General features: G+C 32.0%; 1 long non-coding RNA gene across 2 annotated transcripts; it reads left to right on the top strand.

Annotated features, from left to right (window-relative positions):
- Positions 1–43,416: 43,416 nt before the first annotated feature.
- Positions 43,417–47,675, top strand: LOC121117965 (uncharacterized). Of its 2 annotated transcripts, XR_011780159.1 has the most exons (4): positions 43,417–45,113; positions 45,761–46,864; positions 47,000–47,397; positions 47,477–47,675. It is a non-coding gene; the product is annotated as an uncharacterized lncRNA (long non-coding RNA). The 2 variants fall into 2 exon arrangements; XR_005864287.2 differs by having other exon boundaries at positions 45,761–47,397.
- Positions 47,676–72,089: the final 24,414 nt, after the last annotated feature.

The following is a 72,089-nucleotide window of genomic DNA, read 5'->3' as shown; positions in this document are numbered from 1 at the left end:
CCCGACCTTAATCCTTTGGACTATTTTGTCTGGGGCTATGTCGAGAGACATACCAACAGACATCCCCATAGCACCAAGGCCAGCCTGATGGACTCCATCAAGGAGGTATTCGGCAACATGGATAATAAGATGGGCAGAAGAGCCTGCAGCCGGTTCAGAGGACATATTGAGGCCGTTATTGATGCCAACGGTGATTATATCGAATGAATGGCTACTCTATACCTATATGCTCGTCATAGTTTTGATTTTCAATAAAAAAGTTAAAAAATGTATATTTTGTGTTGTTTTTTGTAGAAAAATATTTTGGCGACAATTTGATCCCCGCTCCCTGTAAGTTCTTTTTGGGTAATACTAAAAAAAATTACCTGACCCCTGATGTAGGTAAATTTGTATTTATTAGTGTTGAACCTTGGCCATGGCTGATTTCTTTTCCATTTGGTAATAAATGACTTTTTTTACACAGTTTCGTACCAATATTTCGGTGGACATCTTCGACAAAAAACTTAATTGTTTCCAAATTGTGGACCGATTTATTTGGTCTATATCTACGCTTCCATAGAAATGAAATGCTGTATTTTTGCCAAAACTGTGTACTGACCTGAGATGGCGTCGAAGATCTTCCAAGTTGTCTTTGGCATCGTTTCCTTTGTATCAAGTTGAATTGAATTAAATAAGTGACTATATCACCGGCAATCGTATCTGGGTGAACAACCATCACGTTGAACACCCTGATACAATTATATATACAGACGGATCTAAAGATGAGAAAGGAAACACAAGTGCAGGATGGGCTATCACTAGAGGTGACATATCAATTCATGAATCATCAGTATTGTTAAATAATGAAGCATCGGTCTTCCAAACAGAAATCCTCCCAACACACAATCAGTGGTAGGATCTTCTTAACCAAGACAAGCCATAAAAAAAAGCAATAATTTATATCGGATTCTCAATCGGGAACTGCTGCTATTGTAAATCTATTTACAAAAAGTGATACTGTTAAGAAATTAGATATTACAAAATGTGAAATAAACATATATCTCGATTGGTGCAAAGACCATTCAGATATTTCAGGAAACGAATTTGCAGACTATCTTGTAAAGAGTGGTACTGAAAGTAAAAATCTTTTGTGCGTTGGAGGTCCTCCTAGCTACAAAAAGAGGGGGATGAGTGACTTGTTCCTCGAAGTTTGGTACAACAAATACAGGGAGATCAAAGAATGAAACAAACACATCATATGTTGAAGAAACCAAACCAAAAGAGTGTCAAAAATTCGTGTCAAAACATGAACTTACTTGTTTAAGCCTAGGCAGGTTATGGGCCATTTTAGGCCCATCTGAGCAAATGGAAGAGTACTAAGACAATGTGTTATACAATGTATTTGCATGGATGCACATAAAGTGCAATATAACTTATTAAGAGATGTCCATCGAGGTATACCAAGCCATGTAAGAAGAGGATGAAGATCTTTGTATTTTTAAAATTATGAAATGTACAAAAATAAAACAAATTATAATAATAAGTATAGAGCTATGTAGCACTTAAGATCAGTTTCTGCTTTTGTAGCACACTTGCCCCTTTGTGTGGTCGTGTTCTTTGTCGTATGTATTTATAGTTTTGTGTGATGTATGCATATCTGTATTATTTTATAATGCATGTCTGTAATATGGCAAACAGCAATAAACTAAACAAATCTATGCTCCCCATTCCTGATTTATGAATTATACAAAAATGATTTATGCAACAATTATAGCTTTATATGACGTCGTTTAACAAATTTTACAATTTTAAACCCAAACTGACGTCATCGCCAATTCATTCGAAAAAACTGTCTAGTCGAATTTAATATTAGACTGTTCTAGCCCGAATTTTTCCATGACCCCGATCTTGACTGACTTAAACAAACCTAAATTAGTTCGGTTCACTAAAAATTATCCCGGTATAGGATTTTCAGACCCAAAATCAACAAGTATTCACCTATGATACATGACACTTTTCAACTGTTAAGTGGCAACCATTACATTATCCTCAGGATAGTTATTCTTTTATTCCATTTAAAAGTTTTGAAGCAATATTTTTATTCTTTTTTTTAGTTCATAGAAAAGGCTATAAATTACACATTTACTAAAGATTTATTTGAAAAAGAAAACTGTAGAGAATTATGCATTGTACAGAGATACACTGAACGTAAATTTCAAAACAGAGTATTAATCAAAATTAGACGTGTTGGTCGCTATTTATTCTGTTCAGTCTATTCTAGTCTTAGGAATGGTACTTGGAGTTTTTCCGAAAAATGTCGATGGTTTATTATAGCCAATAATGTAATGGAACAGTGAATCACCATGAACAACGCACTCGGGAGAAATTATTCTCTGGAACTAAATGTGTGTAGGTCCGATAACACAATGCAACAACATTTTTACCCACAGGCTAAAACCTACATTTATTATTATTATTTAAGCCGTAGAACACAATATGACCATTAAAACTTTCAATTCATGAAGGTTTAGCCTTTAAAGCGTTTTTTTTTAAATCAAGTTTTTAGTGTATATCTAAGATTCAGTGCCATATCTTGACATGAAAAAACGATATATATGAAAACCATAGTAAATAATAAATTGATAAAAACATTCCGACGAAAAAAAATAATTACATAAGAGTCTATATAATTACATAATACTAATCAATCAATTTGAATATGAAGCAACTATTAACTTCTTTTAATTCCCTTATATATAAATTATGTAATTATATAGACTCATAAGCAATTATTTTTTTTCATCGGAATATTATTGTAATATACACTCACGCAACCTAACCAGCTTATTATATTAAATTTTTAAATAAATATTATAAACTTAATAGACCATAAATCAATGAAATGTACCTTTTTTTTAAATTAAATATAAGGTCTAGTCTATAAGTTAAGCTCTGATATAAAGCATTTGAAGAAAAAGTAAAAAAGATATTAGCATGTAAGTAAGGTTCTTCATTTTAATCGATGTTTTGGTGGTTATACACATTTTTTTATTAAATGTAATCAAGATAACGTAATAAATAGTTCATTTTTTAAATGTTGAAATGTTTTTATCAATTTATTATTTACTTTGATTTTCATATATATCGTTTTTTCATGTCGAGATATGGCACTGAATCTTAGATATACCCTAAAAACTTGATTTAAAAAAAGGATTTAATGGCCATACCTTCATGGATGGAAAGTTTTAATGGTCATATTCGTGTTCCAAATAACATTAATAAATGTGGGTTTCAGTCTGCGGGCGTTCCAAGACCTTCATTTTCTTGCATAATGTGACCAGTCGTTCCCAGGAGAGGCAATATACTTATCATACATGGACTTTAATAATGTTTACTTAAACTCAATCCGTCCAACTTCACTAATAATTTACAATAATATATATTTATAAAAATTGTTTCACATATCTTGCAAAAAATATTCCTATTTTGATGATAATGCAATATAACAGGAACCAATTATTTTTACTTTATAATACTGAATATTTTTGAAAAAGGAAAAACACCCCTAATGACGACATGACTTTAACTTCTTTTGAGGATCGCCAAGTAGGCCCTACTACTGCGTGTCAATTCTGGCACACAGAGGTATATTCTCTGGCATGCGCAGATTAGAATATATTCCTCTAGTTTGCATGTGTTTTTTACCATTATTGTTGACATTGGCACACTTATTGATTAGAAATGCTGAAGTTGGTCCTCCATGTCTCAAAGATCGCCTATCCCTAACCTACAAAGTACTATTAAAAATGTATAATTAATAATTAAGATCTTTCTTCTTCTCTTTTGCTGAAATTTTATGGTTAAGATTTCACCCATTAGTGAGGAAGGCTCACAACAATCCATCTCTTTTTTGGATTGTAACATGCACACAACCAATACACATTTCTAAAATAATCTTAAATATTGAAAAATATTTAAGATTATCATAATTTATGGTCATCGAACTCATCATGGATTTTTGAAGTAATACATATATATTTTAAATTTAAGGAAGAATTTTCCGGTATTTCCTATACTCAAATTTGTAAACTCCCTACTGCAAAAAAGGACTAATATTTATAACTATTTGATAGATTAGAAACTTTTTGAAATATGTAGTTAATGTGGAGAATCATGATGCTCAATTATATGTCACAGTCTAACTCAGACATGGATATGATTATTAATTAATATTATGTAAACAAATACATTGAAGTTAATGTGACTACTCAGATCATGCCTCAATTAACATCTTCTGACTGGACAAGCTTTGGGGCTTTTGGGGCAATGTAATGACGTCACCCTATACATTAAAGCTCTTTAGATCATCGTAAACGGTGGAGTGGATGATTATGTAAGTAATTATGTATTCGGTCCAGCTAAGTCTTGGGACCGGTGCTCTCGATCCTTAGGACGTTCAGTCCTTGGAACTGTCTCTCCTGAATTTTCCACTAAAATTAGCGGTATTTTATTGCGCTAAATATGAGATACGTATTAACTTTTTTCGAACTTTGATTATGGCTAGTGCGGAAAAGTTGTTATATGGTAAGAAAATAACCAACACAAATTGTATTTTCCTACCAAGTCATCCTTAGTTCACATATATCGATAAAATTATGAGAAAAAGGCTTTTTACTTAGTAATAATAAAACCAATTTTTACTTATTTTGCCTTAAATTATTTGGATAATCAATTTTCTAACCAATAAAAAGTATTTTAAAAGTGTTTCTCTAAAACTGTCTGATGGAAAATTAAAATAGAAAAAAAAGTAAGGAAAATTTGATGATCCATGTATTGTGATCATCATTTTTTTTTTTTTTTTCATTGTCTAAAAGGAAAAACACAAATTTTCTTATGTTATTCTCTCTTTCTGCTCCATAAGATAACTTAAGAAAAAAACTTTATAAATATTTTTCATTGGTTAGAATAATGTCTATCATCCTTATTTATATAAAATAAGGCTTAAACAATAACTATTACCAAAGTAAATAAATTTGGTTTCTTTTAAAATCTGAACGAAACACGCTACACAAAGATGATATCATAAGCCAATGAAATTTTGCATAGATGATTTTCTTACGATATCACCAGATCACTTTTCTGAATCAGCCGTAATCAAAACTTGGAAAAAGTTAAAAAAATAAACCGATTTACTGCACATATCTAGCAAAAAATATTCATGTTTTCATCATAATGCAATATAAAACAAACTTGTAATATTTTCACTAAGTTACATAATTTATTCTATAACATAACAAAATAATTAAAGAAAGAAAGAAAAAACGTAAATGGGCCAAGATCTTTGGTCCTAAATAAGGACCAACACAACACTACCTCTTACTAAGATCATACCTCAATCGATTTCTTATTGGCAAAAAATATCAGAAACCTCTTTATAAGTCCTCTTAGGGTCTTCAAAGTATCTTAAGCGATCGATCTGGTATATCCCGTGGAGTCGATGATAGTCATGGCGACGTTTCCCTCTATAAACAATTCAGCATTAGTCGCTATTGGCGTAGTTTCTATAGTCGATGTTGATATTTTCACGTTGATATCAGACCCAAGGCCCTGCTTACACTCTCAACCTCTTAAATATTGCCGTTTACTCGACCCCAATGCCCTAGTTATTCATCTTGACGAACTCAAACTTTGTCGCGATTAATTTTTTAGACCATGTATTATATGAGTATGTATTTATTTGTTGAAATATTTATTAAAGTTCATTAAATCACATTTTAGGACCATAAATTGTTATAGTACCCGGTAATCCTTTGAGTTGTAAATTCTAATTTCTTTTTGAATGTAAATAAGAACAAACCCAAAAATGACATGATAAAAGAGACACTTGAAAAAAGAGTTTGTAGAAGAGCAGCGTAACTGTTATATCGTTTCATTAGATTATCTATCAACATCTATGAGTGAAAAAAAACACAAATCAAATCCCCTTCTATTTCAAACGAGGGCATACCTGACCTGCCAACACAAAAAAACTAAAAAAAACAAGCTAGAATGATTTTTTCTCAAAATTTGTTGTAGATTAATGCTGTAGTGTTATCTTCAACTTCTGTCAACACATTATTCTTAAGAGCCCATTAAACCAAAGCAATGATCAAAAACCATATACCTTTAAAAATTTCTGATAATAAATTATGTCTTACTTTTTTTTTTTCATAACAAAAATAAAGTTAAAATATAACAAATTTTGTGAAGCTAACTGATAGCTTTTAATAAAGTATTATAATTGATTTCGTTTATAGGAAATTAAATATTCATAAAAATCATAATTTCTTCGTATTTACCGCCACAAAACTCAAACTTGGATTGAGCTACAGTTTCGAAATCTCATTTCTAAGCTGGTTTACTATATGTAGTATCACCTAATTGCAGTCAAATCTATTTCCTCGTGAAAATTTATCATAAAAGGGACCCTATTTATATATTAAATTCTCAGGAATGAAAAAATAATGATAACAGCTTAGGAAAATAAAAAGCAGACTTCCGACTATCAACTACATTAAATTGACATCCGAGAAAGTGCTTACATTTTCAACACTATAATCATTAACACAATATATGAGCATGGATTAATTTAGCAATATCTTTGTTAAAGTTATTTTAATTACATTTTATAGGCATAAACTGTTATGATCTAGTTTAATCCTTACAATATAGCTATATTTATACTAACTAAGAAACAGGAAATTAAATGATCTTCAATAAGAATATTTGGCCAATACGTGGCGTGTTGTGCAATGAAATATTTGCAAGATCATTTTGAGTGACAGGGCCCTGTTGCTACTTCAACGATGATGAATAAGCAAAACCTAAGCTTGTCAAAATAAATCTTATATGCTCGTTATATTAATAAAGATTAAATAGAATCATAAAAAAAGTATTTAATGCTTTAATCCAGAATTTTCTTTGACAAAATTTTTGAGAAAATGTAACAAAATATTTTTTTAGATATCTACTATTTTAATGACCGGTTAACAGTCAGAGACATTACAGAGAGTGGACCCAATGCTTGCAGTGATATTTAATTACAATTTTATCTCCCTTTTTTAATTACATGTGTTTAAACCGCAGTTGAAAAAAAACAAGTTTTTATCCCATGTCTCTATTTGTAAAAATGCCGGAGCAAAAAGAAAAAAGGTAGTGCGTGGGTAATCTCGTCGTTGTAGGCTGCCGAGACTGTTGGCATCTTCATTTGGGCCGTCTACTGTATCAAAAAGTATATTACAGCCCCTTACATCCCAAAAGAACCAAAACTTCTTCATCAACAATATAGGTAACTTCTGGGGAGCGTCATTGTGATCTTTTTTCACACCTCACCTCAATATCCTGATTTTTGCATTTTGTAGCGTCGTGGTTGAGAATGTCTTACGCATCTCTAATCCAAATTTGGACCCGCTCCCAGCTGCCACCATGATAACGGCCTTCATAGTCAAAAGCTGTCAATCTGTTTATGGGGGTGTCGAGGCTGCTATTGCATTTAAAGGAGGATATATTGAGTTTAAAATATAGTAATGGGTCTGTCATAGACAATGACACAAAAATAAGTGCATGGCAACAAAGGAGTGGCTCAATAAGAGGCACCAAGCCAGTCTCCAGATCTAAATCTCATAGAAAATCATTATCCATGGGCAAAATTACAAAATAAGCAATGGGTCAAATACCTATTTCCTTCGCTATATCAATGACTATATATATGTTGTAGATGCAATCATAGAACCACATCCGTTGCAAATATTATGAACTGTTAATAGTTTTATCTATAAATACTACGCCTGGTAGTATATAGGTACATACTGATACACATAACGGATGACAAAGGAATGTGCCATAAAATATCAAAAAAAAAAAAGAAGACATTATTGCACTTCATACAATGAGATAAATTTGCAAACAAAAAGCCCAGTAAAGGTAGATCAGCACTTGTATTTTTGAAAAAGAAGAAAATAACAAAAAACTTAGACTTGGCGCCTGTAGTAAGACTCGAAACAAAGATATTTGCCATCTCGATTAATTATATATGATTCAGTAACAAATAAAAGGTAGTTGTTTACCATTTGGCCCACAAAAGAAATGACACATGAGGAGTTCAAAGAAAGAATTAAACAATGGTATATAAAATATATATTCTTATATTATGGGTAGAGATGGGATTTTTGTATAAGTACAAGAAGAAAGCGGGAGCGAGGCAAATTGTATTACTGAATGACATCTTTGTTAATATCAGTTGATTGTTATATGATTTTTGAGGGAGGAAATGAATTGCTGCTATAAAGATGAGAACCCTCTACTTTATAAATGGCATTAGTACAGTGATAGTTTTATAATTATATTGAAATTCATAATTACTTATTTTATTATACATTTGAATTACAATTACCACCACGGTACGAAACGACTTGCCAATATGAGCCTTAGGCAAAAATTCTTTTTTTTAAATAGAGATGTTAACACCCTCATGAATGATTAAATAAAGAACCAAAAAGAAGAAAGATCACATGCACCAACTGTTTCTCCTTTTTAAATCTCTATACTTAGTTTTTTCTTTAGACGGATCCCTTGTTTAATTATGAAACTGAACATAAATTGTATTTTTTAGTACGAAACGTGAGCTTGTGATTCACTAAGGATCATGTTCAATCTTGATGGCTAGGAGGCAACTGCTGTTATCAGGCTCTTTCAGGGTCCGTTTGTTTCTCTACTTTGTCTTTATCACATTCATTGCCGAGGAGGATGCTTCACATAAATATGTGGAGACAGCACCAGCGCACTTCTGTATACACACCCAAAACTGGAGCAGCAGCTTTGTGTTTTGAGCTCACATATTTTCACAAAAGCCGTAAAAAAGACATGCATTAAGTGTATTCGACTTAATAAAGTTGATCACGTTGATGGTGTTATTTAAGACGTCATCTAGCTCAGGGCTCATTTTCTTACAACAATGCCTCCCTGTGTATCACACAGTGAGTCCACTTCACGTTGGGATTTTCCTCTTTAATACGCGCGATGATCCCTCTTGTGCAGCACATCATTGACACAACTGTGCCCATGCTGATGCTGCAGCAGGATTTCCCTGCTGAGAACTTTTTCCCAGAAAAAGCTATTAGCAACATTAATAATATCCTCTCCTGTTGTTCTTCCATCGAGAGTTTTGCAGAAAAGTATGTGCTAATAAATGTCATCAGTATCAACATATCTGACGAAAGCAACAAGTTGTGCGTTTCCACTGACATCTAAAGACTCATCCAGCTGGAGGGAAAAAGAGTTGCATAGATTAGCTACAACTTGACTAACAATCTATGGTCACATCTTCTCTACTTGGCGGCTTATATGTTTTTTTTAAATCTCAAGTACCCCCTGGAGTGCCTTCAGTTGGGGTATGGGTAACCCCATTTGAGAACCACTACTATCGGCTACATTCTAAAGTTTTCTTGGAAATACATTCAATCGCAATTTAGCTCCTTCAAATGAGTGTTTTGTGAAACTAGACATTTATAAAAGATCCCTCCCCTTAAAAAACGCCCAAACAAAGTATTAAGGCTTTTCTTGAGTTCAACATCAGCGTTTGATTATTTGATTGTGAGATCAAATCAAGTTTTAAGTCTTTGAAATATATAATCAAGTCCAAATTGAGTCAAAATCCTCAAGTCCCAGACACCATCTCTGGAAAAAAGAGGACAATAGCATTGAAAAACTAATTCACAATTGACAAAACAATACATTATAAATTTGTATGTTGTTGAATAACGGTAACATATTTTCTCGGATTCGGTGGATTGGGATCTTGACACGTAAATATTCGTGTAATTTTTGGATGCCTGAATCCGAAACCAAAAATTTGACGAATGCTTGTATCGAATTTTATGAGCATTTTACCAAAAGTTCATACCTTAATAAAATAGGATCCAGATTAAAGTTACATTTTTATTCATTACTGATAGAATGAATAACTCAATGTTATTATTATTAGAACTTAATTATTAGTTATTATTATAATAACATTGGACATGTCGTTACCTTTATTCTATCTCACAATCTATCTTCCAAAAAGAAATTGAAAAAGTCCCAAAAGAAGTTGGTAGTTAGCCAATTCTTCCAACTATGGAATTATAGTATAATAATACTTGATAATTGGGCACAGCTTAATAAGAACTAATCCCTATACGACCAATGAACACTGATTACAGGAAAAGAAGAATAAAACTCAACAGCTGACAACTAAATACAATAAATATTTTTTTGTTAGAGAGGTTATACCGTATTGAATAGCCAAGCCATGCAACTGTTTATATAAATGGCGCTCCACTCACTAATCAAGATAGATAGAGTGTATGTTCGATGTAAATAATATATTTTTTTCTATAATTAAGCATAAAGTAATCCCATAGGATTTTAAGATCCAAAAAAATCCATCAGATCTTTTTTATGATCGGTAAAAGTTCAAGTACCCAATGCCGTTGTTGGATATTTTGGGATAATACAAGTGTACTTATATCGTATTCGGATACTTCGGATCCGGATCTCAGAACCATCCTATCTCTAATAACGGCATTTTAAGTATCATATTATATCTCACTCAACCTCACTATCCAACGTTTTCTCTCACTCGAAATGAAATACTTCATTCATACGTAATATTTATAGAACACATTTTCTGAGCTTTTTTATGAACAAATGCACTTTTAACGGCTCACAATCTGTTTTTATATATAAACACATATATTTCTTTTCATTTTATAAATGCTCTGCTGACGTCTTTAATTCCCCATGTATGAGGTTCCAACCGTTACGTGTTATTGAAATACATACATACAACATATTACTTTTGTCATTCAACTTCAAACATTTTTAATCTTCAAAATGATGGATTAAACAACTCGCCTTCCTCTTTGGTTTTTTCTTTCATCCTTCATTATACTAGGCTATGTGCATGAGAGGGGAAGAATAAAACAAAGAAGTGGGTGGAAGGGGAAAAATTGAGACAATGTGATGAATGACTAACGGAAAGCTGAATCATCCTCTCACGATTCTATGGAGAAAAATAGCACTACACTAACTATATTCTTCGATTGTCTTAATAAAATTTACAAATATATGTGATTTTTTTTTAATAAGGTAATCTTTAAATTATCATAACAAGTTTTGAAGACTGCAGTCCCGTTCAGTTCTGTCTCGGTCCAGTTCAGTCCTAAAATCTTAAAATGTTCGATCTTTGATGACGTCAATCAACTTGATTTGTTCTTGTACTGGCAATCCAAAGGGCCGACAATCTAAAGGATCGGTTCAAAAAATGTACTGGACTAGACAAAATAAATATGGACTGACACAACTCTAATCATAGCTATTTCAACATAAAAAATAATGCAAGAACTATTGTAACATTTGAGGCAATAATTTCGTATTGAGTTGAATTCCTGTCAAATTACAAGCGTATCTAAATATCCAATGTTTAGATATTTTAATTTTATGGTTTTGATTTCATAATGCAACGCGTGTTCACTTAAAATATGAATTATTTGAATTTTTAACTTCAATAAGAATTAATTTATTAAGTATCAATAGAATTTTAACAAAATTAATATTTTAAGCAGATGTGTGTCTGAGCTCTCTCAATCATTAAAGAAACCACCCTTAGCAGTAATGACGATTTTCAGGCGGGGTGGAAGGCCTGGCACCCTGTACTAATGATGCCATCTGCCATTGTGTCCCAGTACTGTCTGACAGTGACTTTGAGGGTTTTAATGTTTGCATGACAGACATTGCATGCACCCAAAAGGTGTAGTCTAGGGCAGGCATTGGCATCAGGGCTGCAGAGGGACCAAAAGTGACAAAAAAGAGTTCAAAAGAATTTTGCAACAGAGGTTGTGGGTTTCTTTCATTGCTTGTGTCAAAAGCAGCCTCCCCACCCTCACAAGGCTCTTTCCACCTACTTTTTTATTGTACTTGACAGTCTGAGATCTCTTGAACTTGAGAAGATTGTCCTGGGCTGTTTTCTTTAACTCCTCCTGATCCAGTTTGCCCTTTTTGGCATATCTCTTCTTCCTTTACAACGTTTTAGAATTGATAATGGCGTAAACGGGGGTGGGAACGGCCAACTGCTTGAACTGCGGGAATGGAAATTCGTCAATCACGTTCAAGTGTCATTTTTTTCACTTGTTTGTAAGCTAGATAGCTCAGGTTTGTTTTGACACTAATTGTTTATGCTTTAATATATCAAAATATGAATTAATTTCAATCATTCAACCTTATTTAATTAGTAAGTGTTTTGATTTGAATGGATCATTTTGTATGTCATTGAAGTTTTATCATAAAATCTTTCAAAGAGAGAAGATACCTGAAGTTAAAAATAGTTTGGCTAGAACGTATAAGTGGTTTACGTTCTAGCTATCATTTTAGATTTTCATCAACCCTAACTATGAGTGAAGAAAATAAACAGATTTCGTATGGTAAAATAGATCGCACTGAAAAAAAAAAAGTATAAAACGGGGAAGGGGGTTAATGATTAGGATATCATTTTGAGTATTACCTTAATCCAATACTAGTAATTACGAATGGGTTGTTATGCTAATATTTAATGTACTAGTATAAATGAAATGAAGTTCATTTTATATTTTATTTATTTGCCTGCTGTTGGAAGGTGCAACGGTGTTTGTTTTTAGCGTTCAACAAACTGCATTTCTCACTTGTACATATGTACATCCAAAGAGAAAATCATGGTTCTTCGTCTTCTGTTAGATTGAGATTCAATGTAACGGGACTTATGAAGTTATCACAGCACTTGTTATTATACTTGAAACTATTGTTTATTTTTTGTTATTGATATTAATATATATGTGCACCAATGACATTTAATGCAGAACACCAATTAAAAATGACGGGTTTAGAATTCTTGATAATCATATTATAAATATTCCAACTTATTTAAGATATTGTTTTCTCCGTCTGATTTGAAACAAATCATGATTATGGAAACATCCATATGCAAGGCAGTAATCACCAAGGAACAAGAAGGACGTGGTCCATAGTGACATATCCATTTATAGTATTTACGGCCAATAAAGCCAGGGATATTGCATTTTTTTTTAAAACTATGTTATGTATATATAAGATATATATTTTTGCGAATAATAAAGACACCTAAAAAAAGTTTTCTCAAATTTTGATCATAATTAATATTACGAAAAAGTAGGGAAGGGGGCAATTACCCCTATGGTTCTAGCGCTACATTTATGTCCCAAATTAATTGTAAGTCATTCCAATTAGGACCCTTTTATTTAAAAACAATGGTTGTGGAACTGATTTATACAGTAAAACCACAGAACTAGACTATAATTCTTTTAGGAAGAAAGGTCGATAGACGATGCAACAATCGAGTTCCAAATAAATTAACTTAATAAGAAATAAATGAGAACAGATTAACCATTTAGTTTTTACAGTAACGTTGCCTTTTGTACACAAAAACTTACAATTAATATAATTGAAATTAGATTCAGACGAAAAAAACTATTTAAGTATTGGGCCCCAAATTTTGACATCTAGTCCGATCTTGTTCTTCATTTTAAAAAGAAGTCCTAATTGAAAGGAAAAGTGGTTCTATAATTCTTACTAAACAACGTCATCACATATCAACAAGTGACGTCATTATTAATAATTCTTCACCAAATTTATAAAAATACACTTTAAAAACAATTTTTTTAATTCTTTTCTTCGAAAAAACTTAAAATGTGGTATTTTTGTTGAAATAAAAAAAAACATATATTTCTGAGTATTTCTACCCATTTTTATGAACATGAGTCCACTTTTGTAAATGCTAAAAATTAATATCACACATCAAAGATGGTGTATTTATTGATACTTAACACAAATTAAAGGGTTTACCCAGAAGAACAAAACTGTGATACATACACTGTTTATATTCCATTAAATCTTGCAGGCTCATATTTCATACAACTCTATACTGTATAAAATAGGATTATTTTAGTTAAACTAAATTAAGAATAATGACAAACTATTCTTGTTCTTCAAATATGCTAAAAATTTAACCAAAATAACTCAATTGGTAAACTAAGATACTTTACTGTAATATTAGTGGATATGAGGTTTTTTAGAGAGGGCTCTAAAATTTTTGGACGGTTTTTTATGGGCCTATAACAGGGATTGATCAGTGGCACCGGACTATAGTGACAAAATTGCTAATTTTTTATAGTTATCATTTAAAGAACAATTCCTCTCTTTTAAAAAGTTGTAAGTATATTAATTTTAGGGGGAAAATATAATCAATTTCCCTTTTTATTAAAATATGTCTGTTCTAAAAAAACTATTTGTCTAATTAGGAATTTATAAAAAAGAAAAAACAAAATTTTCAGCAAGGCCCAATGGTCCAACCCCACTCCCCAAAAAACTTATGCTGATAACACTGATAACGTCACTTTTATATAAGTAGCCCCCTTAAGAATTCATTCTGCTGTCATGCCTGTCACCCTAGTTACTGAAATAGTTTTAAAACCCTCTAAACCAGTACACCAACTAGTACCATGTGATCGAGGAACGAAGTGTACTTTTTTTGTTTACAAAATTCACATTCGTCTTCACATGGAATATAAAAGTTTTATTTGAGCATAAAGGCAAAGTCTATATTATCGATCCACAAGTTGAGTTCCGGTGATCTACTTAATGTTGTGTCGGTCCTTATTTTGTACTTAGGACAACAGTCTAGTTCAGTCGCACTTATCAGTCATTAAAGGAGGTAAAGTTGATCCCTGGTGACGTCATTAAGGGATTTTTCCATTTTAATTATTCCGTTGTATAATAGAATAAATTATATACTTAAGTAACAATAATATAATATGTTCGTATTATGTTACTTTATAATGAAACATGAATATTTTTTGCAAGAAATGTGCAATGCTCATAATACATATCTGAATTTGGCTTAATAAAAAATTCACATTATTAGAAAAAATTCGAAGGACCTAATTTTTTGAACTTTTCTTAAATAGACCTCATAAGCACAATTTATGGATAAATATAATCATTTTATGTAGACATAGATTCAGAATAGGAGCACATTAATTGAAAAAAATTAGATTTAGAACTACGAAGATTTATTAAACGCAATATTTATTTGCATGAAAGTTAGTCAAAACTATTGATCTAACAAAGACAATACATGTATATACATTAGTCTAAAACCACATACTTTCAAAATAAGTAAAGTTTTGGAAAAATAAATGAAGACATGTTTTTGGCGATGAGAAAATACATGATAGGAAGATATTGAGGTTATAATTTGAATTCAAAAGTAACTTACTCTAATATCCTTGATAAGGAATTATTCATGATCAAGAATTCGACAAAAATCTATCCGAAAAAAATTATAGCCAAAAAAAAACAAAAAAACGGAGACCAGTATTCTTTTTGAAAGGAAGAATAAAGTATTACAAAGTTAATCTTTCTGTCAAAAACCGTAAGATAGAATGATCTTTATTGCGACAAAAATAAAAACAAAGTGAAATGCCACTCAGAACTCAAAACAATTACTCCTGCTACCACAAAGTATATCATACCCCAATCGGAAATCCATTCAAAGTTTTCTTAATTCACCACTTCAAAGAATGAAAGTGGCAAATTGAGATGGTTTTCGCAGATATGACCAGAATTTGAAAACCTGCAACAGCTCCATTTATGTAGATTTTAATAATGATAGCCGTCAATAGATCTTGTGATAAAGCAACATCTAACCCTAGGGACGTAGAGAGTTCATACTATTCATCGAATAAATTATAGCATATTTCATAGGAATATAAATTTTTTCAAGTGACTTAGATTTATTTGGGTATTTTTATAATAATTGTACATTTAAAATTAAGACACATTTTAATGGAAAATTATTACTCTGTTAATTAATTATTTATTTCAAATTTTAAATATACACGTTGTTTTATGGGATAATTTTGAAAGCGGGTCATTTTGACCTCTAAGAGAACGGATGTGCATTAAAAGTTAAGAACACACAAGGGTTTAAAAATTACTAAAGGATATATAGGTATTCTATGGTATATTATAAAATTCAATTGCCCACAGTTATATTATTACATAGTTATAATTACATAATATCTATGCAATTTGAATACATCAAAATGAAATTAATCTATAGTAATTAGAATGACCCCTATTGTAATTAAATGATGCATTTTAAGATCAAGGCTGCAGCGTTGGTATATAAAAATTATCGACTCTGACTCCTGTATTTTGAATGTCACCAACTTCGACTCCACGACTGTGACTCCAACATACATAATTATTTTTAATCATATGTTTTATAGCCAATTTAAGTAGTATTGAGTCATCTGAGTCTATATACTTTAAATATAGACTATGTGCTATGTGTAAAGAACATATTTGGAGTATAAGATATTTAACCAGATTAACAAGAAATGAAATGGATCAAAATTTATCATTTGCTAATACACTCATAAGTTTTGGAGAATAATTTATGTACTCGTAACCGAGGAACGGCACTACACACAACTTATGACTGCAATGTTATACTTTTCTCTGATGGCATTGGCTATTTACAAGACGAATTAATGAACTATCACGGATAATGAATATATATAATAATAAGTGTTGGGAATTGTGATTGCATCGGCTATAGAGCAAGTTTGAAATTTGTGAAGTAAACTTATAAATTAGTGAATTTCATAAGTTTCATAAATTAATAGTACTTAATACCTTAGATTATAAATAAGTTTTGTTCAGATAAATTATAATAATTTTTGTAGCCAGAGTCGGAACAAATTTTCGGAATCCACCAAAAAAAGGTACCAACTCCGACTTCGACTCTACGACTCCAACTCTACAGCCCTGTTTAAGACAAAGAAATTGCAAGTTGTAACTTGTACACAACATATATTAGGTTGGGAAAAAAGTAATTTCGTATTTATTTATCGCTTTATTTCAATGCTTTATAAGAGTTGTTACAATCATCCAATTTCATCTAAGTATGTTCTGTTCTGTTTACTATCTTGTTGTTGCCAACAATAATCCAATTTCATAATGCCCTTCGTAGAAGCTCTTGTCCCTATACCGTACCAGGATACTTTGAATCCGACACAACACTAGTTCAACAGTACCTAACGAAATATATATGTTGTTAATTATAATGAGGAAAATATCCTCTTACTATCTGTAATATTGTTAGAAAGTATCCAAGTGTCCTGGATTATACTACATACTTCTAAGGATCTTACTAATTCTTATACATCCTCATCTTTTATGTAGGATATAGAGTTGGCTAACAGTTGTTTAAAATGAGGAATTATTGTTGTAAGATGAGACTCATCCTTTTTACACAATATCTTTACAATGTTTTAGCTATATAATATATACAAGTTCGATAAATACATTCCTCCTAAAAACAGCAACATTGCCCCAGTCTCTTTATAGAATTGAATGTGATACATCTGCTATATTATATATATACCTACATAGGTACTTCCTTAATGTTCTGGATGTATATTTAAGAGTAGATTTGATGTTGGCTATCAAAAATATTCTTTCTTGATAATTATTGACGCTCAAAGTCTACATTTACATAGAGATTCATTCACATCTATTTGTGCGGGAAGAATATGATTAATTAAGAAATGATGACAATGTGAGACAGGGAATCGGGTTTGTATTTAAAAATGCGTATTATATTATGTAAATACTCGCAAAATATCATTGTCTCTTACACTTACTCAACCCCTTATTCTATATAGTTGCAGCAATGTAATTATAGAAACTCATTTTGCATAAGTTTAATTAGGAGTGGGCTTTATGAAGGGTCATTAGATAGATTTGTAGATTTTCATTTATGGTGATTTTTTAGCTTTTAAATCTAGACTTTTTATGACAAAAAAAAATGGCAATGGCCTAATAATCAAGGTGAACAATCCAATTTTATACTACCCCGTCCCTTTCTTTACTCACCATACAGAGTATTATCTACATCTCACCTTTTATAATATGTATTTATAGACGTAGAATGCTTTAAGATACCTTTTCGAATACATAAATTTAATTTTAGTTCAGAAATTTGGCTAAACTACCATTTTAGTCCTATCCATAGTTCCATTCAAGTAAAGCCCTAAATAGCACTGAAGTTGACCACAAATGGCCCACGTATTGCCACAGTGTAATTTTGAGAAAAGGTAGTGAAGTCATGTTTGTTCTTCATTTACTTCTGTTACTTCTACAGCTATAGAACCAAAATGTTAGAGCATAGCCATGATCTCATCCTCGGTGGGATAAATGATGGGGTTGGTTGTTTCACATATGTCATCTAACATGTTGATGAGGTTGTATCTGATCAAGTTTTTGGTCAATTTATAGACCTTATAAAGTTTACGTCAATAAATCGCATCTCTCAGATGCTTCATTTGTTGGTACTGGAGCTCTTTCCTAAAGAATTGTCTACATATATATCAACTAAATTGTTCGACCTTTTCTTTTTCTTGATAATACTTGGTCAATAAAGACTTTAAATGACATAATTATTGTCATAGTACTATATTCAATTACTTCTTAGGTATTCATTGTGCTGCCAAAAACCCAAACTTTGCTAGGTTTCACATTTCACAGTTCAAATAACTGGTTCCAGATGTTTCCACTGCTTATTTGACAATTTATGAATATTAGTAGTTAGCACATTATTATTTCCGTCCTCCCAGGATTCCCTGCTACTCTATTGTCTCACTCCTTTTAATCTATCTCTATCAGAAGGAACTTACCATTTTCTGTGGATAGAGGTTTGTTGGCCATGTATTCATACTTCCTTTTTTGATGGTATTCTTTTAGTTTTCCATCGTACTCTCTTGTAAACAATTTCGGAAGATATTTGAACCGTACTGTCTTATTTGAAATTCTAGCACAGTTTAGGAATATCATTGTAATGTTGCTTGTAAAAATGGTAATAGTCATAAATGCTTGAAAAAGGGAAGAAGAAATCATGTACCTCTCCAGACTGGTAACCAAGTCGAGGAAATCGATTTTCTTTGTAGAGACTGACTGACTTGTGAACTCCTTTCTCCTCTACAAGTGGATCAAAGTCATCAGACAATAATACCGTTTTCCAATTATGTATATTAAATATACTATTCTAATTTTTCAAGAATTTTGCAAAATATCGGACGTGGAAGCTATGAAAGGATAGTTTTTGCCAAATTTGTGTATGATAAATCGCACCAATAAAAACTCAGGAGCTAAATTGTAATTTGTTTAATTTAATAATACATTATGTCAAGCCAACTTTTTGGCAATATAATTTTCGACGGCAAACGCATGTTCCTCATTTCTCTAATGCGGAATTGCTACTGACTGTAAATTCTACAAAACTTTTGAATTTCACCTTTAGGATGAAACCGCACCCACCTCTCTACTAATTCTACAGCCTGATTGTCAATCATTATAAAAAAAAAGAAATTTTGTTGCCATCCCTGTATAATTGTATGCTATAAAAAATAAAAAAAACGATTGGATGTTTAACGGAAACCAATGTTGGATCAAAGTACAAGAATACTCTATCTATTTAGTAAACTTAATTTATTTCTCACTGTCTTGAGGTAATAGTGTTAATAAAGTTACAAAAACAATCTTCAATGTAAACTTAATATTAGTAATTATACAAAGATCATACGATAGTTAATCGAAAGTTCCATCCACCACAAATACAACATGATTTGAATCCCTCATTATTATGCATAAAATTAGGTTCAGTTGTCTCTTATAAGGGTAGTATAATACACAACATATAAAATGGAGTATCTACACTTCCAGTTTCATTCCATCAAATTGCAGAACAAAGAGTTTTCCATCAGAACTTTTCTTTACAAAGAAGAGGAAATTTTTTCATGAAAGCAATAGCACTGACAATGTGGAAGTCCAATGGCAGAAAATACACTTATTTCCTCACTGCCTCAGTCATCCTCATATCAAACATTAAGAATGGTGGGATGATGCAGCGTGGATTTCTTCCACTCCTTGCACTAACAATTTTCAATATTTTTTGGGGTGGATGTTGAAGGGAGAAAGGAGAGGGAGCAAAATGTGGGTTAGTAAACAAAACAAAAATGACGTCATTGATTGTTGATAAAGTGAGGCGTGACACCAGGTGTTCTTTTTATGTCCTATGCAGTATTCACATGTTTTATATCCATCAAATGATGGATTCATTTTATAACGAAAAATGAAGTAGAACAAAGTCTACAGAGTACAGCCAAACGTTAAACTTCTCAAGCCAACTACAAAGTATCTAGTAATATTCAAAAGTTTATGTGGCAGCTGAATGCTAGGTCGCCAATTGAGGAGGACAATGGATCAATATTCGATATCCAACCTTTGTTTTTACCACTTCAAATATTATATTTTCCCTTATTTCTCATTAATGGATGATAAGATGTGTGTCAGCATAAAAACAGTCTTGAATAAAAATCAAGGAAAGGAGAAAATCCCAATATATACTACACAATATTTAATAGACATATTTGATTGAGTCATAGGCTTTCAGGTAAAAATTGTGGGATGAGTATATAAGATATTTTTAGGTATCTTAGTACCTAAAAATTGTTTCTATATTTAAAAACCTTTATTGAATTTAAGATACCTCTAATCAGGGATTGAAGGTCATTAAATTAGCTTATAGCCAAAAGGGTTAGATTGTTTGTTTTTAACTTTAATTTTTTTTTTTGCTTGTATTGGGAAAAATTTACTATTCCAAAATTCCACAATATATAAACTACCTATGTAGTTTTATTTGATTGGCTTATATTCACAGGGAAACCGCTATACTATAAGGTTTAGTCCAATCTGAAAGAAGGACTCAAATCATTGTATCTAATATGTTAAATAGATAGATTGGTTGTGGAAATGAAATTGCACTCTGGGCTTAGAGATGTCCGTTTTGTCAAAATAAATTTCCAAACACCAAAAAGTGAATTATTCCGATTTTTTTTAAAGCAGCCTTAGTATTTGTTTTCAACGTTTATTCGACGTATGAGATGTGGATACAAAGTAATATTGGTATTTTAAAACCAAAATTTCATTTATATATCCAGGATTTAAGTTTTAATTAGTCAAACGGGGGAGATCCAGAGCACTCTGCACTAGTTCGACTGGTTTTTTACTAGTCACGGCATAGTGTGTATGTCAAGACCTGGGTATACTACCTCCAATATGACCCCTTTCAATTAAAATTCACTAATTTGCTATTCTTTTATTATGACGGTCAATTTTGACTACTTTAAGTGCAATTTACGATAGACCCAAAGGGCTAATAAGAACAATTTATCGATATAAATTAATAAATATTCGTATAAGAATACAAATGTAAACCACACTCCATTTTGAGAAAAATAATTCTAACTTAGTTTTGTGTTGTCAGAACACATATTTTTTATTCATTCTGTTATAATTTCCTCCAACTTTTCTTTCTATTAGTGTGGTATAAGATAAGAGGAGCATTATGCTGACGTCATAGGGAGGGAAGTTAAGGCGTGACATTTTTGATTTGGAGGGATTGCGTCTATATGTAAAGTTATTATTGTTCAGGGTAAGTTGGGAAATGCAGAGTCGTTAAAGTAGCTGAATCATTCAATGGGGGATTAATAGGTTCTCCTACGATGGGGTGACTGACCTAGTTTTGAGGACTCATACATTCATTGCAAATAATAGTAAAAGTATATTTATTCATGATGAGGGGAAAATTAATTAAGTGTTTATTTTCTGATCCCTTGTACTTATTTAACATATTTCATAACATCCATTGATTCTCACTCTAGATCCAAGAATCAACCCTAAAATTCGAAGACAATAATTATAGTTTAGAAAATATCAATGCAATTTCTTGAATCTGTTGTGGTTAATATTCTTCTTCAATAATATTTAGTGATGAGTGTATAGAATCCCTTGTTTTATTACTTGTATGTCTATCTTTGTATTGTTGATGAACATTCGCCTGTTCAAGCTTCGTTATTAACTAGCTATAGAAGGCAGTCAGTTCGAACATACCCAACCGTTCTTTCTAATATATTGTTTAGCAGCAGCTAAAATCAGACCCGGAAAGGAGTTGAAAACGACTAAATGCTTTAGATAATCAAACTTTGAAGATATTATCAAACTAAAATAATCAACTATTTTTGCATCTATAAAATCACCAGGTTTGTACATTTTGATACAAACCTAATGTTCTATCAATATCCCAAGGAGTGGCATTTCTAATAACACCTTGTACATACAAAAACACCTTTTCCTAGTTAGGAATAGATATAAATTGAAGAAGAACATTTGCAATACTTTCTACCCTTTTGCACCCTTTGTTCCAAGACTGATTTACAGGCTTGCCCCCCAAACCAATGTTAATGATTATACAAAATCTATTTTTGATGTATTAATAATAGTAATTCAGTTCAAAGAACAAACATGAATTCTTGTCTAGGTATACACCCCACCCTTTTACCTGATCATGGATTCAATCCTGTCTCATGTTCAACAACTATATTTCATTCAAATGGTCATAGTAGATGCATTTTTATTGGCCCAGTTGCAAGAAAATCCCTCACATTAAATCAATACTATAACGCCCAAATATTCATATAACTCCATACATACAATAAAAAGGGGAGGTAAAAACCGTTAATAAAAACATCCTCTAGATGGCGTTGAGTATAACCGGCAAAATAAGGGAGGTGTACATACAGCTTGAAGGGGAAAAAATATAAAGCCACATGGTGAAGGAAGAGGAGTTGGGAATCACAAATACTATCTCAAAAGGGGATGTGTTTTAATTTCGGGCTGACGCAGGGAAGGATTGCGTCATACATACATGTCCACGTGTAACACCGGCGAGGGATCCTACTCCTCTATTTGAGTCGTGAAGATGTTTCACAACTAATTTTTTTTCCTTTTATTATCAGAAAATTACATGTTTGTTTAGAGATATAATATTTAAGCTACGTAACCTCTCTCGAATGATTTACAAACTTAGCTACATCCAAACTATTGGAAAAGGGAACGATGCACACGCTGAGCAGGAAGATAGTCGGGCTTTTCGAGAGTCCGTTCTTTATACAGAGCATACTACAGTAAAGTGGGAAAAGAGAAAGAATTGAGAGGGCAAAAAAAAAAAAAAAAAAAAAGTACACATACAGTAGAATATATATTGTATATTCAACTCGGTTGGTTGGTCTCAATGGAAAATTCCATACTCTTGGAAATTTCCGTTCTATTTTGAATTCATCATTGAGGTTTTTCTATTTAGTGGTCTTTTGTGCTACTTCAGTGATTCGATTCGGATTCATTCGAATTAATTAAGAATGGACATTTTATTAGATGCAAACGTTTGTTTTGGGGTGTTGCTTTTTGTATACTACACAAAGATATAACCCTAGGTTTTTTATAACGCAGTTAGTGAGTCGAATAAAAAAAACATCAATAAAATTTAATTAATTACATAAAAAACAGATGAACGATTATACAGGTCTTCTTCGTGTAATATGCAAAAATTTTTGAAAATTAAAAAAATTGTAATACTCTTCAAAAAATATTAGCAAACATTATTTACATTCTCAATCAGTACCACAGGCTTTTGCCTAAATGACTAGTTTCCGCCTGGCGCAGAGCAATGCGGAGCAGTTCTTTACAATGCTCGGCTCTAGGTTGGCTCAAGCATTGGTGATAGTAGCTTTCAGTTGGTCCTTTGTTGTGTATCGCGCTCCCAAAAACGTCCCCTTAAGGTAACCAAAAATACTGAATTCCAGGAGGAAACAGTCGGACTATGGGGGAGGTTAAGAGTTTTGCTTTTCAAGCTTGTTGAGGAGGATTTTGTCCCGGGTCAGACGCTTTACTCGATACAAAGCCTTCAAATCCTTTCGAGGAGTTCTTTTGTAAGAATTAAGGATTGAAGTCTTCCTTTACCAGCGGTACATGGTGGTCTGGCTATTCTCAAATTCCCTAGAAAGGCCATTGACCTTTATCTGGTCTTTTCTGCCTTCAATGGTGCCTTTAACTGCCACAACCAATTTTTTAAACTTAGATCTGCACCTCCCGGAAGTTTTTGGTCCACCTCTTGGGGGCATCCGGTACACAGTGGAGCAGTTAGAGCCCAGCACGTTCGAATAAATAAAAGAATAAATCTGACAGTGATTTTCCACAGGGGGATATCACCAGAATTACAGCTCTGTATTACTCCATGTCTTTGGTCATGACGCTCTTATTTCTCAGTTAACTTCGCTTATTTTTTTACAGTTTTCTTCGACAATTATTTACAATAAGTTATTAGGATTAAACATCAAAAAATAATTGATAGGACAAAGTTGCACCATTTAAAAAATAATTTAGTTTTAGATGAAATGGCTAGTAATAATTACACGATTTAAATTTCATATCTATTTTGCACTCGTAAATATGAATTAAAATGCTTAAAATACTTGTATGAATACAAAACATACAGTTAAAATAATCTTAACAAGCTGACTTTGAGGTTTTAACAAGATACATGTAACTAGTTATTGTTATTCAATTTCTTTTATATTTGATATAGATTTCTAGAAATAGTTAGTACTTAATACGAATTTTGGGAATCAAATGAGAAATGAAAAACAAAGATTTTGCTTTTAAGCAAAATATTTAATTAAACTTACTAAACTTTGATGAAAAATTGATAAATATACGAATAAATCTTAAACAATACATTATCTGGATAAATATAGAATCAAAGGAATAAAAATCATTTTTATTAATCTCCGGGTGTAAAATATCTCCATTCACTAATGAGACTTCCAAATCTATGAATTTACATTGTAAAATATGTTTACTCAAGCATTTATAATAATAATTCATGATTTGGGTAAGCTGTTAGTATAGATTCATAAAATGTCTGCACGCCACCTTTAATTTTTTCCTGACTAAGAAACTACTATCCAATAATAGTTTGAACAATACCCAAATCAACTAATCAACATTCAGAACGCTGATTATAGGAAAAGAAAAGGAGGCTACCGATTCAACGTTTTAGTGAGGTATTTGGATCGAACCTCTGGAGGGCAACCTCTCAGTGTTGTTCGAGAAGACTCCCAAACTTGAGCGTTTAGAGGAAGTAAAAGTCGTGAACATCGACATATCGACATATTGAACGTATATTGCAGATTGTGACTCTGTTCAATCTATACCTGGCTCAGGGTCGGTTTCAAAGACATCTTCTTTGATTTGATTTTACTTAGAGTATTATTATCTTTTGAAATTTCAAATTTGCCGTGAGGGAAAGTTGAAAAGAACTTTGAAGAGAGAGTTCAAGAGTACGTGAAACTGTTTAGTGATAAACGGAGGAGTACCTCGAAGTTAGATGTTCCTAAGATTCATACTTAGGATCTGGATTTGTTGAAGAGTTTTAATGATCTTTAACAAACTACAAAAATTACCCCTACAAATAGCAGGGAAATATATAAATAGTGCATTATCGACTTATCATATAATTATAAACAAGGAATTTTACCAAAATCCATTTTTTTTTCAAAAAATATTCAAAACTGCATATTCAATTAAATTTAAATTCATTTGAAATATTGAAATTTTGATTTGAATTAATAATATTCGGACTGTGTCTTAATCAAACATAAATATCGTCCAATTTTTGAATCCTTACTAAAGTTTTAGTAAATCAATTGGTAAATTGATTTACTTTACAATAATACTTGTCAAAAGGATGCCATATACAGAGGGAGGGTATTCTAAAATTTGGGACATATGTCAATTACAGATAACAGGGACTGTATTAGTACAGGTCTAATTACCCCTCGTCTTGTGTCGATCCTTATTTAGGATCGTAATCAAGTTCGGTCCCATACACATCATTTCCGCTCGTCGCACCTTCAAGAAGGGATAATTGAACCCTCGTGATGTATTGAAGGGGTTTCTAATTTGTTTAATTATTTCGGTATATATAGAATAAATTATGTAATTAAGTTAAAGCATTATATGTTCGTATTGTATTGTATAATAATGAAAACAGGAAAATTGATTGCAAGAATGTTGCCAAACCATCGACATTTTTAGAAAAATTCCAAGGACAGCTCTCAAAAACTGACAGTTCTATGGACCCGTGCTAAGACTGGACTAGACCGAATATAAATTCAATAAAAATAAATTACAGCCCCTATAAAAACTAATCTTTAATTTGTACTGTTAGACAAAGAGTTTCCGGGCAAATTATGACTTAAGAGAAGGACGAGTCTACCTTAATCATTATCAATATCAGGGTAAATCCATCTTGCATTTTGCACATGTTGGTTTGAGAGCTCTCTTACATGAATATTCTTTTTTAACCGCAAGAGTTTCCTATAGATATTTTATAGATTCAAAGACAAATTCATGTTTTTTTTATACTGGTAATTTACCATTGCAGGAACATTCATTTCAACGCCCCCCCCCTGTTCTATAATATATCAAAAATGATAATACCTTACGTGATGAGACACCTGCGATATTTGTGTATAAATATAATAACTATTGGATTATGGGAGTTAGATCAATCCAAGGAGGTGAAATAAATTACCTAAATATGTATGTGACAAATGTATACCCCTTCAGAGTCAAAAATAAGTCTTCGCAAGGGGTGCAATGCTGTGATCTATTGAAGTGATTTCCGATCTTTTTATCACTGCAGAACCCCCCGGAGTGTTTGTTAGGGGGGCTTAATTTCACAAGAATATTTGGCTCTATTACTATTTTTAATTACTTTGATAAACTTAAGGAGTCCAAATGATGAACTGCCGATCCCCTGTTTGAAGTCACTGGTCTAGAACGTATGTTTGATTTTCTAGGACCGATGTCGATATCGGTTATTTGAGGTATGTGAACCGATTAACGCATGGTCATGATGGAACTTGTTTAATATTCCTCATTACCATTGCAAAGATTTTGAGAAACTACATCCTAGAATTTTTGTTAACGGCTGGTTGGGACATCATTTTTACAAAGTAAACCAAATCAACTATTTACGATGTTGCAAAGGCTTTTAAGGAGTCTAATGGGTTGGAAACACGTGCAAGGAAGACTCATGATTGTTCGAGGAAAAAAATTGTTCCTTTCATGTATCATTTTTTTTAAATTTGATCTTGCATTATAAGGTTAAAGATTAGCTGTAATTATCGGTAACTTTCGCCGTTAAAAGATTAATTTAAAACTATATAAAATGGGCTGGTTTAATTGTATCATCCATATTTCGATTGAGTCCTACTATGGGTTCTCTAAGATAAAGGCACCACATAATAATTTAATTGACAATTATTCGGTGTTGACAAATAGTTAATTTTAAGTATGATCCTCTTATTTACATCAATATTTAAAATGGAAAATTAAGAAGACAATGACCAGCATGCCAAGGAACTACCTCGTCAACACCTGCTCTTCCTTCTGATCCGGATCCAGGCCATGATTGATGATGGAGGTAAGAACTCTTTTTCAAAATTCATATGTATAATTCAAGCCCATTTTTAAGTGTACCCGCCAAAAAATGTGGCATCAGTACAATTTAAAGATTTTTAAAAAGTGCACCAGTTTGATCTTAGCTCCCATTATATAAATTGATATATATCGTTTCAAAAGAGTTTTAAGTAATGACAGCACTTAAAGAAATGAAGACAGACCCCATTTAAGGTCACGAACTACAGGAGTTGTCTCTATTGCATAAATGTCGTGTTTTTTACCAACATTAATGCTGCAACATCTTCTAAAAATTTATTTTTAAGCTAATCCAACCAACTTCAACCTACCAACTTGTCCCTAACCCTTGATGAGGAACGCCTTGCCCGTTTTAGCCATTTCCGCAAGAATGGAAGCCTGCAAGGAGTGATCAGTGTTATATGCAAGTTTATCGAACTTTCTTTCCGAGACAGGCATTTTTTTTTACTATAAGAACGATCATGATTATTTCTTGCAGGTGTTTCAAATCAATCAAACTCCTTAAAAGCCTTTAAAACATTGTAAACAGTTTATTTGGGAAGCTTCATAAGCTCAATAATCTCCCTGGGCATCTGCCTGGCACAGAGCCATGCAATAAAGGCATCACAGCGTTACCATTCGGAAAACATCTTTAAGATTTTGTATTCTAACTTTTACAAATTTGTCAGCTGAATCTGAGGAAAACACTTACATAAATGTTGATTTGAGGGGTCCCAAGAATTTGAAGACTAAATTTGTTCCGGATATAAAACCCCAACCTGTATACGGTCTCTTTTTATCTCTTGTTTGAAGTAACCAGATACTAATTAAGGATATCCATGAGTTTGTATAATTCGGTTGCAATGAAAATTAAAAATATCTTTGAATTAAATATCTTATCTACTCAGAGCTTTAGTACACGAGTTTGAACTGGGAGCATGAGAACCCGGAAGATTTGGACTCGAATACTGCTCGGGTATCTACTAAACCTCTACTTCTTAAATATGTAATCCGTTTTTACTTTATAGAAGAAGTGAAAACAAATTTAAAAAAGGTAAAATACAGAAAAAATAAATCTGCAAATCATTACACATAAATTTATTTATATGCAGGCATTTCGAAGAATTTGAGAATATAAAAGTCCAAGAAGTATTCATGATACTTGCATGCAATTGTAAGTATTAAATAGGAAGTGCTTCATACTAAGGTGTTCTATTAAAGAAACAGTGATATGGAAATATCAGGGCTGTTTCGCTAGCGTTGTAAGTCGTAAGTATTTCCAGTATGTAAGAAATAAAATAAACCGGAAATTAGCTGTTATGACATTTTATTAAATTATAATATCTTCCCTGCATTAATGCTAATTTAAATCTAGAAGATTCTCCTCTTTATCGCATTAATTCATTTTCTCCTTGCCCTCCAAATCATATAAAAGGCAGCTGAAATTTTACAAAAAAGTTCTTAATTTTTTAATACCATATGTCTTGCTCCCGTCTTCTCCTCACGGTCCTAAAAAAATCCCATCTCTACTTATACCTCATGAGTGTTACTCTCCCTTATTCATGAGCACCCACAATCGTGATTTCAGATTATACTTAGATGCTCTCTCCTCAAGAATAAAAGAATAATTATAACAGCTTTATAATTTAAAATAAACACGCGAAAAATGCTTGGGATCACTCCTTAAACCTTAAAATACAAATTGGGTCTATTCTAACCTTTTTTAAATTTGATTGTTTGTCTTACTTCTTTTATTGTTCCCAGCCAACCATATTTCTGTGACTTTTGTTATAAATGTATGCAAACAAATAATATATACCAATGAGCCCATTAAAAGTTAATTCAAACTTCGTTCTACAATAACTTATTTCAGTGTTGTTTCTCCAATAAGTAATAAGTTACTAACAGGAATAATAAGGAATATCCTGACCTTGCAGTTTTAGGCGTATTAGAGAAAAAAAGTCTGCCCACCTCTCTTCTGGATTTGGATTCGCTCCGAGCTGCCATCATGACAGTGTGGAGTAACCATAGAAACGACTGTCACCTTCAAAAGCTGGCAATCTATTCGCCAAAGTGTCAAGACTATAATTGCTTCCGAAGTATTGAATAAAAATTTAGTTAATTATAACATTTAAAGATATCACTGATTGGTTTTGAGCTGTCTTTTCTTGATTTGATATAAGCACGTTTTTGTTTTTTTGTTTTTTGTAGTCAAGCTACTGCAAGTTGTACGTCCCCACTTGGTAGTTTCCAAATGTAGGTCAAAGGAATGTATTCATCATTCTAATAAGGATCAATGATGGCTATAATTGATTGGTGATTACGTCATTAAACAAAGGTTGTTTTATGGGACGATTTTTGCGTTCATTTTGGACTGGTATTTCAGTTTACTAATTAAACTATTTTATAAAACTTTAAGCATCTTTCCTGCAGAGATGAATTTCGTCTATTCTTTACTAAGGGCTAATAACAGATCTATGTATTGCAATTTAAGCATGGATGATTATGTCATATGGTAAAGAATGTTCTATGGGACTGTTTTTGTCTTCAATTTTCCATCAACCTGACGGGAAGTCAAAACTTGAGGAGCCACGCATCCGTAGTCAGTGGTGACGCTAGCCCTTTTTGGAGAGGTTTAATCCCCTTATAAGTTGCTCAATTACTTTTTAAATGTTTGCAAAATAAATACTCCGTTTTTTTTAATCATTTGCAAGAACAAAATATAAAATCCAAATCAAAAGGTTTCAAACTGACTTATATCATTAATTATAATATTATTAGCATGTGTTAAATAAAATTATTTTACAAGGATGAACAAGTAAATTTATTGTGTATATATATAGGGTGGTCCATTTAAATCTGATCATTTACTTATTTAATAAATAGTGAAGGGGTGAGTGATCGAAATTAATTCATATTTTGATATAATAATGTATAAGCAATTACTTACAAAATAAATAAACCTGAGCTCTCTACCTGACGTACAAGTCAAGAAAATGGCAATTGAACGTGATTGACAAATTTCCCTTCACACACTACAAGCAGTCAAAAAGGCCAACTGGACTCGGAGTAGTTAAAGAAAACTGACCAGGAATATCGGTGTTTCACGCCAGACTGTCCCTAGAGCTCTGAAAGGAGTGGTTGGAAAGAGCCTTGTGAGGTTGGAGAAACCACTTTTGACACCAGCAATCAAAGAAACCCATCTCTTCCGTTGGAAAAATCTTTTTAATGAGTCTTTTGAGTTATTTTAAACTCTTTTTTTTTCGGCTCACCTACAGCCCTGATGCCAACCCCTTCGACTACAACTTTTGGTTCCATGTTGAGGAAAAGACCTGCAGTGCCAGGTCATCCAAACACTGAGGCCCTCAAAGCCGCTGTCAGCCAGCACTAGCACGCCATGACAGAGGACTACATACGCAGTGGGTACTTGGCCTACCGCCACCACCTGGAATCTATCATTACCGCTAAGGGTGGCTAATTAATATTCAAGGATGAATGTGATTTTTTGAATCATCAGATCTATTTTTTATTGTATTAAATTACCATATCCTGCATTCATCTATTGATCGTCCTTTCTTTGGAAACAACATCCCTCCTCTCATAATAATAAATAAATAATTTTCTTAGTAAATTAAAATTAAAATGATCAATAATGAAGTCTACATGTGTTTACTTATCTATTCCCCCCCGCCTCCTTAGTGAATCCTAATTGAAATATCCACATAGTAATAGTTCATTCCTTATCAATTTGGTATAAAATTATATAATAAGGGGGTAGGTCTTTTAAACGTTTGCAATTTTCTATGTGGCCACATACCATCCCCTATAATCCCGTATTAATACAAATACAAACTAATGGAGAGTAAGTCCGGTGTAAATGTCCTGATGCAATATTTTTATCACTATTCACGCAATGCAATTGTTTATGTTCCAAGCATTAATCAAGATAAATTGAAATACTACGTTCGATAAAGATAACATCTTCTTTTTTTTTTATAACTAGGATGAAATATTAAGCTTTTTAATATATATATATAAATCCCTAATATGTTTTTTAAGAGACCTGAATAATCCCGGATAGTGAAATTTATTTTTACCGTATCCAAGTACTTTGAATCTGGGTAAAATATTTGTCATATCTCTAATTGGCAGAGGTTAGGACTTGTACTTGAGCCATATTATCAAGACTGCGATTTCACAATCAAAGACTCATTAATTAATTTGCATAAATCTAAGACTCAATAATCGGATAATCGGAGTAAGTTTATACTGAATTTAAGTAAGCATCGAAACTTATGGATCCTATATTATAATTATGGACTTGAAATGAGATCAAATGATATCTGAAGACTCCATCCTAGCTTAATGAAAATATTCAAGTAATTGGACTTGTGACCAAAGACTGGATACTCTTTTTGGACTTGCAATATAAGGAGTTTTTTCTATGTCTACTTATTGGTACATGTTTGGGCAGAAACACCTAGACTGTTAATTAATGTTCCTTGCTTGTAGATGCCTGTTTTTTTTTTCAAGGCCGTAGAGAAATCGGCCGGAAGCCCTACTACAAAGTGCTCCGGTACACCATCTTGCCATGGCTAATTATGTGTTGAATCAGGAAGGCACCCCCTCTCACACGTCCGCCAAATTTCTTAAGCTCTCAACAAAACTCTATACTCAAATGTGGACTCACTAAAGTTTTTTATAGTTTCTGCGTTGGACAACATGTTTGAGGAGATTGTCATCAACTCTTGCAAGGCATTCCGGCGACATATTAAGTCCGTGATTGATGCTGCAGTTGGACATATTGGCCGACCAATTCTGAAAAGTCCTTGTTTACAAGTTTTTTAATATTTTTTTATTGAAATATTTTTAAAGGAATCTCTCGAGTCCACGTTTTGCTGTCCAACCCAGTACATTATGTGCTCTTTTTAAGGAATTAAAATATGGTCAACCTGAACTAAAATATGAGACTCTTAAGAAAGGTTGTTCAAAAATCAATTATTTCTCTTGTTTAAAAAAATGAATGACATATTTTAATTAACTGATAAATAATAATAATTACTTTGCATGACGTGTGTTAATATACTAACATTCCACAAACATATTCTCATTATCTTAATAAGTATGTAGATTTAGATACAAATGCCAGAGTCACAAATTTTGAAATCAGTTGGTCGTGAGTTGTTTTATCTTGCTACGAGACATCGTGAGTGTTATGATGTCATTCAATACTGCTCTCAAGTTTAAAAAAAGTTATGATTATAAATAAAGAATAATACAGGAAAAAGAAGAAGTAGAGGTGGATTCGGTCTAAGCCCAAGCCTGATGTTCAACCCTCATTTCACCAACCCTGAAAAGGAGGCGTCCCGAACCTTCCAGACCGACATTCATTTTCAATATAAAATAATTCCTTTCCAACTAATTGATGACGTCATCGTTGGTTCGACACCTTATGAAAAATAAGATGACGATGACGTTATTTACATTTTTAAGTGTTTCTCTAAATACAAATATGAATTATATTATTTATTACTGTCTTCAAGAAATGACAAAAAATTATGAATACATATACGGTCAAGCGGTATTTTCATTTTTAAATTACAATACAACGGAACTCGAGGACTTTTATTTTCTCCTGGACGGAACTAACTATCAAGAAATTTAATACAATAGTAAAAATTCGGAGAATTTTATGGAAATGACTGGAGATTAAAATATAAACTAACCCCCTATGATCAACAAAACGTCTCTTTTCATTTCTATAATTTTTTTTTAAAATAAAAATTGGTACTGCCGGGATCAATAAAAGAATGAAATATAAAATCTACTCCAGCGAATATCACATCGAAAAGGTAAATACACCCACACTATGGAGACATACAAAGAAAGAAAATACAAAAGAACTGGAGAGATCCAAGGAAAAATCGAGTCAACCTAAGCTGAAAGACCTTTTAAACACTAAGAACAGTAAGTAATAAGTACCTATATATTCCAGATATCTTTTGTTGTATAGGTTCTCATATTTTGGGCGCTATGCTTGCTGGCTTGCTAGAAATCCGACACCTCGTAGCCTGATATATTATATCCCGATCAATCTCTATTTCACCATAAGCCATTTTGAACTTATTTGATTGATGATGCTTGAGAAATACAATTTGCCGTCTAAGGACGGGAGATTGGTGGAAAATGCATGAGTCTTACGTCAATTGGCATTAAAGTCCTTAAATATATTTACTAGAGCATTTATTTTAATATTGTTCCATCTTTGGAGTCGAGTCCTGAGTCAGCATGTTCTGTGGACGATGGTCACTCAACCTTTTTGTCTTATAATTAATAATTCAACAAAATTAACTGATAAATTTCTATTCAAGCTCTATGAATATGTTGCATCAGATCAATGGAACTCTCCCCTTCTATTGATATGACGAATAAAAACAAGTTTTTATTCGTCATGTCTTGTATATTATGAAACTTATTGTAAATGCATATTCAAAAATAACTATATTTTTGATGAAAATATGTATGCAATAAATATATTTATGCCATCATTCATATCACATAGTTAGCTTTATTTTATATCTCAACCTTTCATTCGAGCAAAAGCAGTACAAAAATACCTAGGCGTTAGTCAGCTATGAACTATGAAATTGTTGTTTAATAATTATAGGAATTGTTCACAGGTTAAGAGGAGGTAATTGAAACTCAACCAATCAAAGTTCAGAACCTTGATTCGGAGAAAAAAAGTAGACAAATCGACAACAAAATACTAAAATAAGGGTCGAGATTCAATATACAATCATAATCTTTGATATACCAGCTGTTCAAAAAATGAAACATATATCTAAAACACTGTACTTTAATGATATTGAAGCAAGTGTTTAATATATCAGAATTGGGTTGGCAAATAATGTTTAAATGTACACGTATATTAAATACACATGGATCATTATTATTACAAATGTAACAAAAGTTGATAACATCACTCTCTAATACTTTAAAAGATATTATATTTTTTACACAGGTGAAACGTGCAGTATATGTAAAGGAATATTTTACAAGTTCAAAGTGAGAGTAGCCATTTTTACGAGTTCTAATTTTTAAATACCAACATGCTCAAGATTTGAGATCTATATGAACATAATTAACTGAAATATGGCCAAAATTTGTAGTTGACTTTTTCGAGGACTATGGATCCTTTAAGCAAAGTAGAAATATGATTTCAAAAATTTCATTCATCCTCTTCTTTATTACCCTATGTATTCAATATGCAAAATCAATCAATCTCAAATTTACCCCTTGCCAAAATCAAATAAGCTCATCACTTTGAATGATTAAATTTATCAAAATATAATTTAGACCCTTCAGCATAAGTTTTGACATTCTTGTTCTTTCAATTATCATTCCATAATACAATTTTGTTATCCAATAAAATGAAAGGATAGAGTAAAAATTAACCAATTCGGTATGATACAAGATAAGCTTTCCCTCCCCCAATTCTTTGTTGTCCTTTTGCCTCTAAAGACTCGACATCCCTCTTAAAAACTCCACGTAGAACAATATGAATAATTGAAATGGACACTCAGTTGAGCAAAAAACCTCCGCCTTAAATCAAACTGAGTTATGTATCTCAGTTTGTTCTAAAGTTATGGTCGGTTATATATTTGTTACGTCAAAATTTAAGGGACTCTTAGTATGACTATGCAAAGTTTGATTCATAACTTTTGCAGTAATCCTGGTGACTAACAAACAGAAAAATACATAAACTTTCTTCAATTTTGTTGGCGGAGCTAATAAAAAGTGGCTATGAGACCCAGAAGTATACTTCTACTTTACTAGGTGTTCCACCAAGAATCAACCTAACGACTGCTTCCTTAATCATCCAGCTTGAACAAATATCACACATCAAGATAAAGTCACGCGTTGTAAATGTTTTATTAAGATATTTAATAGAATACATTTTTTTATTTTGTTTGTTCGAAAGATTAAAATTGGGTAGGCGCATTTTCGACGCTAAATCTTCAAGTCCTCTAAATTAAGCCTTTACAGAATGATGGTTATGGTAAAAATAAATGGCTGTTCTTTCATTTGTTTCAATTTGAATTACATTTGAACAAATAAAATTTTTATTAATTTATATTTGTCGGTCCGTATATATAGTCTTATTTCCAACCTTATTTAGGACAAAAGTCCATTTTAGTTGAGTCTCGGTCTGGTCCAGTTTAGTTTGCACATGAGCCCTAAAAACTTATAAAATTCGATCCTTGATGTCGTCAATCAACTTTATTTCTTCTTTGTTCTATTACTAACATAGTCTTAAGGAGCTCTTCCAAAGGCTAGACACACCGGGCCGAATAAATACTGACCGACACAACACTACCTTTATATATATAGAATCAAAAGCAGGGCTGGGGTAAATGGCAAGTCCTTCTTTTATACAGCAAGAAAAATTAACCAAGGTATCATTGCTATTACATATCGCTATCGAGAATTTGTCCAACGAAGAATAATAATCCATAATTTCGTTTTTGCAAAAATCATTTTCGATTTAGTAGTATTCCATTATAAGAATGTTAGATCCCAATTGCTTAAATATAATCATAAGCCTAAAAAAATGAAATGATTGACTTTCCTGCCCGAGTTCGAATTACGGACAATGCAATAATTTTGTGAGTTTTGTTTCAATTTGTTGATATGAAAATGTGTTATTTTGTTGCAATAACTTGTCTTTATGTTAACTTCTTATAGAGTCTAATGCGATAGTTTGCATCCATTGAAAAAACAAAAAAGACCTTGTAACGATAAGCAACTAAAGAAACTGAAGAAGAAAAAATGCACTTTCTCAAGGATTAATATTTTGCGTTTTATTTATTTTAAAGAAGTAGAAATGACTTTACCATAAAAGTTCAGACAATGCTTATTGTACAATGTAAATGTGTATATAAGGCTCCATTTTTGATCTTTCATTCTACAATGACTTACACTTGCAAATAGTATTGTAAATCGTACGCATTTTTGTTATGCGAAAAAGAAATTAAACCAAAAATCAACATGGTGACCTTGACAATTAAAATAGTGTTTGAGAGGACTTTGTTGTCATGACGTTACATTCAATTAGCAACTATAAAATGAAGGAAATAAATACAAGTGCCAACCCGAATCAAGAAGGACAAACGACTGATTCAGAAATATAATTTTTAGAAATTTGATATGTTGCCATGCTCTAAGATGTGAGAAGCTCGAAAATCAGTTTTTATGTGTCTAAATATGTCCTATATTATTGGACTTGAGTTTTTCAAAATGAAATTTTTGATGATTTTGAGTAGTTTTTTTTTTTTTTTTTTTTTTGCAAAAAGTAAAGATAAATATACGATTCTATGTCAACAAAAATATTAAACTAAAATTTGATTATTTTTGAATAAAACTTTTTTTAATATTCTATAATCTGACTCTCAAGATTGTTAATACAATGAAGGTAAAGAAAAGAAAAAAGCTAGGTGCGCAGATGGTAGTACTAAAAAAGTATACTCGCATCTATCAATGCTATTTTTTCTCAAATTGGCCCTTTTTTTGGGAGGGGGCGGGGGGAAAGATATTAATATTTTTGAAAGATTGTTTAGTCACCTCAATTTTTTATTTCAGAATATTATTTAAATACCAATTTGAAAATCAGTATGATATATGTTTTATGACTTGGTACAAGTAAGGAGATAGGCAGTTGTGGCTCCGTTTTCGATTGTTAATTCTACTCCGAGTCCAATAAGGACTTACACTTTATTGTTAGTCTTTGCCATTCGTAAGGACACACACGCGTACTTACACTTTGTATTTATATGTTCTCACCACAAACATCAAAGAATTATGATAACAGCTTTGAAAAATAATAATAAACAATATTCAGGTTTCCAATACATACTAAAATATACTTTGGTTTTACAACTTTACCTATAACTTTTTGTTTTTCATGAGCAAAAACCTGTGTACTCAGATGTTCCTCCTGGGTGATTAAAAAATAATGATAACAGTTGTTGGTTGCGACTACAAAAAGGTTCACACTCTTTATATGTAAAAAAAACTACATTAAAACTATACTTGAAAATATGTGTTGAAAAAGATACTGTAATTATAATTGATTCGTCATATTACATCATTTTTTTTTCTTTGCAATAGCAAATCCTTCACAAAGGGGAATGTTGACTTATTTACATTTGCAATTCACATTCAACACAAATTCTTGATGTCGCCAATGATCTTTCTCTAATATTATTATTGATTGATTCATTTGTAATAAGTGATTTGATGAGCTATGTTATATGGGGGAAGATTCTTAGAATTATCCTCCTTTTAAATTAAAAAAAGACATCCATACATGGATCAATTTCATCTATTCTCATGGAAAATTAACACTTAAACCAATATATTAATAATTTACCTGAGATTACCAGGAGTTCTGAAGAACTATTGATGCGGGAGAGCATTATTTATTTGTATTACTCAAGCTACAATTTCTTTGGTTATATCCAGGATATATATCTTCATAGCTAACGTGGTATCATGGGTAACAAGGGGGGTTAACAGAGTCGTGTCTAGCATCTATATTTCGGGGAGTGTGGGTAAAAAAAAAAACTAAATTTATATTAAAAATTTTTTGGATAATCATTTTTTCAAATAAAAATACATTTGTGGTGCGTCAGTATAGAAACAAACTTTTACAAAATATCAAGGGAAATATATATATATGTATAATATACGCCGGTAGTCCAATATTTCAGAAATATATATTCCAGTAGTCAATCATCAGCTCTTTATTCCAATGTCTGGAATGAGTTAAGACACCCAAGAATTATGTTAACTACTAAGCGCAGGGCTTCGCAAATAAATTGGTAATTTATTCTTGACAAATTACAATATTTATAGCATAGTTATTTATTGGTCAAATCTAATGAAAATATGTGAAGTTGTTGCCAATGATATTGTGTTTGGATTCATTTGGTGTGAGCTCCTCCAGCTTCAATAACCTTTGTAATCCTTGGCGTGAACTGTGATGCCGTTTTGATTACATGATCTGCTTGGATCATTCTGTAGTTCTTGGATATGCTACCTTTTAGGGAGGTAACTCTGCATTTGTTGACCTTTTCTGGAACGATTCCCTACAGATAGTAAACGATAATATTTAAATCTGGATTAATTATTACTAGGCCAGATTATATCCTTCACGAAAAACGGGACCCTCTCAGATAGGAATGACTTATTTGTCTTACATGCATGGTAGGGGCAGAGTCCTGCACATGTTCCACATTTTTTAGTCCAAACTTCTCGTCCATGTAGGGTAGCAAGACGTTCTCCCCTGTATTCATCTTAAATCCAGCTTTGATGAAATGTGGTGGCATGATAGAACCATCTCTGGCCAATGCTCCAAAGACCATGACTCCAGCCTGATTCTTGAACTTAAAACTTGTGGGATTTCAGTCAGATCACAGGATAACACTCTTGTATTTTCACGATTAATTTCTGCACCCACCCCAAACTTTTTATTGTAGACTTACACAATGTCTTTGGAAACCCCTTGTGCTTCAAGAAGTTCAAAAGCTTTGAACAGCGATCAGCTCTTATGGTTTTGGCCTTCTCTGTAAAAAAAGTCTTATATAAAAGTGAGGATTCACCCAGTCACAACAAAGTAATTTTTAGAGTGAAATTCAGTATAGTAGACGAGATATAGAAATTTGAAAAATTTCCATTTTATCTGCAATGCCCTGTAGTTTACTCTCCATTTGATTTATGATATTTAATTTGAGCTAGATATGAATATCAAAGGATATCCCATTATTCAGGCTCTAACAACGAGAGTAGGTTGCCGAAATGGGGCTGGGTGGCGCCTAGTAATAATAATAAAGGTAGCTGTTGATGGAATTCTAGGTTATTGATTGAAGGCCCATTATTTTATTATACAATGAATTTTTTTGTCGATGCATACAAACAATAGTTGTTTTTTGAAAGAAATGTTAATTTTTCTTCTTTATTCACACTGTGATTTTTTTTCCTTGAATTTCCAATGATGTTTTTATTGCTTTGCTTCTTCATCTTATAACATAACAAATTTATTCAAATAAGTTGATTTAAAGAAATTTATAAAAGAAAAAAACAAAAGATGAATAACAACATCAATGGAAGGAAACTTCGAAGCATTAACCTTTATACAAAATACATGCTTAGACATATGTCTTGGCTCCAATGCAGAAACTTCAATCCATCATAATACATCAGTCATCAAAATGATAATCAAAATATTATTGACGACTCTTAAACAAGGAGTCTCAAGGACGAGAGAAGAAATAATTTGTTGCAAATCTTTTTAGCAATTTGTACTAATAGGAACAACAGTAATAGAAAAATACACACGCAAGGGTCTTGGTATCAGTGGGTGTTTAAATGAATGGCTAGTTCCACAGTTCCTTTATTTCCTTGATGTCTATCAGCAAACTCTATAAGTATAGACAGAGTATATCTCCGTATAGCACTACAACTTCAAAACAAAAAAAGTTCCAGACAAAATCAATACTCCCCCCTCTTTGTATAATGTATGACTCATGAAATCTGAACCAAACACACACGTATTACAGTAAGAAAAAGGAAAGTTTGGAACACCAATCAATATACTCTAATGGAAAAAATAAGGAGCTAGGGTGCAGCAAAGTGAACCCACCCTACTACCCTATGTTTGTACATATATACAGTGAGTCCATGCGAATCATGAACGAATTTTCCCAAGCTCAACTTTATCAATCTTCTCAAAAAGTACAATATGTAAAGCAAGTAGACTTTTTATATTTATTTATACAATTAAATCTATAAGAGGCCACTCTTGCCTTCCGCCAGGGCCTCGGTTTTTGGTCTGAAGACCTTGGAGGTCTTCTTTATGTATTTGTGGTGGCATAGGGCACCCCAGATCAAAAGGGTTGCAGTGGGCTAAGGACGGAGGCAAAATTAATAAGAAACATAAATTCGCCAAGTTGTCTTCACACAACTTTTCAATTTTATTTAGCCTTGTGGCTGGGGTTAAGTATTTCTAAAAAACATACAAGGTGGTCCATTGAAATCTGAACACTTACTAATTTAATAATTTATAAAGGTTGAGTAATTGAAATTAATTCATATTCCGATATATTTTAGCATTAACAAAACAAACCTGATCTCACTAGGATAAGTACAAGTCGAAAAAATTAAACTTGAACGTAATCCAAGGAGTTGGGGTATCCAGAATCATCGTCCAAGCCATCGTTGGCCAATAACATTTGAAATAAGAGACCAAAAACTTTTTTCTAGATTTAAAATTTTAAAGAAGAGACTAAATTTAAACGAATAAACATTTTTTGAAAAAGGAGCTTGATTTTCCAAAATTATGACATTAATTATTTTTTAGACAGGAGGAAACTTTTTATTGTGTTAACTAGACCTAGAATTTTTGGAGCAGTTTTTTTGACCAAAATGAGCAAAAGAAGAGAATTAAAATTTTGAAGTGCGCCCAAAATATTAAAATGAAGCTATTTGTACTTAAAGAAAAATATATTTTTATAAAAATAATTTAAAGTAAATAGCGTTGTCTTATATTAATCATAATTTATTTCCAAATAATAAGTATTGGTAGTTTTAAACATACTAAAAGACGTCCATATAAATAGTTGAAGGTAATTTGAAGTTGGCGCAATCTTAAGGAGTCTTGTTAAATGGAGGCATATCTTCATCCCCACCACTGATATTACCTACAACCTTTTACATAAATGGAACATCAATGTATTTTTCTTTCTGTAGTATGATTCAATAGGGATTATTCTATGGTTTGCATGGATTTGGCAATTTTGTACCAACTTTATCCCTCCTCTAATTGGATGTTGTCGGATTTTGGCGCCACTGTCCCAGTAGAAAATATATTTGGTGAGGGAGGATATTCACTTAAAAACAGGACAATTTATTATTCATACACCAAGTAGTATTGGATTTATCTTTTTCTTTCTTTCAAATACTTCTCCATTTTTTCATTTAAAAAAAAAAAGATGAAGTCTCCTAGAGATGAAATCTGAAATATACATATACACAGGATCAAGACAACAAATAAATAAACACTTATATCTTAAGGGGCATTTGACAAAAAAAAAAAATCCACCCATCCCTTCCTTCCTCCAACAAATAGAACCACGTTTTAACAAAAGATACAAAAATTATATATTTTCTAACGGATTTTTATAATTTTTGTTCTGTTCAGAGTAAAATGAACTTTTTTTTTTTGAAGGATACTTGCCAAATAATATTGCAGAAGTAGGTCACGGATATGTTTTATTTTTGCGTCAAATGCAGGTACTATACGAGACAAGGCTTCAGATTTTAGTCCTTGAATAATAAAAATAATAATAATTTTAAAAAAAACCAAGGACTTAACTTCCTTTAGAAGGGAATGGAAGATGTAGTGAACAAAAAAGGCGGGAGGATTTTTTGAAAAACGTGGTTATTTTCATGGCTTTAGTAGTATCTAGATAGATGGTTAGTCTTTGTTACCGGCTTTTTTATGTCAAAAGAAAGAGTTGTTACTTCCCGCTTAAAATAGAAAAGGTATTTGGGTACTTTCTTGCTAGCACTCTGTAGAGTCTGCATACTTACTTAATATATACAGGGTGAGGAAGAAATTTTTTCCTGTTGTAGATACTTTTTGGTTCAAAAATTTTATCACTGATTTGTAAAAATATTTTTATAAAAATTGTTATCGAATCATAGAGGCTACATCTTATCCGAATTTACCTCTATTAGAAACAATGTCGACCTCAAAACGGTGCCTCTAGCTTGTACAGTCTTTGGTAGTTTTATTCTCAGAGTAGTTGCCCAAGACCTTAGAGATACTTGATTTTAAGTATTCTACATGTCGGTATGGGGCTTCATATGTGATGCCCTCGACGGCAATCCACCGAAAGTAATCAAGGTGTACAAGTTTGGGAATGAAAGTGGCCAAATATCCTTGGTCAGCAAATTTTTGGTACTCAAAAATCAACTTTCAAGAGCTCCAGACGTTACTTTGGCAATTTTCTTGTCAGTCTGGATATTGCGGATGGTCTTCACATTGAGTGCGACGATCACAGAGTTGTCTTTTTGGTCTATATATACTTCAAACAAATCGGATACACAAAGCCTTATTGCCTCTTGTTCTTTCAAGGCAATTTAAAACAAAAATTGCATCAAAACAAAGCAAAAAAAATACTTAACATTTTTCTCAAAAATGAAATTAAAATGTCTCCCTATCAAAAGTCATGAAGGGACTTGATATTTGGAGATGACGGAGGCCACATATCCCTTGGACAGAAATCTGCAAAGTTTGTAGAACACAACTCCACTTTATGGAGCCCAGGACGTTCTGGTCATGCTGGATATTGTAGAGGTCTTCATATTGAGTGCAACGATTGCAGCAATGTCTTTTTTGGGCTATATGTGCATCAAACAAGTCAGAAACGTGACACATTTTTGCCTCCTGTTCATTCATAGCCGATTTAAAATAGAAACTGCAAAAGAACAAAGCTTATATTTAACGCAATTAAAAAACTAATAAAAATCCATTAAAATACTATTAAATCGATAGGACATTTTTTCTCCTGCACCCTGTAAATGTATACATAAATCCTAATGTCTAAAAAGATGAATTTTACTATATGTATGTACGTGTTTCCTTCCTTTGAGAAGCATTTTTACAAAAAAAAAAAAAAAAAAAAGAAATGCTATAATCATAATCCCCACCACTTGTAGTATTTTTTTGTTAGGAGTTATGACGAAACATATGTTGTAGATCGATACACAGAGTCACCCAGTCTATCTTCGATGTAGGAGTGGCATCGTGGATTTTTTGTTCATCTATCCCTGCAAAATTGGGAGGGATCCCAATCAAAAAATAAGGAAAGGCGTCTCTTTCTTGGACTCCTCCAAATATTGGGATCCCAAAGATTTAAAGAATTCGGTAGAAGGGGACCGTTCATAATTAAAGCATGATATGATGGAATACATCATCAAATGTGGGCATTTTGTATGACCTTAATTATGTGACCTACTTATGAACTTTAAAAAAATACATGTGCTGCGTTAACATGCAAATAATCTTGATAAAATTCAAGAAAAGGACCCAAAGTTTTTCTTCATAAATTCACACAGACCAATTTTCTTTAGAACTATTTGACTCAATTATAGGGGCTTATTATGCAAATATTTGGCATGAGTTAAGATACTCAAGAACATTACCTTCTGCAATTAACCTTTATATGATTTAAGATACTTATATTGGCCCACATATAGCCCCTCTCATCTATCAAATCTACAAATTTCTCATTTGTCTATTGTGGAAATCAATTGTGGCTACTTTAAGGATTAATAAGAATAATTTGTTGATAGAAATCGAGGATAATTCGTATAAGAATATAAAAATCCACACTCAATTTTGAGAAAAATCATTCTTGCTTACTTTAGTGTTGACGAGCCATCTATATATACTTATAAATACACAAAAATGTATAAAAACTATCAAAATAGGACCACAAACCCCGCCAAAAACCTATTTTGACCTATACTACATCTAGTAAAATATCAGTACATATTAGGGCCCTCTGCGTCCATTCATATATACAATATAGGGTCAGCAACCTTAAGGTCTGACCGAATTCATTATTTTATCGTTTTGACTGCAGAAAGGCGCAGAGTGCTAACTCTTCTCTCGAAGTGAGTAATGAGTTATCCCCCCCTCCTTCTTACAGCAACCATTGCTTCATTGAGTGACTCAAAGAAGCTCTTAAAAAATGAATAGAATATTTTTTAACATAGCCCCCACTACGTGGCAAAATAATTGTTAAATGATTCATGTGTATTATTATATGATTTTATTATTATATTGAAGATATGGATATAGAAACACTTGCGAAAAATGTGGAAATCTATTCAGTATAGTTTTCTCTCTTTCCATTAAAAAAAAAAAGGTAGTATCCTTTCAAAGAACTCTCTGGAAGGATTGTATTTTCCTAGTAAATTTGTCAAGGAGAATTAATATATATTAGTATAGATTGAAGTCGAACACCCCTGTAAAATATATATTTTCTGTAGAATTATATTCTTTAATTCCATTATGGACGCAACTTCTTTTGTTGAACCACCCTTCCTGGCGATGTAGTATACTGTATATTACATCAGCCTTTATTTTGTCTTTTACTCCCCGTGTTTTACGTGCCCGCGCGTGCGTTTACAATATCAGTAGTGGTGATGATGATTCATACGAAGAAGATTCCGCAGAGTGGTGCTCCGAAGGAAGGAAGATAAAGAGAAGAGGGTGGTTAAAATCTTCTATCCAACTACTAATACTCGTTTAAACACCACCCCATCCCCGGCGAGCGAAAAAATAAAAAAAGCCGAATTTTATTATTGATCATGATGAAACCGCCCGGCGAAAAAAAGCATAATAACCCGGCATTTTTCTCAATTCCTCACATTCGTTTTCGAGATCTGATCGACTTCGTTCATAGTTTTTACTCTTCACCAACAAATCTACTCAATAATCCATCAAAATGGCAGATGTTGAACCTAAGACCGTTGAAGTAAGTTCTGCATTTTATTTCTATTCATTGTTTTTTGTTTTTTTTATTTGGAATCTACACACTTCATATAACTATCATTTGTATATCCATGATTGTTTGCATGAACAATCAATAGTAATTAGTGGGTGTGGCAATTTATTACTTATTGCTACACAGCTCAATCCTGGATATGATGATGGTGTTCTGTGTGGTGTTTTATATTGTTAAAATTATTATAAGCGTTAAATATGTATTTTTTTGTCAGAAAACTATGCCTTTTGTGTTTGGTTTTTCTTAGTAAAGGCCTCTTTAAAGGACGTACACTAAATTTGCAAATATATCATTTATCATAGCAATGCTGTCTTTTCAAACGATGATTTGGAGCTTTTGAGAAGGGGGAGGGGAGTTTTTGTCTTTCTCAGTGTTCCCTTCCTCCCATCTCGAACAGATGCGTTATTTCTTTTTCTTTTTAAAATATACAAAATACATATATTTATAAAAATTAGGACATAGGGCAGATGAAAATCAATCTATTGTATAAATGTGCACCCCATGGCTGAATCACTACTCTCTCCCCCCCTCCCCATAGGAGGTGAATAGGGGTAGACTTACATTAAAAAAAATCCTCCTTTATATATCAGTATACTAATCCAGACATCTTTCAACAGCCCGTCGCTGAACAAAAGAGCGAAGAAGTTCCTGCAGCTGAGGCTGAAGCCACTCCCGCAGCCGAGACCACCGAAACCCCCAAGGATGGAGGTGATTCTGCCGCTGATGAGAGCAAAGAAGAGGAAAAGAAGGAAGAATCTTCGTAAAGGTGTACACTATCACACCTCTACACGTCATAGTTCATCCCTTCCGCTCCATCTTCGTACATAACAACCTTTTAAGAATCCCTTAATTTTTATTAGAAAATTAATTATTTACCCTAATTTATGAAATATCTTTGAATTACATTTTCTATCTGAAAAAAAATAAAAATAAATAAAATAAAATAATTTGTGATCTTCGCCGGCGATGTATACAGCAGAAGAAAAACAGAAGATATCATTTTTATTAAATATATTTTTTTTAAAAAAAAATATCACTAATTTTTTATTATGTTTTGTGAAAAAGTATTATATTAATTATGTATGTGCAGACTTATATATTTACACTTTTTACGGATATATTTTAAAGTTAGAATGAAGGAAAAAATTATGAAAAAAAAATTTAAAATAAATGAAATCTTTTTTTAGTTTCGAAACAACAATGATCGACCTTAATTTGTCAAAACTTTTATTAAATCATACTTATATATTTTTATTACGAAATGCGTAGATTAAAAATATTTTACTATATATATTTTTTATTACCCCTGTATGAATTTTTTATCGGATGAGATGTTACAAAAATTAACTTGTTAGTAGTTGATACTTTTTTAAACATTTCTCGTATCATTTTTTATAACAAAAAAAAAAAAAAATTAATATACTTTATATCATATTGCAATGAATTAAGTTATTTATTATGCAATAATAATTTATGGGACTCCGGGTCAAGGGCAAGATATTTTCTTCTCAACTGCATTTGTGGTGCATTTTAGTAATGAACTTATTTTAGAAAAAGTTCATGCCTGTATGGGTACCTCTTTCCATCAAATATCCATATTTGACTTATGACTACTTTTTAAAATATCTACGAAAATAACTCAAAAGTTTCCACTCGACTCAAATCCTCCGTAGTACTGACTCTGATTATCATACACACATTGACTACGATTAATTTTTTACGTAAGTGTTGATTGACGAAAATCATTACTTTTTTTACATTTAACCTACGATTGAGAGGCCTCTTTTTACATACATGATTTGCATGTTTGTAAGTCATTTCAACATTACAAATATCTTTTTAATCATTCAACGTAGGAAATGTAGGCAATTCCGCGTATATATATATATATATATATGTATATTGAAGCCACCCAAGGAATTAGTGTAAAGTTATGAGTCATTCACTACTAGAGAAAAAAATGAAAGTATTTTCTACAAATCCGGAAATAATTTTGCATAATAGCTGCAACTATGGATTGTTTTTTTAAAAAGTAAATATCTAAGTCCTTCATATTTTATATTCTTATGGGTTATAGTATAATCTATTCTAAAGTCCGAGTCCTTACATAAGAGTTATGACTAATGTTGGATCGGTGTTAAAGAGGGCATTCCTATCAGTTCCGTGCCTAATAAAAAAATGGAGTCTAAGGATCGGTCTGTTATGGTAGCTATGATAGTTTAAATATTGTAGTTTACTAACTACGTCACAGTAGGTATGTGGGTAGAACGTATGTTACTCAAGTAGTACACGTTCTAGTTATAATTAATTATTATTTTCTTTTTTTATATTAGACATTCATTTTGCCAAGTACTTCTGGTTTGACGAATGAGCATAATATGAGGCAAGAACCATAGTTCCATCATTATTCCAAGACAAAACATCCATTTTATATATTTTACAATTACAATAAACATTATACATCTTGACTAAATATTTCAAAAGTCACCTCAATTTCAACCAAAAACAAATAATAATGACGTATAAATCTTACTTATTATTATATTAAGGTGAAATATTCTTGAGGCAAACCAGCTCTAAGGAAAAATGTCCTATTTTGAGGCAAAAAGACCGGGTTCTGAAAAATAGAAAGAATCCTAGAAATTTTAAAGAAGAACAAACGATCAACTTTTAAGGAAAAAAGCTAATTAAGTTCACTAAACCTTGATTAAAAATGGCTAAATATACGAATAATTCCTCTACGAGGATTATAAATAAAGAATTACATATATTCAGATTTAATATTTTAGAAGGATAGAGAAAAGTATTGACGATAAAGTTTAGATTGAAACGAATAAGACACATTTTATAAGTTTGGGGGTTCATAATACAGGGTGAGCAGTCTATATATACTGTCACCTTAGCGTGCTCTATTGGGCAAACGCAGGCACTGAAGGAGCTGATTTTTTGTTGTTGTATATAGCTTGTTCAAACATGCAACAGCTGAAAATAAATGGAATGAATTGACGAATTCGTTGTCTCAAATATTTGAAAAAGGAACGGAGTCCTCCTTGAAATTTGAGACGGGAGTGACAATGTCACAACTAACTCTAGGACTCAGTGAGACGTTCGTTTGCAGCGTAAGGAGGGAATTTGAGGTATTTAACGGGTCAGCTACCTACCACACCTTGAATGAAAAAGTCTCAAACGGTTCCTATACAATTTTGACAACTACATCTAACTGGACTTTTGGCCTCCAAACTTGCCGATCTGAATCCAAGGGCTTTTTTTGTGTGAGGCGCGATGGAACGACATATCAACCGAATCTTCTGCAATATTAAAGACGAGCTTATCAGTGAGATCAAAAGTAATTCCAGGATCTGGTTTTATTGTCCTAAGTTGATAACTAGTTGTAGAGAAAATTGAGTTTAAAAAATCATTTTGCGGCACAAATAGTTTGTGCAGAAAATAGTTAAACTACAATTCCACTTAATAAGCTAAAATTCTAGTGAAACGAGCACGTCAATTTCAACCGATTTGTCTATAGTGAAAATATAAAAAAATAATGGAAAATGTACATAAGTTAGATCTCCCAATGATAATCTTCTTGTTTTTCTTTTTTAAATAAAAAAATACAATAAAACATATGTTCTTACAAGGGAAATCATGACACTTCATTAAGGTAGAAAGTCGATCCAGAAATTCATATACTTTTTTGTATATGTTTCAATAAAAAGTTATTATATACAAAAGAGCATTAAATGACATGAAGATGATCATCTTCACAATAACACAAAAGAAACTCCCCATGTTTTACATGAAGAAATCAGTCTTGTCGTCTAGCAACAGATTACAGAATATCTCGTTAACGAATTATATACGAATTTAAAATACTCTTTCGGTTAGCTACACTTTTCTTTTAGATAATACTAAACATAAGAAAAGGAATTCTACTACATATATAGGCTGTCAACTTAAAAACAAACTATAATTAAAGAAGGGATTTGTATAGGAAAATGAATTACTGTAAAAAGAGAATCTTTTACATATAAAATAGTATGAGTACATATGTATTTATTTTATTATACTTTTTTTAATTCAATTTACAACAAAGATAGGCGATAATTCTTCTTCCAGAGGGAGATATTAACGTCCAACAACTTATTAAATAATGAAAAAAAGACAAAAAATAGCGCTTACATCAACTTTTTTTTTTCCTTTTTTAATTGCTATAGTTAGTTTTATCTATACTCAAATCCCTTCTTAGACTATAATTGAGTGTGGATTGAAAGAAAAGAAACTAGGTCTTGAACTGCTAGTCTGCCAAAAACCCACATTTAAGCCATAGAAAACGGAGCAATCTTTAGAATTGCAAATTGCAGAAGGTTTGGCCTTTATAATCATTTTCTTAAGGTCCGTTTTTTGAGCATTATTTCGATTCAGAGACTTATTTCGAAATGGAATAGCCATATAAATGTAATTGAAGGGTGGAACCACTTTAAGAATGACAATATTGGCTTAAGTCTCTTAAATTACTCAAAATTCTAAAATATACTTAAAATTCTTATATGTCTTAACTGATACTACCAATTTAAATATAAACCCTGTTGTTAAAGAATATCTATGAGATGTTTCTGATATAGAGCACTCTATGCTTCAAGATTTTGACAGATATGAAAACGTCATTTATGTTCTTGAATTATTCCTTTTTCCCATATTTATGGGCCCGTAAACTCAAAAGTATGTTCGAAGGATTTTTCTCAAAATTGAGTGGGGTTTAAATTTGTATTTTTCAACGATGAATACCCGTCAATTTCTATGATTGAATGACTCTTATCAACTCTTTGGACGTGCTGGAAAGTTCCCTTAAAATAGCCAACAATGATCATTCCAATAAAAGTAGGAAAAATTAACAGATTTTATTTAAAAAGAGGCATTTCGGGGCAAATGCAAGTCTATAAAATTAAATAAAGATATTAAAAGATAGCTAAAATTTTGAAGCATCTTAACTCATCTCACAAATTTGAATACTACGCTCAAATATAATTATTTCAAATGTGTGTATGAAATATTGACCTGTATGCACCTATATATGAACTAAAGAAATATATTGGGATTTTCACCTTTTCTTTATTTCTGTTTTAGATTATGTTTATATTGAGCATATTATGTATGTAGATATCTGCATGTAATGATGAACTAATATCCCTTTCACGTTTTTTATAAAGTAAAGAAATTACGTATTTTAACACGCTCCATTATCATAAGAGTTTTATAATACGTAAAATAAACTAAATTACACTGTCATTTAGTATAATTCATTTATATATTCTTAAAAAGTACACATAATACAAAAAATAGACGCATATTTCTACTACAAAAAAAGCCATTTGAAAGAGAAAATCTTCCATGTTTATTGTATCCAATAAATACAGTCTCAAAACCTTCACTTTAATCGAAAAATTATCATATTGAAGGAATTATTCATATTAAAGTGATTTAAAGCAGCAGTCTCCAGCTTCTAATTTAACCCACCTAGTAAAATGAGTAAGAGACAAACTTCTTTGGAAAGTTTCTTTGGAGGTTTCTGCAGTGACAACCACCAAAACAAGCATAGGTGTGGACAGGCATAAGCAGCACAGTTCGGGTGTCTTTGTCTGAAATTACCACGAGATGGAATTATCTTTTTGCGTAGAAACAAGCTCAGAGCTCCTATTGCTTTAGCGGTAAAATACAGTTTTTGATTTTATGATAACACTGTAATGTTGGAGCATTGTGCTAATAAAGTTCCCTATGAATACACAGTAGATTCGCGTTTATTGTTATCATCATTTCAACCCCGACTTCTTTAGTAAAATTGTCAAGTATTTACCAGTTCGAAGTTCGAAAAAGGTGGATGACCACTGGTATAAAGAACCCTAGGAGAAGAAGTAAAAAAATAATATAAATGACTGAAATGTTCCTAACATAAAAATAAATAATTTATGAAATGAAATACATCTTACAAGCCAATTTATGAAGGGTAACCAATAGTGTTGGATGGGTCCTAGGACTGATTCCTAGTCAGTCACCCACCTCTCTTTCAGTATTTACATTATTGGTTCGACCTTTTTTACCATTCAACGGTCCTCATGCCGCATTAGTTGGTCGATTTGTCCTATGACCCTAGTTATTTCTTATTTCATTCACTCTTAGCAAAGATTTAAGAATATAAAGACGAAAAAAATATAGAATGATGGCTAGAACGTTTAATAAAAAGTTTTGACTACAATAAACTTCAGGTATCTTGTTTTGGGTTACGATGAAACTTCAACAAGTGAAATGTTTTAGTTAGTGACTATGTCATTACAACTGTTTTTGTTGGCGATAAGGACTGGTCCTAGGATTTAAAAAAAATACATGTATGAAAATAATATTTCTTTTTCAAATGTATTTATTTGTTTACTGGCGGGTTGTTTATCTGTTCGGCAAAGTGGTCTTTCAGCAATTATGTTTTATAACCCTTGTAATAATTATGGAGGTCTGTGAGCCATAATTATGGAGGTCTGTGAGCCATTTGTATCAACAGATGTGCATGTAAGAATAAAGCTGATTAGCTATTTTGTATTCCTATAACATAATCGATGTCTATTTACACATGTGTGTCTCTCAGGAAAGTTTTTGAAGGAGGTAGATTATACAATCAACATGCGTACATTGTAGGTATATTTCCTAGGAAATTATCAACCTAAAAGGCTTCGTTTAAAAGCATACCATAAATCTATTTACCTCGTTATTATATATTTATTCCATCATTATTATTGTTCCATTTTTAATTATCTTGTATAATGATTAATTAGTCATCAAGTCTATTAATCCTATTTAATAAAATATTTGGTTCAGACCTAATGCTGATTTTTTTATTATTTATAACTTCAAGAGATTAGAATCATGTCTCACTTGTTTTCCAATGACAAAAGTTACACTCAATATGTACACGTTTGATGCGTTTGATTAATACGATAACATTATTATTTCTTAGATAAAAATATGTTATCCATCATGGAGTACTACATCACAGTGACTTGTTGTTGTATATATGCAATGACTACATACAAACAAACAGAGAGTTTGCTTTATGAATATAAACATACTAGCAAAGGGTTACCCGGGGTTGCTCAGGTCAAGGAGGGAACAGGAAATCACATTGACAATGGTAAGTGCCATTTTTTAATTATGTTCCTTTAATTCCACTGTTATAGTTGGATTAATAAATTATAATAAACATTATATAATTAAGTAAAGTTGTTTTTTGGGACACCAGTCACTTTTTGATTTATAATTCAACCCCTTATCTAATCGACTGGAGGTCAAAAAAATTTTTCGTGTTTTGGATAAAGGAAAAAAAAAAAAAAATCACAGGATCAAAAGAGACACCCATTCAAAATTTACGCCTCCTAGATTCAACGGTGTGGGCACATAAAGAACATACAGACACAAACTCTATTTTAAATATACATATGACATGGTTTGAGATTCGACCCCAGTTTCACTGTCAAAATTGGGGTAATATAAAGTTTCAAATTCTCATAAGTAATTTATGTTTTCTAAATAAAAATTTTATGTAGACTTAAAATTTGAAATCAAAAATACGAAATATGCAATAGTTTTTGATATACTCATTTTTGTAAAGGTATGCATAATTTGACAGAAGTAACAAATGAATCTATTAGTCAAATATCTATTGTCTTGATTGATACCTCTCGGAGTGGGGAATTTTGCGTATAATTTTAAATGCGTAAATCGTAAAAAAAAACAAAAAACCCGGCAATACTTCAGCTGGTATGAGAAAAATAAACCAATCAGCCTAAAATATACTATCTCAGGTACAAACAATCAAATTTTCAAGTATATAGCTCATTTTTTATACAATGTATTTAATCACCGACGGCATTTTTTTCACAGGTAAATAAAATTATGGAGTAAGTAAAAAAATTTTTTTTAATGTTCCTGTACAAGAAATAGCATAAATTATGTATCAATTGAAAATTTATTAAATATCCAAAAAAATGTTATCTAAATCAAGCCTGTAATCCTTTCCTATCAGTAGATATGGCTACCTAAAACCAGGAATTTATATAAAAGTCTAAATTTTGGATTGCATTTGTCCTTTGAGACATATTTTTTAAATTGCCATTGCACAAAAGTTATGGAAGAAACAACTAAACAAACAGTTTTATTTTACAGTACTGGCCACTATATATCATTTGAACATAAATAATGGTTTTTTTATTATACATTATTGTTAATTCTATAGGTCTACAAAATTGGGATTTCAAATTTTTGTCCCCCAAAAACTGTCATTTTTCGAGAAACTTGATCACCAATTCAAATTTTTTGGTTAAATCAAACAAAATACCCTACAAGATTCGCCCTACTTCATCATATATGTACAGTATGATTCTATAGTATGAAGCTGATGCAATCTGATCACTTTGATATATTAAAACATATGTATTTAACATGATTATTAGGATAGAAACTTTGAAAACCAGAGAAGATATTCGATAAGCTTTTTTATAGGGTGCGCAAGCTATCTATGTTGCCACTTGATCCCCCCATTCTTTTGGGAAAATACAGGCACTTAGGCACTAATTTTTTTTATAGATAGTTCTGTTCAAAACTGCACCAGTAAAAAAAAATTGAATTATAACACAAACCAAATTTGAATCAAATCCGATTTCTCCTAAAATAATGCACCTTTATTCAAACCATAAGCAGATCCCATAAATTTTCTAATACAGAAACAAACTTCAAATGACTTATGAGATAAAATGATAATAATATCTATACCTTTTCTAAGAAACGTATCAACTCCATTCATACAATTCATCATCAATCACAAGGGGAATAAATAATGTTCCACTGATTTATGATGTTATTAGTTCCATGGATACATTTGAAAACACATTAATAGACATTTGTGGTCAACTTCTTTTTAGTCATTGATGTAGGATATTTGTAAGTTAAGGAATCTAATATGCTTTAATTGCAGTAAACAGTAATTAGGTTTATATTTCTTGGACTACGAGTAATAAGCAAACATACATTGATAATTACAGGGTACGACCTCTTTTTAACAAACTACATGATTTTTTTTTTAAATGGATTTTCTCGCAAAATAATTATCCCATTTCAATAAAAACCAAAGCACAATGAAATCTGAATTGGAAAAAAACATATTATTCAATGTAATCTCCTTTTTCGTCATTAAAGGCCTCGACTCCATCTCCAGAACAAAACCAGGTCTTGACGACCGTTTCCTTTGGCAAATGACGAATTTTTTTGCCGGATTCTGGTCATCAGATCCGATTTTGTATTGCAAGAGGGTCTGGCGAGCTCGGAGGCCAAGCTCTGGGCCCAATAAAAAAAATCTTATAAACAAGTCAATACTTTCTCTGCATTGTGGCATGGAACTGAGCCTTTTGCCTCCCAGCTGCATATTCCTCCTCAATCCAGGGCTTGATATAATCTTCCAAGACCTTAATGTACTCAAATTGAAATTGACCTTCAGGGGCGTTGGGGGGGGGTCTGGAGATTGGAGATATGGTTGCATCACGTGACTTAGCTTTGAGACCTCATCTTCTTATCAGTACGCTTTGTTGTTGATTCATTATCAGCACCTGACTCTTCTAGTTCCTTCCTGACTCTTTAGACATATGATTTGTCCCGGTTTTTAGAAGTTTCCAATCTCAACATTGTCTCGTCTGTCGCGGGTCGTAACAAAGGACACTCTTAGTTATTTAGCAAATTTATTCGGCAGGATTTAAATTTTTTATGCGAAAATAGAGGTAAAAATTATTTCATGTTGGATTTATCTTCCAAAAATATAATCCTGAGAACGCACCTGTCTATCTGTTAAGATTACGAAAAAAATTGTTAGGTTATTTAAAAGGTCAATGAAATCGTTATAAATTGGAATTAAAATGAGTATACTCTATTTATGTATTCACTGCAAGTTAATGCTAATTATATATTTTTTTTCTTTGCACTGTGATGCATTGAAATCTCTTGACTTTTAAGTTATCCATCCGTTTATTTGTGAGTGACCCATTTCATAAACATATGCATGTATTCATAACAATATATAATCATTCTCATAAATTGTTAGATTCGCCCTACTTCATCATATATCTACAGTATGATTCTATAGTATGAAGCTGATGCAATCTGCTCATTTTGATATATTAAAACATATGTATTTAACATGATTATTATGATATAAACTTTAAAACCAGAGAAGGTATTCGATAAGCTTTTTTATAGGGTGCGCAAGCTATCTATGTTGCCACCTTATCCCCTCATTCTTTTGGGAAAATACAGGCACTTAGGCAGCTAATTTTTTTTTGATAGATAGTTCAGTTCAAAACTACACCAGTAAAAAAATTGAACCAAGTGACGAATTTGTTGTGCCAAATATTTGAAAAAGGCATAGAACCCCCCCTTGGAATCTGCACCAGGAGCCTTAAAATAAGCATCGCTCAATGTTTGGGACTAAGTGAGATGTTAGAAGGGAATTAGAGGCCTCTAAAGGTGATTTTCCAGACAACATCAATTTGGGCTGAGGTGGAAGTGACTGTGTCTGGACACTGAAATTCATGGCTAGGGCCTTGGGGGGCAATAGAAATGCCTAATTGGACGTACTGGAGACCAAATTGTGGCAACAGAACACATCGAACAAAAAGTTTCAAATGGATCCAAGACAATTTTGACACCTTCATCTCGCATGACATTGGGCCTGCAAACTTGCCGAATCTGAATCTTATGGATTTTTTGTGTGTTGTGCAGTAGAAAGACATACAAATCAAACCCCTCTCCGATACAAAAGACGAATTTATCATTTTGATCAAGAAATAATTCTGGCATTTGCCAAGGAACTCAGTGGCGAAGGCCTGTTTGCGCTTTTGGCCTCGTATATAGACTGTGAATGAGACTGGAGGTGATTTTCTAAAATAAAAATTCATAAAATTCAGAATATGGTTTTATTTATTTTTAATATGATAACTGGTGGAGGAAAGTTGTGTTTAAAAAAATCATTTTCGCGGCCCTGATAGCTTGTATATATATATTTACATATTTAAAAATAATAATAATATAGAAATATACTTTCAACTGCAAGAAATCTACTCTAAATTTCCTTTTATAAATTTTACTAGCACATATCTTCAGTGTCTTTGTGAAAGTTTATATATATGAGGAGATGTACTGAATGAAGATAAATTTCATATACATATGTATGTACTACTACCATTACGTAGAGCTGAAAAAGAAAATAACTTTCTAATATACCTTTTAAGACCCATGGAACACACCTCTGACACTCATTTTTTCAATATTCAGTAAGAGAGGGTAATTGCATTTTTGAATGAAGAACATTTTATTTTCAGGAAGGATTTCATCATTTCTTATGAAAATGAGCATGGTAAAGAACAAACTTTCTCCAAGGCTATTGCCGTTTAAACCCATCTTCTTTTAACATAATCATGTCAAAAAAAATAAATACATCAAAACTTGAATACTTACATTTTAATAGGACATAAACAAACAATATTAATAAATTCTGTCATAAAAGTACTGGGATAATTAAGTAATTATTAATTTGAATTTCCCGCGCTGAAGGGATTTAAAAAAATTAAGTTATCGGTCGGTAGCACTATCTGGCATTATGATGCCAAGTTGGAGCACAATCTATATACTTTTTTTTTTCTTTTGCAACAGCTGGAGCACCACGTGCATCACGATTTTTACAAAGAACAAAATTATTGACAAAAATATCGTCATACCAGCTTAAGGGAGTTATCACATTGCCTTAACATCTCTAACGAGTCAGTTCGTACCATTCTAACTGACAATTTGGGTATGAAATGCGTCGCTGCACGGCTTGTTCCAAAAGAGATTAGTTTTCTGCAAAAACAGTACTGTGAGCAAGTCTCTTCGAACATACTTGATCGTGCAAATTCTGATCCAACGTTCATGGAACGCATCATAACTGGTGATGATACGGGGGTCTACGAGTATGATATGCAATCAGGCAAACAATCATCAGAATGGAGGGAGTAAAAATTCATTGTAAAAACCATAGAGCACTAGTGAGGTATACTGACTTATTCACCTATTGCAAGCAAACTGATATACAGATCGCGCTCAAACTTGGCATCATAATTTTTTGCACAACTGCTGGGCTTGGCATTTTTAATATTCCACTTTTTATTAAAATTCAAATGAAAGTACTAAAGTGCTCTTTTCGGTACTTTGAAGCAACATTACAAACCTTTAGGGTTCGAGTATCCTTTGTAAAGGGCCAAATTTGAGATATATGCTTTATATTAGGTTAAATAAAAAGTTCTAAGCGTTTTTCGCTAGATATCTTTAGTCAGGAATATCATACAATTAATATCTTGTATTAAGAAAAACTTAATGTATTCTTCAAGGTTAAACGAACACCTAATAAAGTTAGGCACGCTAAGGTAAGCCAATCATAAAAAATGTTGATGAAATTATGAAATTGCTTTCAAAATGAACAAAAGTTATCCAACAAAACGGTGCATATTTGATCTAAGCAAGATAATCCTAACTATGTCAATTTTATTTTAAAAATCAAGCAAAAAGCACTCACAACTTTTTACTTCACCCTCTTTTTAAGAATCTTAATAAAGTTGAGTGTGGGAAAACTCATTCACGATTTGCAGGGACACACTATATTTTATTACATTTAAGTATATATTTGCATTGCTCGGAGTGATTAGATGTCAATGAACAGACAAAATTTGCTTAAATCATATAGAAAATAACTTTCCTACAAATCCTCAGTGTTACTTTCTGTTTTTCATGAGCCCACTCATCCGTAGTTACTCAATATTTAGATGTTCTGTCATCAAATATGAAAAATAATGGTTACAGCTTTAAAAAACAAAACAATGTTAATGCTGCCAACAACCTTAAAAACTAGCAGGCTCAGAAGTGCTTAGGATTTAGTGAGCTAGAAGCATTGCAGTTTTTTTAGTGATCTGTAGGTGTTAAAAAATATATCAAATTTTAATATTGGGCTCATTTTTTTTGGACTATCATCAGTACTAGAACAGACTTAAAAAAAGAAGATATAAAGGTGAAAGATGTCAGCCAGGAGCAAACTTTATAAGTGTTAGGACTGATATGATGAAGACTGAACTGGGACTGCAGTATTCAGTCCTGAATAAGACCAACACAATATGTTTTTCATTGAGGGTGTATACGGGGTGCACTGTATATAGTGTTTGCTGATGTATATCATATATGCATTTTATATATATAAGAAATAAAAGTAACTTATAATAAAGAAATCTTGCAAGTGTTGTGCATTAAGCATGGAACTTGTCCAGTTAATGCTCGGCCAGGTAGCCTTCTAGAGACTAAAGTACTCCTTAGCACATCAGCTATCAGCAGAGGTAAGAAAATATGAAATTCAAAGATTGCGCTCTATTTGTTATTGCTACCTGAAAATATTTTTTTATTTACCAAAGCTGTTGCTATAAGTTTTTTTATTCTTAAAGAGAGAACAATAAATATAAAATAATTACTATTTTGTGAAAGACGCAGAACAACAGTTATAAGTCTTTTTTGGATTCCTAGTTGGGTTGAGTAGATTTATAGGCGTTGTAAAATCCTTTTCTACAAGCAGAATGTTGCTTTATCATTTTGTGTAATTTTCTTTGATGTCGCATGTAACTTTTTCGTTCCTTCGCAGAATTTACCTTGGTAATTCAGTTAAAAGGGGGAATCATTGAGGCTGCGTAGTTAGTTATAAAGTAATATAGAACACTCCTATCAGACAAAAACAGCGAAGCTAAGAAGACTACTATCTAAAAATATTGATTTTGGTAGAGCTTTGCCGATCTCTCTCAGCAGATATGTAATTTCTCATTGTGTACAGGCTGTAGGTACAACGAAAAGGATGTTTTGTTAAACATAATTTTCTCTCCAACCAGTTATCAAATTAAAAGAATATTATCCGATTCTGAAATCTTCCGGATTCTGATTTATTTTATTCAATAAAATTACTTCGGCTTCTATTACAGTCTCTACATTAGCCTGAATGCTTGATCAAGCCTTCGTCCCTTGGTCCTTTTGAAAATCCTGGAATTCCTTTTTGATCGTCTTTAGTGTATGAAGGGGTTTTTCGTTTGATCGCACTCCACACATAAAAATCCATCAGATTTAGATCCGGCGAGTTTGCAGGCCAAAAGTCAGGCAGAATGAAGCTTGTTGCTCCCAGTGTATATTTCAAGGTGGCCTCCCTATCTTTTTCAAAGATTTTTAAACATAATGAATTCGTCAATTGATTCCATTTTTTTTTTTTTTTCCAAAATCTATCTAACAAAAAAATCCGCTGCTTAAGTACCTGCGTTTCCCAAGAGAGCATGCCAAATTAAAGAAATGGATAGCTTGCGCACCCTGTAGGTTGTATTTATTTATACACAATAGGATTTTTATAATTTTCAGCTCTCTAGATACAATTTATGCAACTTGGATTTTAAAGAAGCCCTGACTGTGAGAGATCACATCATGTGTCGTGTGCTACTTTAATATTAATTGAGTAGACTTAAAAATATACATACATATATATATAAATGCTAAGAGGCTCCGTCCTAGAGTATTTGATTAAATACATATGTTTTGACTAGTTAAAAGCAAAATAATATTTAACGCATAGTATAATTATTGTATTCAAAAATATTGATGAGGCTTGTTCGTTAAATTTGGAGCTTAAAGCTACAATTAATTAGCTCTAATGTGTGTATGTAGATTACATCATTATTGAGATCAATTCAAACAAATTTTTTAATATGAGTCAATAAATATTTATGTAATTAATTAGATAAGTGTATGTAGTTCAAATGTCTTAGAATCAACAAACTTCAGAATAATATAAGCCATCAGAGTAGTGCAGGATCCATCTTATATAAACATTCTTAGACACAAAATGGTGCAAAGGTTTTGAGCCTAATAAGCTAAAAAATTTCTTAGTTTATTGGATTATATCAATCACCAGTAGCATTTTGGGTATGTTAAAAACTAAAACTGCAAATAAACATGATAATCCTAATAATTTGAAGAATGTTTGGGGAGAGGAAATGAGAAGTCATGACGTTAAATTAATTGGAATAAGGAAATAAACAAGGATATATGACATGGAAGGCCCTGGCTATAGAAATTTTCGACTTTTGTCGAAGTTTTTACCCTTTTTCCCCATTAAAAAGTTTTGTTGAGAGTATATTTTTTATAGAACATAATATTTAACTTATCCTTTATTTACAGAGTGGGAATAAAAAAATTAGCAGTAGAGTTTAATTACAAGTCTATTCACGTTATTTTTAATTACAAGGTTTAATTACGCCGCCAAACGACATCTGAAACAAAAATAAATAAGTTTTACTTAGATCTCATGTCTCTAAGTGGAAAGATGTCGGAGCAAAAACAAAAAAGGAAAGGCGTGACATTGACAGTGACGAGAAGGCTACAGAGACCGTAGGAATATCCATCCAGACTACCTAAAACATCAAGACGTCGCCAAGAAGATCCAAAACTTATGGATGAACAATATGGTGCCTTGCCTATATGTGGGCCTCCTTCGACCCTGTCCTCGACCCCTACAACTTTGCAGTTTGGAGTGTCTGCTGTACATCTAATCCAAATTAGGATTCTATTCTACCTACCATCATGTGGGACACCATGGACACGGTCTTCATCGTCAAGGCTGACAATCTGTTTACCTGCGCTTCGAGGCTGTTATTGCTTATAAATCAGAATATTATTGATAAAAATATAGGTAAATATAGTATTTAAACATTTCCCAAATTGGGTTTGAGTTGAGTTTTCTTGATTCCAAAAAATGTCATTTTTGTAATTTAGTCAAACTACTATAAATTTTGGGTCTCTTCTCTGTAAAGGAACTTTTGCCTTTAATGTGAAGCCGTAACTGTGACCAAATTAGACATATATTATTATAATGACAACATTAATTAAATAAAAGTTGTTAAACAAATATGTACCATGTCTTTTATTAAAAAGGTCATCAAAAAAAATATGCGCTTTGTATTTGATTTAAAAAAGGTCCAATTGCATAACATTCTATCAAAATGATCAAATGTAGATTAATGCTGATACTTGAATATCTTGATATTTTCAATAGTGATACGCAATATAAACTATTTGAGAACCATTTAACTATAAAACTCAAGAGCATCATTATAGTTAATTTATATGCATGATGAAACAAAAAAAAACTTTGTATATAGAGTCATGCTCAAAAATGGTATATGATAGATCATTAACATCAACTACATAAGTTTAAAAACCTGAAAAATCCAAGACATTTAGCTTCCGTTCCAATGGCATGTGAAAAGGTGTAGCAATTTTGTTCATTTATGTACATACATATTAGTGTTGAGACTAGTTGAAAGACCGATTTTTTTCCGGTTCAGTCTTAAATGACTTTTTCTAGAGATATTCAGACCGATATATTTCGATACAGAACGCAATCTCAGACCATGAACCGAAATTGAATCGATTTCAAATCGTGAAGCAATTTTTTTTGGTCTCAATCTATGAACCGATTGTACGAAGATATTCCGATCATTGTGTTTTTTATGTTCCTTTTATTGGTAAAGTGGAGTTGCAATAAGTATAAGTAAACATTATAGTATTACAATTTCTCCATTTGACCTAGGAAATGTCATTGAAGTCCATTTAAATTAAGTATAGTTCCTTTTTTTAGAAGTTGTTGGCATTCAGTGGAACAGACACGGAGTAACGTGGGGCAACTGGACTTCCCTTAACAGTTTGGTCTTTAAAAAATTAGCAGAGTGGATAATTTTAACATTTTTATGACAAAAAAAGATCCATTTATATGACACACAAGTAATTCCATGGATCTTGTACAAAACTAATTCGTCTCTGATATTCGGAGAGCATTCAATTGAGGAGGAAAAAGTTGGTTTGAAAAGTTATTTTATAAATCATACATTTTTTCATGAAAAAGAAGCAAGGAGCAACTTGCAGGTGGACTTGCCACGATTTCTAACATCCTGCCTAAATTTTACAAGAAGATGTGTCTTAATTTAATTGTGACCCCGGATGTTGGTTAGAGATCTTGTATTTCCTCGAGCAGGACTTTGAAGTGGATTTTGTCTGGAATTGTATAAGAGTGCATTTGTACTCTTATAACGGGTCTTTTATTATTATAACACCCCATTTCAACTGAATATATTGAATTATAATTTATATTCATTTTGGCTATTCAAATACGTGGCCTCACGACCTTATGTCCAATAAATAACATGTAAATTATAGATACATACATATAAGGATATTCAGTAATTGAACAGAAATATAATTCTCAAATCTAACAACAACAAAGATATTTATATGTATTCCTCAACATTAAAAAGATTTTTATCACATTGATAATGTAAATGGTTGTCATATCCCCTATTACCAATAACCAAAGCAAAAGAATTGGAGAAAAAAAATGTATTCCATGAAATCCCCTTCCTTGTCGATTACGGCTTGGAGTCTTCTTGGAAAATCACTGACACACTTTATGAACTAAGGATTATGTTCCATGTCTGGTTTTTCCCACCGTCGACTTTGGATACCCATTAACAAAATAATTGAGGTAGTTAACATCTGGGCTGAAAGGAGCACTGCCCTTCTGAAAATAAGGTTCTTGCTCTTCAGCCAGAGAAGGACAACAGGCTCCAAAATTTTGAATATGTAGCGTTCTTGCTTCAACCAGACATATTTTTCTAGAAAAACTTATGGAAGTTTGAATCCTTGACTAGAAATTCCGCCTGACACCAAGTAAGAAAATACGATGGTAATAATAATTGTTGGTTTAATTTAGAGAGGTGATAGAATTTAAAGAATGAATAATAAATAAGAGGATTAGGTTTATTAGGGTTGTTAAGGCACATTTATATTTTTGTTGCAGTCCGTACATAAAATCCTATATTCAATATTTTGATATCATAAAATTTTGGTTAGTATTTGTTTAATTAATAGATTTAGATAGGAAGGTTTTGCATAGGAAATAATTTTGTATTTGTAAATAAAAAAAGAGATAATGACTTACAAAATGATAAAACCCATCCCAGTTGACGAAATCCAATATAATGGTAGAGAGATAGTTAAATAAATTTCCCTATGTTTCCAAGTTAGCTTCACAATATCTCGCAACAACAAATACATTTGTATCATGAAAAATAATTTTTCGGCAACTCGTAATATTTAAACTGCTAATCGGTCATGTTTGTTACCAAAAAAATATAGCAAAGCTCACCTTTTTGGGAAAAAAATTTGAATTCATCAATAATAGTATGATATAACCAACGTATATTTTATATCAACCTTTTGATAATTATGTATAAGAATAACTTATTACTACAGAAACGAAATGATTAAAGAATAAAATATAGAAACTTTTTGGAAAACTACATTAATTTTATTTAAAAAAAACATAACATTTTACTATTAACCAAACCAAAGCGCGTACCGTGAAGGGTGTATCAAATCGTAGGTTTAGTGTAACGTCCTAGCTAGAATATTTATGCGTAAATCATTAAATATATGTTATGTGATATACAAGTATAGTTAGATACTTAAATATCAAGTACTCTTTAATATGCATAAAAACATTGTAATTAAATTTCATTTTCAATTATAACCTGGAATAGAAAATGGGATCTTGTATATGCATGTTATCAAAAAAGAGAAAGGGATTAGCATAAATAAAGACATTGAGTCAAGTTATATTTGGAAGAATTGAGCTCAGAGTCAGATTAGTCTAGAGACGAATGGGAAAATTTGGTGATATTTCACAAGAAATACTAGGGTAGTTTGAAAAGTTTCCAACCTTCAACATGAAGATGGCATCACTCATAAAGAAAGGATATTCACATCTATTCAGCGTCTGTTAACAGTTATTCACAAAGTTTCAGCCATTTTGAACGCGCAGTTGTTAGGATACAGTCGTTTGAGTGAGTTGATGTAAGTGTTTTTGTGAAAAAAAATCAAAAATTTTATATTATTTTTATCTCATTTTTATCTTTATATACTTATCTCACGATGTTCCCATCCGTATAAGCTGTCCCGTGTGTCACTTTGCTGGGAGATTTGTGTAGAGTTACAAGGAGACTATGTTGCAAAATAAAATTAAAATTTTTTTTTTTTTTTTTTTTCTCTGCAAAAATACTCAAATCATTTATTCCAACTCTTAGACAACTTGGCCTTAACAAATATTTCGGATATAGACTTGCATCCTCCTCTCTATATACGAAAAAATCTAACAGAGAAAAAATTATCTACTTCTTGAATAAAACCTCTGTAGAAACCTCATTTCATCTCCCCTACTATTGTTTAAAAGTGAATCCGATTTTGGAAATGGTTGATAATCTCAGCTCAGAAAAGTATGTGAATAACATCTCGCTGGCTCGTTGTATCTTCTATTGGAAGGAAAGTCGAATACCAAGTGTAAACAACTTTTACTAAAATTCTTTGGCTAATCTACAACATCAAATCTAAAGAAATCGGTTTTCCAGTTGGACTGTAGGATATAATTGTATGTTTCATGAAATCTTTTGACTAAAGAATTATATATATATGCAATTTTACTTCTGTTTTTAACTAAATCGGAAAATCAAAATCAACGGTAACCCTTTTATAGCGAATGTCTGTCTTTTTTTTTTAACGAATAAGTTTTTGTTTTTAACTAACTCTAAATGTATTTTAATAATTTCAAATAGTTTGATATAAATTAATTTTCTTTTGTACGAACACATGGGCTAAAAAGTCCCGTCCATAACAAAAAAACATCATTTTCCTTCAAAATTCTTCCTGATATTTTATTATTTAGCTTATGGAGTTGAGACCACAAACAATTATCAACCTGGGATTGTATAATTTCCCATCAAGAAGCAGGATAAATTTTAAACACGAAAGTATTTTGCATCCATTCTTTTGGAAATAAAAAAAGTAGTTTCACACTGAGCACAATAACTCACAAACTAAAGGAAAAATTGTTATGAAATTTAGACAGCTGTCTTTTGAAGGTGGGTATTAACTGATAATGAGGTGAATACAAAAAATAGTGCCATCTATACGTGAAGCCCGGGACTTTTTGCCCCATGTGTTATGTATTCAGATGGTTATATTTATTTATTTAAAACAAAAACAAAAAAAAAGAATTGAGCTCAGAAGCAAAGACTCAAAAGTTGAGACTTTTAGATATATATTCTACAATTCTCCAAAAATGTCATACTTAGTGCACATGACCATTTAATTTCCGAGAGAATATTACGTATTATCAATCATTATTGGATTTTAATGTAATGTCCCATATACGCAGCCTCTAAAATAGAGTACATATATAATGATGACAGACCTATTCAATTTTTACAAAAGTTTTACGTAAAAATTAAATAGAGTCGTTAATAGTATACCTATGGGTCTGGAAAAACTCCTCAAAAGATCCAACAAAGCGGTAGAGAAATTCAATGTGGATGGAGCAACGCTTTTTGTCAAAGTAACTGAGCGAATGGGAATCGACATATCTGACTGAAACCTTTTTTACGTGTGAATATTATATTTGATTTCAATATATGTGGATGCTCATTTTTTTGTTTGTTCAAATATATTTCATGCCATGAAATGTTCCTTTTTATGTGTTACATCAACTAACAGATACAACATATCATATATCTATAGAGACAAATTTATTTGAGTTCACATAAAAAGGGTCCTTTTCGTAAAACTAACAAGTTCCCTTATTCAATGATATTTACACACAGTATAATGTATATTAGTTTTAAATTCTTAATTTAATGATGATATTAATAGTTAAAAAAGCCCCAAAACCTGGTACCTTGTACCATTTTTGAATGAATTTTCTCACAATCATACGAAATACGATACATATTTCCAATAACGGTACTTATTTAAAAATCTAATAATAAAGGATGATTCAAAACGAGTGGTTTTTGGATTGTAGAAATAAAACACATAAAATATTATATTATGTTCAAAACTTTTATTATGAACCGAAAAAATAATCCTTTACAATTATTTCTAGAAAATCCCCTTCATATATTGGCCGCAACTGGCCTTTAAGTGGTCCATTCTTTCGCACCAATTTTCGATGACGCGTTCGAGCATTGTGACCGGAATCTCACGAATAACTCCCTCAATATTTGCTTCCAATGCTTCAATCGTCACTGGTTTATCCACATAGACTTTTGCTTTTAAGTAGGCCCCCCCCCAAAAAAAAGTCCAAAGCTGTGATATCATACGATCTTTATGTGATTTTTTTTTTTTTTTTTTTTTGAAAAAATAATCTCATCTTCTTTTGAACCTATGTTGGTCGAGCTTGACTGCAGTGCTACTCGCTACAGCTTCTTTTGGAACCAGTTAAGAAGAAGACTAAAATTCCTTTAGTCTTCTTTTTTCCTTCGCAGCGCAAGCAAGAAACCAGCGTTCTGTGAAAGAAGTTTTTCGCAGAACGCTGATCTTCATAGTACAATTGAATAATTTGTACACGTTGTTGTGGAGTATATCTTTCCATGAAGAATTGTAAGACAATACTGAGTAAAAATGACGTATGAATTTGACAGAACTCTCGCCCGCCTGTCAAAAAATCCCTACTGTAAAAAACCGCTCGTTTTGAATCACCCTTTATATGCTTCAGCAGCATTTTAAAGTTCTGTCGCAAGCCCAATGCTTGTAATTAATGAAGTCGAGAATCCCATCTCCTGCTCTAAAAAATAATATATTATATTCATCCAACTGTCTACTGTCAAATAGCAAGTAGTTATCTCCATTTGCTATCAATCTATATTCGAGAGGAACATATATGAACTCCGTCCAGTAAGAAAGGAAGGCTCTTGAGCATATTTTTGTCGCCAATATCACAAATTCCTTGACAAGTTCAAAGTGGTGAAGAGCAAAGCTCAAGGGGTTTCTTCCAAATTTGCTGTCACTTTCATGCTATTGCAATTAAAAACATGAATCACAAAGGACTTCTCATTTTAAAAGCGAAAAATGAGCTTGAAGATACATTTATGATATATTACATATATATATATGTATGAAGGCAAAACTTATAAGAGCGAAAATTTTTAGATGACCATTTAAAGTACTCTTCAAGCAGAGCTGTATTCAAAATATATTAATTAAGAATGAAATTTCAACAAAATTAATACTATAAATAGACGTGTGTCTGAGCTCTCTTAATCATTAATGTATCCGTCCTGAGTGACAATGATGGCTTCTAGGCGGCGGTGTAAGGCCTGGCACCCACTGCAGATGTAGGACTGTGTCATGGTGTCTCAATACTGGCTGAGAGGGGCTTTGAGAGCCTAGTTGTTTGAATGACGGACACTGCAGGCCATCCCCACGACATGCACCCAAAAGATGAAGTCAATAGGGTTATTAGCAAACTCAAAATCTCATTCCAAAGATTCTTGCTACGGAGGAGATTGGTATCTGTCATTTCTGGAGTCAAAAGTGGCCTCTTCACTCTCTCAAGGGGTTTTCCATCCACTTTTTTGAAATTGAGGGGATTGTACTGGGCTGCTTTCTTTAACTCCTCCAAGTCCCTTTTTCCCGTTTTGACAGAGCCCTACTTCCTCTTAGACTTGCTGATAGCGAAGACGGTGGTCTTGGAGACGCCCAACTGCTTGGAGTTCGTGAATGGAAATCAGTCGATCACGTTCAAGTGGCATTTTCTAGACTTTTACGTAGCAAGCGAGCTTATGTTTTTTTTGTAAGCATTTGTTTATGCTTAATGTATCAAAATATGAAAAAACTTCAATCACTCAACCTTAATTAATAATTAAATTAGTAACTGCTCAGATTTCAATGTACATACCATCCAGTATATGTATAGCAATATTTAAATTTATTTTGCACATTTTTGAGACTTGAATGATAAATCATCTCGAAAGCTTTAGAGGTGTGAATCATTTGGTTTGAATTTAATTTGAATAAACCAATAAAAAAAGAAGTATTATATTTTTGAGCTACACTGTACATTCCATTTTGTGTATACACATTTTGAGACGCAGATCTTTGGAGCCTATTCATTTTTGTAGAATTATAATTTATCTATTGACTAAAGATGTCGACAGAATATGTATATATATATATCATATACAATATATATATAGTAAAAAAACATGCAAAAAAAAAAAATTCTCAGAAAAATTTGAAAATGACGCAATCATTCTTATCTACTCGTCATTCTCAGTAACTTGACGTTGTCGTTGTGTGTCATAGATGTGCATTCGTTTACACATTGAACTAACGATTGATGTATTATATAATTTTGACTGAAGGTTCTTTCATTCTATGTTGATGAAATAACAAAAATAGAACTCTGGAGTGTCAATTTTCTTTAAAAAATAAAACATAAAAGATTTGAAATTGCGTATCGTCTTGGAGGTCACGTTGTATTAGGCTTGGATATTGGGCATGTTTTCCTTTCTCTTCAGACTGTCAGTGCTGCAACTATTGTTGTGTTGGTCATTATATAAGACAGTTCAGTACAGTCCCTCTAGTCGGTCCTTAAAGAATCCCTCATAACGCCATTGATGGTGTTTCTACAGATTTTTGATTATTCTGTTATATACAGATAGATATTCTGGCTTTTTTTTTTTGTGCCAATGAATGGATTTCCAAAAGAATATTTGATTTCTAAATAAAATAGAGTTTGTTCATATTTCTCTAAAAATTCATTTGCACATAAATTTGACACATGAAAATGGATGTTTCATTGAAAAATCCGTCTTTCTTTGAATAGTTTTTCAATTTTTGCTATTCTGTTCTTTTTTTTTTCATCAAATGTCAATTTTCAATTTTGAATAAAAAATGTACAAAATGATATATTTTGGACATTAATTATAAACCTTGACCCTACAATAATTATAGTATCTTATAGTAAAAAATTCTTATAGTATTTTCAGTTTACGGAACATTTTATTATTACATATTTTTATAATATTTGCAAAAACGAGCTAGTTATCGATAGTTATTTTTTCGACGACATTATTCTCGATAACTTTTTTTTTTTTTTGCAATTACGAAAAAAATCTTGGTAGATTTGTGTTTCTCTTCACAATTCCAATAAATGCTATTTACTACTTTCTTTTGCAAAATTAGTGCAAAATTTTTTTTTGCCAATTTTCTTCGCAAATTTCGATTGGGGAATTTTTTGAAGTTAATTTCAATTGGAATTCTTATCTTGAAATTTTTTTAGATGCATATATGTTATTTAAAGTTTATAACACACATTATTTAATTCATATTTTATAATGCTCGCCCATACAGTTTGGGTCTAGACACTAAGAAGAAATAATATTGCCCATCGATAATATGATTTCCCGCATCCTCCTTGGCTGAGCAACCGAGTAGAATTGAGCTAGTATCCTCATATATTAAATACAAATGTATGTGGGTGTGTCTCGGAATCATGGCTAGGCCAAGTGAGGGATTTGCTTGTATTTTTTTTTTACCTTCAAGCTCATTTATGTTCTTTAATCCTAGATAGGAGTGAAAAAAATACACAGACAACTAGGACTGAAGGACAGACTAAACATTCCTTGGGACTGATGAGTGGTAAAAAAGATTGGAACGATAAAAAAAAGACTGAAGGGAGAGAGACTCTTAGGAAATCAGTCCTAGGACCGATCCAACACTATGTTAGGTACCAGGTGGCCCGTTGCAATCTGAACACTTACAAATTCTATAATTAATTAAGATTCTGGGGTTGAAATTATTTCATATTTCGATATATTAAAGCATAATTAGTTACAAAACAAAAAACTGAGCTCTCTAGCTTATGTACAATTCGAGAAAGTGACACTTGAACGTTCCATTTGCGCACTCCAAGCTGTCGGGTCTCTCCAAAACCACAGTCTACGCCATTTGCAAATTCGAAACGTTGGAAAAGAAGAAGGGTTCTGTGAATTATGCCAAACTGGACCCAGAGGAGTCAAAGAAAATAGCTTGGCCAATTCTATGAGGACCAATGCAAGAGATTTCGTGGTTTCACACCAAACTGTCCAGAGAGCCATAAAAAAGTGGATAGATAGAAATATGTGAGAGTGAAGAGGCCACTTTTGACTCCAGAAATGAAAGAAACCCATCTACTTTGTTGCACGACTCTTTTGAATCAGTTTTTTGAGTTCTTTTGAATTCTTTTTGACACTTTTGGCTCCTCTACAGCCCTAATGATAACCCTCTCAACTTCACCTTTTAGGTGCATGACGAGGAAAAGGCCTTTAGTGCCCATCATCTAAACACCTACAACTTCAAAGTCATTATCAGCTAGCACTGAGACGCGATGACAGAGGACTACACCGGTATCGGGAACAGGTATTCCCCGCCGCCTGGAAGCTAAGGACGGCTACATTAATAATTATGTGATCTCAGAATCACATCTATATTTAGTATTTATTTTGTTGAAATTCTATTGTCAATTAATATATTAAATCTTGTTGAATTTCAAAATTCAAAGTATTCAGATTTTGATGGACCACTTGGTAGATGCCATAATCAGCAAAATACAGGGAATAACATATTCAACAAATGCATTAGGAAACCCACTACAATAAATTTGGAGTGTGTAATCGTTAAAGAACTCGACGTTTTAGCAAAAGTCTTGTTAAATTGGACTATTAAATATTTGTATTGTAGTTATCTAACTGGTATAACTGGACAGATAAATGTAGCAAAGCCAACCTTGGTTAAATTTGTGTATCATTTCATTTAAGTATGATTGAGCCTCAAATTATAAAAGGGAAGGAGGGAAAAAGAAGAAAAATAATTAAAAAAAGATGTTTTGAGCGTTTTGTCTTATTTTTCTATTTTACTTTTTACCCATGTCAGATATGTTTAGTGAATGTATTTTATTAGGTTAAATATTTGTTTTTGCCATCATTAAGGAGAAAAGAAATGCCTGTTGGGCTCTTTTTCAAAAAGACTCACTAGACCAAATAAATAAGGACCAACACAACACTAATAATTCAAATGGAATGAATGTATGTATTGCATCAGAATGATACTTTAACTATTTGATTAACTAGTTTATGGAGCGCAAAACTTTTAATGTTTGCACAAACACAATTTGATATTAATGCCCTGTATGAGTTTATCTTATTAAATGAAAACTGAACCAGGGGTGTCCGCAGGATTATAGATATTTTTTTAGAGGAGAGGAAGGGTTTTGGAAAAATTTCAAAAATTAAATTTCATATATTAAATTATTTGGGGAAAAAAATAAAATTAAATTATTTGGGAAAAACTTTCAAGCATCCACAAATATTCACAAAAAATTCTATAATTAAATTACAAATATTAAACTTACTTTTTTTTTAAAATCAAATATTAAACTTTAAAAAAAAAAGGTCAAAAATTCCTTAATTTGGGGCGGGCTACAGTGCCTCCAGCCCAACACTTGCAGACGCCCCTGTACTCCTACATTATCGATAAAGATTATTTCGATTACTTCTTCCTCATGTGATATTGAAGGGTAGATTGTTATGAAGAATGACTTTACAGCTTAGTTGGGTAATTACAGTTTGTACAATTCTTCCCTGTGTTATAGTTTCATTTGAGATAACATGCTTTATAATTCAATATGGTATTTAATCGGCCATATCCTGTTTTTAACCCTTGTATGAATTTCACAAGATATATCTTTTTTCAATTTCTACATTTTTTGTGCCAGACGCGATAAAAATCTAAAAAGTAAAAATTAGGTAATAAAAAAGAGGTGTAACTTCAGATTTGAGTCTCAAGAAAATTACAAGTTGTTTTTAAACTGAAAATAATGAGTCCTTAAAATTTCAAGTTGACAAAGTAGAAGTAGATTAGGCCGGGACTATGACTCAATGTCGTCAT

Source organism: Lepeophtheirus salmonis, chromosome 5, assembly GCF_016086655.4.
Source record: "Lepeophtheirus salmonis chromosome 5, UVic_Lsal_1.4, whole genome shotgun sequence".
Lineage (NCBI taxonomy): Eukaryota > Metazoa > Arthropoda > Copepoda > Siphonostomatoida > Caligidae > Lepeophtheirus > Lepeophtheirus salmonis.
This window is presented reverse-complemented; position numbering and strand designations above follow the sequence as displayed.